The 52,692-nt window shown below is 42.2% G+C and overlaps 3 protein-coding genes and 1 long non-coding RNA gene across 6 annotated transcripts; 3 read left to right on the top strand and 1 right to left on the bottom strand.

Moving 5' to 3' along the window:
* Positions 1 to 6,342: 6,342 nt before the first annotated feature.
* Positions 6,343 to 8,478, top strand: LOC139539254 (urotensin-2B-like). The gene is made up of 5 exons (XM_071342118.1): positions 6,343 to 6,654; positions 7,195 to 7,299; positions 7,440 to 7,477; positions 7,749 to 7,836; positions 7,997 to 8,478. Exons 1-5 carry the CDS (start codon positions 6,555 to 6,557, stop codon positions 8,020 to 8,022), a joined length of 357 nt encoding a protein of 118 aa, XP_071198219.1. The 5' UTR covers positions 6,343 to 6,554; the 3' UTR covers positions 8,023 to 8,478.
* A 14,495-nt stretch (positions 8,479 to 22,973) lies between these two features.
* LOC139539494 (leucine-rich repeat-containing protein 15-like) lies at positions 22,974 to 31,609 on the top strand. The gene is made up of 2 exons (XM_071342506.1): positions 22,974 to 23,111; positions 29,046 to 31,609. The coding sequence occupies exon 2, from the start codon at positions 29,054 to 29,056 to the stop codon at positions 30,767 to 30,769; it is 1,716 nt and encodes a 571-aa protein (XP_071198607.1). The 5' UTR covers positions 22,974 to 23,111; positions 29,046 to 29,053; the 3' UTR covers positions 30,770 to 31,609.
* On the bottom strand, positions 23,106 to 36,374 carry LOC139539495 (uncharacterized). 2 transcript variants are annotated; one of them, XR_011667957.1, is made up of 3 exons: positions 36,259 to 36,374; positions 35,436 to 35,506; positions 23,106 to 24,429 (listed from the first exon to the last, which is right to left on the bottom strand). It is a non-coding gene; the product is annotated as an uncharacterized lncRNA (long non-coding RNA). The 2 variants fall into 2 exon arrangements; XR_011667956.1 differs by lacking the exon at positions 23,106 to 24,429 and having other exon boundaries at positions 35,047 to 35,506.
* On the top strand, positions 35,880 to 40,470 carry LOC139539493 (carboxypeptidase N subunit 2-like). 2 transcript variants are annotated; one of them, XM_071342503.1, is made up of 3 exons: positions 35,889 to 35,960; positions 36,072 to 36,115; positions 36,236 to 40,470. In XM_071342503.1, exons 2-3 carry the CDS (start codon positions 36,107 to 36,109, stop codon positions 38,564 to 38,566), a joined length of 2,340 nt encoding a protein of 779 aa, XP_071198604.1. In that variant the 5' UTR covers positions 35,889 to 35,960; positions 36,072 to 36,106; the 3' UTR covers positions 38,567 to 40,470. The 2 variants fall into 2 exon arrangements, with proteins under 2 accessions (XP_071198605.1, XP_071198604.1); XM_071342504.1 differs by lacking the exon at positions 36,072 to 36,115 and having other exon boundaries at positions 35,880 to 35,960.
* The last annotated feature ends 12,222 nt before the right edge of the window (positions 40,471 to 52,692 follow it).

The raw sequence follows: 52,692 nt of genomic DNA, 5'->3' as shown, positions 1-52,692 counted from the left end.
ACAATACATAATGAATGAGATAGTTGTTGACCATTTTGAGAACAATCTCCAGTCCAGCAAATTGCATTTCAATCAGTTTTCAAAAATAATTGTTTGATTTAAATCTTCACTAGGGAAAACACAGACACACAAGCACGGTTTCTGATAGCACATGTCACAAAATTCCTTTCTGCATGGATGTCACAGTTGCTTCCCCTGTTAAATGCAGGACCAAATTACACAAGAATAACAATTATCAAAGCATTCTCACAAGTTACAGTGTGTGAGAATGATTGTGACAGATGATGCCAATTGTTTTAGTTTATTGGAAGTTCAATCAATTGTGCTATTACCAGATAACCATAATGCACCACCATAGCATAAAGCTAATGGTCTTTGAGTGTTCCTTGTTTTTATTTTATTTAATGAACCTTTATTTTGACAGAGAGTCATGCTGAGACCAAGGTCTCTTTTACAGAAGAGCTCTTTCAATACAAATAATATACATATCAATACACTATGAAAAGCAAAACAAAGATGCAAAACACAATCAGAGAAAACAAACACATTTAAAGTAAAAAGGTCCACAATCAGCCGTCTGAATTGCCCTAAAGCAGTGGTTCCCAAACCTTTTCATAGTCCTGTACCCCTTCAAACATTCAACCTCCAGCTACGTACCCCCTCTAGCACCAGGGTCAGCGCACTCTCAAATGTTGTTTTTTGCCATCATTGTAAGCCTGCCACACACACACTATACGATACATTTATTAAACATAAGAATGAGTGTGAGTTTTTGTCACAACCCGGCTCGTGGGAATTGACAAAGAGCTCTTATCGGACCAGGGTACAAATAATAATATAATAATAATCAATAATTTTGCTCTTTATTTAGCCATCTTACATATAAAACCTTAATTCATAGGGGTGGAAGGTAGCCTAGTGGTTAGAGCGTTGGGTCAGTCAGTGACTGAAAGGTTGCTGGATCGAATCCCTGAGCTGACAAGGTAAAAAATATGTTGTTCAGCCCCTGAACAAGGCAGTTAACCCACTGTTCCTAGGCTGTCATTGTAAATAAGAATTTGTTTGTAAGTCACTTGCCTAGTTGAATTAAAAAAATTCTTCATCAACAATTGTGAATAACTTACCACAGGTTAATGAGAAGGGTGTACATTACTCTGCAATGTTGTTTTGGAGAGAGTCTCAGTCTTTTTCCACACACAGTCTGTGCCTGTATTTAGTTTTCATGCTAGTGAGGGCCGAGAATCCACTCTCACGTAGGTACTGGTTGCAAAGGGCATCAGTGTCTTAACAGCGCGATTTGCCAAGGCAGGATACTCTGAGCGCAGCCCAATCCAGAAATATGGCAGTGACTTCTGATTAAATTAAATTTTCACAGAACCGCTTGTTGCAATTTCGATGAGGCTCTCTTGTTCAGATATCGGTAAGTGGACTGGAGGCAGGACATGAAAGGGATAATGAATCCAGTTGTTTGTGTCATCCGTTTCGGGAAAGTACCTGCGTAATTGCGCACCCAACTCACTCAGGTGCTTAGCTATATCACATTTGACATTGTCCGTAAGCTTGAGTTCATTTGCACACAAAAAATCATACAATGATGGAAAGACCTGTGTGTTGTCCTTGTTAATGCAGACAGAGAAGAGCTCCAACTTCTTAATCGTAGCCTCAATTTTGTCCCGCACATTGAATATAGTTGTGGAGAGTCCCTGTAATCCTAGATTCAGATCATTCAGGTGAGAAAAAACATCGCCCAGACAGGCCAGTCGTGTGAGAAACTCCTCATCATGCAAGCGGTCAGACAAGTGAAAATTATGGTCAGTAAAGAAAACTTTAAGCTCGTCTCTCAATGTAAAACAATGTGTCGATACTTTGCCCCTTGATAACTTTTGTATGTTGTAAAAGCGTTACATGGTCGCAGCCCATATCATTACATAGTGCAGAAAATACACGAGAGTTCAGGGGCCTTGCTTTAACAAAGTTAACCATTTTCACTGTAGTGTCCAAAACATCTTTCAAGCTGTCAGGTATTTCCTTGGCAGCAAGAGCCTCTCGGTGGATGCTGCAGTGTACCCAAGTGGCATCGGGAGCAACTGCTTGCACACGCGTTACCACTCCACTATGTCTCCCTCTCATGGCTTTTGCGCCATCAGTACAGATCCAACACATCTTGACCACCAAAGTCCATTTGATGTCACAAAGTTGTCCAGTACTTTAAAAAATATCCTCTCCTGTTGTCCTGGTTTCCAGTGGTTTGCAGAAGAGGATGTCTTCCTTAATTGATCCCCCATAAACATAACGGATATATACCAGGAGCTGTGCCAGGCCCGCCACGTCTGTTGACTCATCCAGCTGTAACACATATAATTCACTGGCTTGTATCCAAAGCAGTAACTGTTTCAAAACATGTCACTGATGCGTCGTGAAACAGTGTTGTTTGATGAAGTTTTTGTCTGTATAGTTTTTTTTGTCTTTTCCCCCAGCATTGTCCCAGCCATATCCGCAGCAGCAGGAATAATTAAGTCCTCCACAAGAGTATGGGGCTTGCCTGTCCTAGCCACTCGGTAGCTCACCATATAAGACACTTCTAGCCCCTTCTTATTAATGGTATCTGTTGCTTTTATACATGTCTTACTACTCGAAAGTCGTCTTAATTATCGCTCAAAAAAAGGCGCAAATATGATGAGAATTACATTAGGGTTCACTTATATTGGGAGTAGCTACCTTAGATACCTCAGCCACCTTAGATAAATCATGTTACTGATCCTCCTGCACACTCACAGCCATCTTAGAGGAGTCATGTTACTGATCCTCCTGCACACTCACAGCTACCTTAGATAAATCATGTTACTGATCCTCCTGCACACACACAGCCATCTTAGAGGAGTCATGTTACTGATCCTCCTGCACACACACAGCCATCTTACAAATCAATACATGGAGATGCAGAGCTACTGGAGTTCATGGTATGAACCAGACTGACTGATTGGAAACACTGCTTGGTAGTCTTGATCTCTCTGTTCTCTAAAGAAAGTAATCAAATGGAAATTTCAAATGACTTATCATCCAAATAAAAGGAAAAGATAAGCCATGTAATTCTAAATAGACACCGGCTGGAATGCGTTTTTTACCAATCGGCATCCAGGATTAGACCCACCCGTTGTATAAATCTGAATAGACATTCACAATAGAGATAACCCTCCAAATATATCAGATTTGACTCTCAGAACATAAGAACAATCTGTCCAGCCAGAAATATCTGCTTTGACACCATTATAGAACGTAATCTGTTGAATGTTTCAAGCAGACCAACATAGTCCCTTTGCCCAAGAACACCAAAGTAACCTGCCTAAATGATTACTGACCCATAGCACTCACATCTGAAGCCATGAAGTGCTTTGAAAGGCTGGTCATGGTTCACATCAACACCATCATCCCAGAAACCCTAGACCCACTCCAATTCGCATACTGCCCCAACAGATCCACAGATGACGCAATCTCTATTGCACTCCACACAGCCTTTTCCCATCTGGACAAAAGGAACACCTACATGAGAATGCTGTTCATTGACTACAGCTCAGCATTCAACACCATAGTACCCTCAAAGCTCATCACTAAGCTAAGACCCTGGGACTAAACACCTCCCTCTGCAACTGGATCCTGGGCTTCTTCACGGGACGCCCCCAGATGGTAAGGGTAGGCAACAACACATCTGCCATGCTGATCCTCAACATGGGGAACCCTCAGGGGTGCGTGCTTAGTCCCCTCCTGTACTCCCTGTTCACCCACTATTCCGTGGTCAAGCACGACTTCAACACCATCATTAAGTTTGTCAACGACACAACGATGGTGATCATCGACAACAATGAGACAGCTTATAGGGAAGAGGTCAGAGACCTGGCAGTGTGGTGCCAGGACAACTATCTCTCCCTCAACGTGATCAAGACAAAGGAGATGATCGTGGACTATAGGAAAAGGAGGGTTGATCACGCCCCCATTCTCATCGACGGAGCTGTAGTGGAGCTGGTTGAGAACTTCAAGTTTCTTGGTGTCCACATCACCAACAAACTATCATGGTCCAAACACACCGAGACAGTTGTGAAGAGGGCACGACAAAACCTATTCCCCCTCAGGAGACTGAAAATATACTTGTCATGGTTCCTCAGATCCTCAAAAAGTTCTACAGCTGCACCATTGAGAGCATCCTGACTGGTTGCATCACCGCTTGATATGGCAACTGCTCAGCATCTGACCACAAGGCGCTACAGAGGGTAGTGCGTACGGCTCAGTACATCACTGGGGCCAAGCTTCCTACCATCCAGGACCTTTATACCAGGCAGTGTCAGAGGAAGGCCCTACAAATTGCCAAAGACTCCAGCCACCCTAGTCATAGACTGTTCTCTCTGCTACCGCACGGAAAGCGGTACCGGAGCGCCAAGTCTAGGTCCATGAGGCTTCTAAACAGCTTCTACTCCCAAGCCATAAGACTCCTGAACAGCTAATAAAATGGCTACCCAGACTGTTTGCATTGACCAAAACCTATTTTTAAATTATGCTGCTACTTGCTGTTTATTATCTATGCATAGTTGCTTTACCCCTACCTACATGTACATATTACCTCAATTACCTCGACTAACTTGTACCCCCACACATTGACTCTATACCGGTACCCCCTGTATACATAGCCTCGTTATTGTTATTTTATTGTGTTATTATTATTTTTATTTTTTACATTAGTTTATTTAGTAAATATTTTCTTAACTCATATTTTTCTTAAAACTGTATTGTTGGTTAATTAAGGGCTTGTAAGTAAGCATTTCACGGTAAGGTTTACACCTGTTGTATTCGGTGCATTTGACAAATACAATTTGATTTGAATGATTCCAGAAGAGCATCGTACAGTGTCTAGGAATATTATCCTCTGCAATGTGAGTCATGCCTGGAGATCCATCAAGAAATTGATGACATTTTCAATAAAATGACTGAACTACTTCACGAGATGTAATATCTCCTTGATGTAACAAGGTTCATTCACTGTGACTCACTCAACCAGGTTCTCTAAGTCCTCAAGTTCCCAAAATCCCTATCATAAGTTGATGGATGTGTGATGGGTTTCTGGATGAGAGACATGACTAGCCATCAATAACCTCCTCAGCGGAAGACACAAGGCGTCAATGAAATAGCAGCCAAGGAGCTTTATGAGGCAAACAAGCCAGACACTTAATTTAACTAAAACTACCGTACATAAATACAGCAGCCATTACACTGACGCAGGCATTGAGTCATGATTTCCGGATGCAACAGACAGGCCAGGGTCGTGTGGTTTGACCTCGGTGATGGATGTTCAATCAGCTCCACATTGTTGCCGATGCTCAGACCTGGAGCCAAGACTGAAGAGCTCATCTCCGGTCATGGTGCACTTTATAGGGACAGAATCAATTCACTTCTCAGACTCTTACCCCTGTCCAAAATTCTCCCTCTACATTCTTAAGGAACTCATTCATATAAAAGTAAAGGACTGAAAGTGCCAAGAACATCTGACTGTCCTCTCCCGTAAATAATAGGTGATTGACAACTTCCTCACTCTGCTGGCTTTGTATCTGTCACGTTGATGAAGGGCCTCTGGCCCCAGATCTGTCAGCCCAAACTGGTCTCATAGTATTTCGTATTATTCTGTATGTACAGAAGAGACTCTCCATTTATTATGATATGTTAGGTTTCGTATGGTATGTATTAATTTGTGGATGTCCATCACCCATTTCGTATGGTATGTTACAAATGACAATTCCTATTATAGGTTACAAATTAACAAAACGTACAATATCATATGAATTTGCGAAACGTACACTATGTTACAAATTTGCAAAATGTACACTATGTTACAAATTTGCTAAACATATAATATGTTATGAATTCTATCTAGGTGGCTAGTTGGCTAACGTTAGCTAGCTGGCTAATGTTAGCTAGGCTAGGGGTTACGGTAGGGTTAGGGTTAGCTAAAAGGGTTAAGGTTAGGGAAAGGTTAGCTAAAAGGGTTAGGGTTAGGGGAAGGGTTAGCTAATATGCTAAGTAGTTACAAAGTAGCTAAAAAGTAGTAAGTAGTTGAAAAGTTGCTAAAATGCTGAAGTTGTCCGTGATGAGATTTGAACTCGCAACCTTTGGGTTAATAGACAGTTGCGTTATACACCTACCCATCCACCCCGACCAAACTTCATACTTTCTTTTTTGCCTTATGTAACCATCTGTCTTATGTAACCATACCAAACATAACATATACTAGTTGAGTGTCCCTGATTTACATTTACTATCTTACGTCTAGTCTATGAGACCAGGCTGGTCAGCCACTACAACATCCCTCTTGCAAAGGACAGTGGTCCATTGACGAAATCGAAGGTGGCTACCTATTGATTGAGAGCACCGGGGGCTGAGCCCCCGTCTCCTCCTTCCATGTCAGACAGGATAAAAGTATGGTTGGGATGGACCAAAGGCAGTAGATCCTTTGGGCAGGTTGAGAACCAGCTGATACTTGAACACTTCTTTGGGACAGTTGCTTCATTGTCATGGACAAGACTGTCTCTGTGAACTACTGGCTGGGACTGGTAGCCTTCCTGCTCCTACAAGGGGTAGTCAGTGTGGAGGGCAGAAGCATCTTCAACCCTGGTGAGTCTGCTGGCTTGGTGAATGTTCTATCTTGTTGCACGTACTAGCTGGCATATTTGAGGCATAGACTACCTGACGATGTCGGAGGATGCAACCTTGGGCTCCTTTCCATCACTGGCTTGCATGCACTGTTAGTTGTTTCTACTTTTTGTCAAAATGTAGCCGTGAGAAAGATCTCCTGGTGAATAATTAGGGCAAATTGCACACAAGATGTGTGAAACAGGTAGTTTCAATAGTTGTTACATTTGACAAGCCATTCATCATGCATATATGAATAATTTAATTATTGACGAGCTCAGAAAATACATTGTCATGCAGAACATTATTCAATAGTTCAGAATTATATGTAAAGAGGATGAATATGTTACTGGTATTATGCGGCAAGCAAATAAAATGTTTTGCTTGCCAATTCAATTGTTCTTCTAACAATACTCTGAATACTACATTTGTGGAGTTTTAAGTGAATATTGTGTAATTCTAGATACATTTTCAAGTTGTTTATTGTAATCACAGATGTATTGTCATTTCCCACATATTCAGGAAACCATGTTTATCAGCCAAGGGAAGGCACAGATGGCCAGAACAAGATTCTAGCATTTCTACTACATAAAAGCTTAGAACCTGTTGAAAGAAATGACGCTTTAGGTAAGGCATTTACAGTATAGCAGCACACAAATACCACCAACAGTCTCAATGTTGATGATGTATAATACTACACATGGATTGACCGAGTGTTTCTTGGGTTTGCCTTCTGTCATGATGTTATACGATTTTCTTCTCTGCAGGTTTACATTTGGACAACAAACTAGCAGAGTTGGAGGAGGTAAGTCATTCATGCGTTTTTGTTACGTACAGTAAAATATTAGATGTGCAGTCATACCAGTATTTATTTTGCTTAGCAGATAAAATCATTCTTAGGCATGGTTTATGAGACGAATAGATGAACATAGTAATCTTTGACTGAGGTACTTTGTACATTCTCTGGAGAATTATCTGGATGTCATCTTTGTATGATTCACCAGCAAAAGGCACCTTCCATAGAAACAGACACAGTGTTCCTTTGACCGCCTGTAACCAGTGTTCTTTACTTACAGCTAGAGGCTTTGAAGGAGGGCTTGGAGCTGGAGAGGGAGCTCTCATCCAATGTATTAGCAGAGGACAAGTCCATACCGAGGAAAAGGGGTGAGTGTACTTTTCATATTGATGATTGTTGGTGATGGCAATCATTTTCAAGTCACAACATATTTTATTTACTGTAGTGGACTTAGTTTTAAAACAAAATGATAAACCTCCATCTAATAGTGCAAGAGAGACTGAACAGTGTTTTTCTCTGTGTCCACAGATTGTTTCTGGAAGTACTGTGTATGACAGCCTAAGGGAGAGAAACTCTACTGAGTCCTGCTGCATCGCCCTAACCCTCCAAAGCCTTAAGACTCAACACGCTCACAGACATCAACACAACTCCCCATTACCATCACCAACTGTTGAAATGTTGTAACATAACTAATGCACTCATCGCACATTGTACTGCTGAAGTCGTCATGACTCGGGCATACTGGTATGACTAGGGCGTACTAGCATTTCTCTAAGACGGAGAGTGTTGTTGTCCTAACCAAAGATCTGCTGGTAAAGGCCTTGGTCCATAAAGTTTCCACACCCAGAGGAACCGCCCTCTTCTCAAAACGTTGACTTTGTCTTCCCCTACTGGTAAATGGGGGCAGTGGTGCAATTCATTTTACTTTCCATAGTCAAATATTATAGAATATTGCTTTTTGAATGTGTTACTGTTTCCTACATTGAATAAATAATATATTATCATGCTAACCTTTGTCTTGGCTACGTGTGTAATTGGTATTTCAGGAAGAGAGACTGATGGAAGCTGAGTCATAGGTCGGGTCAGCTTCACTGATAATTCTATCCTATCTGAATCATACACAGAGATAGATCGTAGAGGATGGAGGCCTCTGGGAAACCAGTCAGTCTGTGCCATCAGCTACACTGTCAGAAAATAACAATGGATTATCAGAGAGAAACTGGTGACTTGTGGCCTTGAAGCAACACTGACTCAAAAAAAAGAGCTGACAACAGGATGGGCTGAACTATTCATCACTGATGGCCTAGTCAAAACAAAAACAAAAACCGCAGACAAACAGCTAAGCTTGCAGCCTCACACAAATGCACGCAAGCAGACCCAAAATAAGAAAGGGGGGTTTCAGTGGAAAAAAAGAGAAAACCCACTACAATGTTACAATTAGACTAGTCTTCTGAAATTGTGAATGGAGCCAATTAAAGAGGAAGTTCAGTATTAAAAGTAGTCTATTGGCCAGGAGAAACAAATAATTTGTTTGGTTTTCTTTAAATAGACAAATTTCAACTAACTTAAATCACCGGTAGCTAACACTCAGGGAAGTGATCGGTGCAATCGAACGATCCCTTCCACGTGGCTTCGCAGCTAATTCCGTCATGCTGTCCTTCAAAGTCAACCTCCCTCCCCAGGTCTTCAACACCCTGGTCAGCCTGGAGCAGCTCCATCTGGACGCCAACAGTCTAGTCCTTTGATCCGTACTGCTTGAGGTTTGGCAGAGCCTGATCGAGCTGGAGGTCAGCAACAACGCCATCGCTCACCTAGCTTCCGAATTCTTCCTCAACCTGGGGAGGAACTGTCTGCAGCAATTGCCCCCCCCCCCCCCCCCCACCTTGTTCTACTCGCTGACGCGGCTGCAGTTCCTCATGCTCTACTACAACAAGCTAGAGGCAGGAGCCTTCGATGAGTTGGCCAATCTGGACCTCACACTGCACAACAACCAGATTGCCCACATCCCATCCGAGGTGTTCGTGATAGTGATTGGACGGATGTGATATGTGGTAATCTGTACCATCCACTGCTCACTACTCCATGAAGAGTTTAAGTGTTATGTTACCACATCCTCAATCAGCTGAACCACCCACTCTTTGACTGAATTCATCCATGTTTTTACTATGGTTGAAGCATCAGCTCCTAGGGAGACAGACACTGTATCCGAGGCTCCATCAATCCAACAAACAGAAGCTCCTACAGAGAGTGTCAGAATCACCACAAGAGTGTTTAGGGGCAGTCCAATCACCACAAGAGTGTTTAGGGGCAGTCCAATCACCACACTGACCACCGACATTCTTGACGACGACCACACATTCAAGCCTCTGAGCTCTGAATCTCTCCCAGTCCGACGGGGCATACGCTAGGATATGGCCCTCCATATCCTGCTGGTGGCCACAGGCGTGGTCCTGATTTTGGCTGCCGTGTATGGGATGTACCGTCTCAACCAGGCAATGAAAGCCCTAGGAGCTCAACCAGGCAATGAAAGCCCTAAGTCAATGTCGGCAACCTTCCGTCCCTGCTCTGGATCGAGCGGGGCTTCTCCATCTGTCGGAGGCCTGCACCATCCTGTGAAGTGTGGGAGTGGGCGGATCTCCTTGTCCTTCTCGCCAGCCGTGATTTTTGGCAGCTCCATGGTAAGAAATGCGACTGTTCCTGGTGCAAAAACAATGTCATATCCCGGAGCTCGAGTAAATGACATTACTAAGCTGCTCCCGAATGTACTACGTCAAGACATGGACATCGATTCTATCGTAGTCCATGTGGGTTTTAATGACATTATGAAGTGCAGATCTGAACAGTTGAAACTGAATTAAAAAGAGCTGACTGACTCTCTGCTAGACACTAATAAAAGACCCATCATATCTGGCCCTGTGCCCTCTCTGAACCGTGGCATTGAACGCTTTAGCAGGATTCTTTCTCTTCACAACTGGCTGCGTGATTACTGCAGCTCAATGGGTGTAACTTTTGTTGACAATTTCAATACCTTTTGGAAACAAACCACGTTTTATAAGGAGGATGGGATCCACCCAAATAATTTGGGTTCCTGGATCTTTTCACAGCATTATAAGGCTGCGTTGAGACAATGACTTATCAATGACCCAAGCCCAGCTCAGTTAATCCCTATCATTGTGTCACTGAGTCATCATCACGCTTTAGCAAATGTACATTATACCAGGGGCATTGGTAGACACAATGTAAGTAACCTAATATATGTCCCTCTAACTGTCCTGAATGCCTCTGCTAATAAGATCAACTATTGTATGAAGCAATCATGTGTCTATGAACCAGATTTATGATGTTAGCACTGAGGCGGTGTGCCCTTGTAGAAAGTCCACTGTGTGTAGCTCACCCTGCACTAACATAAATAATGAATGAGAATATCTACTTCTGTTAAGGTTCCCAGTAAAGCAATGAAAACAAGCAAGCATCCCAGAAAAGTGCTCAAAATTGCCCACGTTAACATATGTAGCTTACGAAACAAGGTTCATGAAATTAATAACTTACTAGTAACAGATGACAGTCATATTCTGACTATCTCTGAAACTCAATTTGATGATATAGTGGTAGCAATACAAGGCAATACAAGTTTATAACATTTACAGAAAAAACTGAAATGCCAGTGTTGGAGGTGTTGCTGTTTATATATAGAACCACATTCCTGTAAAGATTAGAGAGGATCTCATGTTAAATACTGTTGAAGTAATATGTCTACAGGTTCATCTGCCTCACCTAAAGCCCATTTCTGTGGGATGCTGCCATAGACCACCAAGTACTAACATTCAGCATCTGTTAACATGTGTGAAATGCTTAATAATGTATGTGATATCAACAGAGAGGTATATTTTCTGGGTGATTAAAATATTGACTGGCTTTCATCAAGCTGCCCACTCAAGAAAAAGCTTCAAACTGTAACCAGTACCTGCAACCTGGTTCAGGTTAACAGTCAACCTACCAGGGTAGTTACAAACAGCACAGGAATGAAATCATCAACATGTATTGATCACATCTTTACTAATGCTGCAGAAATGGGCTTGAAAGCAGTATCCACATCCATCGGATGTAGTGATCACAATACAGTAGCCATATCTAGGAAAACCTAAGTTCCAAAGGCTGGGCCTAATATAGTGTATAAGAGGTCATACAATAAGTTTTGTAGTGATTCCTATGTTGTTGATGCAAAGAATATTTGTTGGTCCGTGGTGTGTACTGAGGGGCAAACAGACGTTGTACTTGACACATTTATGAAATTGCTTATCCCAGTTACTAATAAGCATGTACCCATTAAGAAAATGACTGTAAAATCTATTAAATTCCCGTGGACTGATGAGGAATTGAAAAAATTGTAAGGAATGGCAATAAGTCTGACTGCACATCCGATTGGCAAACATACTGCAAATTGAGAGATCATGTGACTAAACTGAATAAAAATAATAAGTAACTACACTATGAAACAAAGATAAATGACATAAAAAAATGATAGTAAAAAGCTTTGGAGCACCTTCAATGAAATTAAAAAAGGCAAACTCAGCTCCATCATTCATTGAATCAGATGGCTCATTCACTACAAAACAGACTGATATTGCCAAATACTTTTACAGATTTTTAGGCATGACATACTAGCAACAAACGCTGACACTACACATCCAAGTATATCTGACCAAATTATGAAAGACAAGAATTGTCATTTTGAATTCCGTAAAGTGAGTGTGGAAGAGGCCCATTTTTGTTGTTGTCTATCAACAATGACAAGGCTCCAGGGTCTGACAAATTGGATGTAAAATTACTGAGGATAATAGCAGATGATATAGCCACTCCTATTTGCCACATCTTCAATTTAAGCCTACTAGAAAGTGTGCAACTTCCGGCCTGGAGGGAAGCAAAAGTCATTGCGCTACCTAAGAATAGTAAAGCCTCCTTTATGGGCTCAAATAGCTGATCAATCAGCCTGTTACCAACCCTTAGTAAAGTTTAGGAAAAAATGGTGTTTGAGCAGATAGAATGCTATTTTACAAGAAACAAATTCAGCATGCTTATAGGGAAGGACATTCATCAAGGACTTACGCAAGTAACTGATGATTGGCTAAGAGAAATTGATGACAAGAAGATTGTGGGGGCTGTTTTGTTAGACTTCAGTGCAGCTTTTTACATTATCGATCATAGTCTGCTGCTGGAAAAACACATGTGTTATGGCTTTACACTGCCTACTATATTGTGGATAAAGAGTTACCTCTCTAACAGAATAGAGGGTGTTCTTTAATGGAAGCCTCTCCATCATAATATAATCAAGAATTCCCCAGGGCAGCTGTCTAGGCCCCTTACTTTTTTCAATCTTTACTAATGACACGCCACTGGCTGTGAGTAAAGCCAGTGTGTCTATGTATGCAGATGACTCAACACTATACACGTCAGCTACTACATCAACTGAAATGACTGCAACACTTAAAAAAGAGCTGCAGTTAGTTTCAGAATGGGTGGCAAGGAATAAGTTAGTCCTAAATATTTTGAAAACTAAAAGCATTGTATTTGGGACAAATCATTCACTAAACTCTAAACCTCAACTAAATCTTGTAATAAATAATGTGGAATTTGAGCAAGTTGATGTGACTAAACTGCTTGGAGTAACCCTGGATTGTAAACTGTCATGGTCAAAACAGTCTGTCCATAATAAAGCGTTACTCTACCTTTTTAACAGCACTATCCACCAGAGCAGGTCCTACAGGACCTAGTTTTGTCGCACCTGGACTACGGTGCAGTCATGTGGTCAGGTGCCACAAAGAGACACTTCGGGAAATTGCATTTGGCTCAGAACAGGGATGTATATTTGGCCCTTGGATGTACACAAAGAGCAAACACTAATAAAATGCATGTCAATCTCTCCTGGCTCAAATTAGAGGAGAGATTGACTTCATCACCACTTGTATTTGTGAGAGGTGTTGACATGTTGAAAGCACCGAGCTGTCTGTTTAAACGACTATCACTCAGCTCAGACACCCATGCATACCCCACAAGACATGTCACCAGAGGTCTCTTCACAGTCCCCATGTCCAGAACAGTACTACATAGAGCCTTGACTACATGGAACTCTATTCCACATCAGGTAACTGATGCAAGCAGTAGCATGTGTCTCCCGGGTGGCGCAGTGGTCTAGGGCGCTGCATCGCAGTGCTAGCTGCGCCACCAGAGTCTCTGGGTTCGCGCCCAGGCTGGGCTGGGTTCGCACCCAGGCTCTGTCGCAGCCGGCCGCAACCGGGAGATCCGTGGGGCGACGCACAATTGGCATAGCGTCGTCCGGGTTAGGGAGGGTTTGGCCGGTAGGGAGGGTTTGGCCGGTAGGGATATCCTTGTCTCAGTATGTAAAAATGTAATAAAATGTATGCACTCTACTGTAAGTCGCTCTGGATAAGAGCGTCTGCTAAATTACTAAAATGTAAATGTAAAATGTAGAATCCGATAAAAAAAAACAGAGAAAAATACACCTTCTCGAACAGCGGAGACTGTGAAGCAACACAAACATAGGCACAGACACATGCAAACACACATGATAACATACGCATTATACACACACATACACATGGATTTTGTGTTGTAGATATGTGGTAGTGGAGTATGGGCCTGAGGGCACACACTTAGTGTTTTGTGAATTCTGTAATGAATGTATTGTAATGTTTAACATTTTTTATAACTGCCTTAATTTTGCCTTGGCAGCAGCTAATGGGGATCCATAATGAATACAAATACTCACAAACACGAAACGCTCCATAATATCAGAGAGGAAGCAGAAAGACCACAATAAACTGTAGCCTCTTAGCAAAGGCTGTCACGTTCTGACTGTTATTTTCCTTTGTTTTGTCTTTATTTAGTATGGTCAGGGCGTGAGTTGGGGTGGGCAGTCTATGTTATTTGTTTCTATGTTTAGGTTTGTTCATTTAGCCTGATATGGTTCTCAATCAGAGGCAGGTGTTTTGCATTGTCTCTGATTGGGAGCCATATTTAGGTTGCCTGTTTTCACTGTTGGTTTGTGGGTGTTTGTCTTCCGTGTCAGTGTTTGTTACCACACGGGACTGTTTCGGTTAGTTCTTTTGTTATTTTGTATTGTGTCTTGTTTTCGTGGATTATATTAAAACATGGAAACTTACCACTCTGCGTATTGGTCCTCCGATCCTTCTCGCCTCTCCTCGTCAGATGAGGAGGAAGAGATAGACAGCCGTTACTAAGGCGTAGATTATGTGTCGCTTGTTTTGATACTGCGTTTCACTTGAGTCATTAAAAGCAGAATATTGTGGTGAAATGGTTCAGACAAGATCTCAGCTCCTGCCAGTGGTATGACCTTTGAACTACAGACTCAAATAATGGTTATCTTGAGGGGCCAGAGCCTTACAGATTTAGACTAACTATTTTTTTTTAAATTATTGTGAAAATAACTGATTTCAGCAGTATTGATGACTACACAGACTTAGCAAAATATGTCTCACTGTCACGATCGTCGTCCTCCTCATCTGAGGAGGAGTAGTAAGAAGGATCGGAGGACCAAAATGCAGCGTGATGATTATCCATTTTAATTAGAAAACTTGAAAACAAAGAACAAAACAATAAACGGACAAACGAACGAAAACGCAACAGTCCCGTATGGTGACATACAACAAGACACAGGAACAGGAACAATCACCCACAACCCACAATACAAAACAGGCTACCTAAATATGGTTCCCAATCAGAGACAACGACTAACACCTGCCTCTGATTGAGAACCATATCAGGCCAAACACATAGAAATAGACAAACTAGACATACAACATAGAATGCCCACTCAGATCACACCCTGACCAAACAAAACATAGAAACATACAAAGCAAACTATGGTCAGGGCGTGACACTCACTTATGTTGGGTGAACCATGTTTCCCCCAAGCAGTTGGAAAAATTGCCTGCTACAGTATAAGCTAAGCAACCTTTTATTAATCCTAGCAATTTGCAATTCTTTATCACAGGATAAAGTCAAAACAAATACTTCAAATCATGGCCATATAGGGAAACTTAGTCAGCTGTACAACTGAATGCATTCAACTGAATTGCGTCTCCCGCATTTAACCCAACCCCTCTGAATCATAGAGGTGCGGCGGTCTCCCTTAACTGACATCCACAGCACCCGGGGAACAGTATATTAAGTGCCTTGCTCAGGGGCAATGACAGATTTTTACCTTGTCAGCTTGGGGATTCGATGCAGCATGCCTTTCGGTTACTGTCCCAAAGCTCTAACCACTAGGCTATGGTGACCATATGCACACTTTCAGCGATACAAAGATAGGCTACATCTAAAAAGTGGGGAAGAAAGTGATCATGGCTTATTAGGTAGACAGAAATGTTCCAGTTAATAGAGGTCATACTGTTTTATTGTCATAAGACAATCTTATTCCTGCCTCTCCCACTGCTGGCCTTCTAGGCAGAGTTCCTCTGTCCAGTGTCTGTGTTCTTTTGCCCATCTTTTATTTTTATTGGCCAGTCTGAGATATGGCTTTTACTTTACAACTCTGCCTGGAAGGCCAGCATCCCGGAGTCGCCTCTTCACTGTTGACGTTGAGACTGGTGTTTTGTGGGTACTATTTAATGAAGCTGCCAGTTGAGGACTTGTGAGGCGTCTGTTTCTCAATCTAGACACTCTAATGTACTTGTCCTCTTGCTCAGGTGTGCACCGGGGCCTCCCACTCCTCTTTATATTCTGGTTAGAGACAGTTTGCACTGTTCTGTGTAGGGAGTAGTACACAGCGTTGTTCGAGATCTTCAGTTTATTTGCAATTTCTCGCATGGAATAGCCTTCATTTCTCATAACAAGAATAGACTGACAAGTTTCAGAAGAAAGTTATTTGTTTCTGGCCATTTTGAGCCTGTAGTCGAACCCACAACTGCTGATGCTCCAGATACTCAACTAGTCTAAAGAAGGCCGGTTTTATTGCTTCTTTAATCAGAACAACCGTTTTCAGCTGTGCTAACATAATTGCAAAAGGGTTTGCTAATGATCAATTATTCTTTTAAAATGATAAACTTGGATTAGTTAACACAACGTGCCATTGGAACACAGGAGTGATGGTTGCTGATAATGGGTCTCTGTAAGCCTATTTAGATATTCCATAAAAAATCTGCCGTTTCCAGATACAATAGTCATTTACAACATTAACAATGTCTACACTTTATTTCTGACCAATTTGATGTTATTATAAATGGACAATATTTTAAAATGTTCTTTCAAATAAAAGGACATTTCTAAGTGACCTCAAACTTTTGAACGGTAGTGTATATGATGACAGTATTGCTGGACAACCTCCTTTACCATCCTAAAAACAGGAAGCTGGCGTACATTTCTCAAAATATTTCATATTGTAGTAACAAATTATCGTTTGGAAATGTTCCTTCCAATGTTCCTTCCAAAAATAGAGCCAGTAATTTCAGAAACCACCATAACAAACAAAACCACAATGATGGGGACATAGTTAGCATTCTCTATGAGTGGTTTGAGGTGTTGGTCTAACTGAAAGGGACAGAAAGTTATACTGATGGTATATTATTCTTCAGTTATATAAACAGCATCAATATGAAACATTGCATAAGGGATTCATTTATCACCATGTACAAAATTGCCTTTTCTTCAATACAATTGCTTTATCCCATTAAAATTGTGTTTGCAGATTTAAGAACTATAAGTACCTTGACCGTTCATAGTACTAGGATTTAAGTCCCTGAAAGGTTTATAAAATCTGAAAGGGCACAAATTTTAAATACTTTGTATTTAATTGCATAAATTCCTTGCCTGACGACTCAAACTCAATTCCTCCGCTGCTCTATCATTCGTTACATACTTCAGTCTGAGACTGCCCTCATTGAAGTCATTTGTGGTGACTTCAAAATGAGGGGTGTTGTACAAAATAAAGTAATCAGCTATTGAATCATCTCTAACCAATCAGAGTATCAAAGCAAATGCCGAATTTTCAAACTGCCACTTTACCCAAGTGTGTTCTGGCTCTAGTCCAACCCATCGGTTTCTGGGACAAATCAGAATGGCTAGAATGTTTTTCCTTTCTCGAAATCGTTGGTTAGGTACTCAGATCCAGACTCATTGCGGAGCAGACACTATCGTCCGTGGGCGTGGCGTAGAGTTTGGCCGGAGCAAGGAGTTTGGGAAGCCAGGCAAATAAATTCCCTGACAAAATAAAACAAACAGAGAACAAAAGAGAATGAATTGCTGAAAAGCACCAAGTTCATCACTATGGCGACTGGTGATTAAGCGTTTCCAGTACGTTTAGCTCACATAATAGTGGGAAGAGATCACACTATTCACACCACTGACGCACATTCTAATAGCTCACATCAAACACGGGATCTGAGGGGAACAGAGTGAGAGTATGTACAGGAAGTAGCAACACTGTTTTTACCCATAACCGTAAGTCATGAGAACTATGCTATAAAAACAGCCGTTATAGGGTTAGAGTTTGAATCGTCAGAATATTTTCAGTAAATAGGAAGTCATTGTAAACTGGCCAATCCAAACATTTCAATTCACGAAAGAGAATTCCAAAGAAATCAACTGAGCACACTGTTAAAAGGAAGTGCTTTGTAAAACTTCCAAACTAATGGCAACTGAGCTGCCATCACCTTAAAGGAGACCAAACCTTAACTTTTCTGGAGTATTGAAACACATGGTTGCGAGGGTATAGGGACAGATTTAATGTGTCCTGAAACATGACATGGTGTGTTGTAACACCACATAATCAAGAGTTGTGCAACACCTTGCCAGAGACTGGGAGCACTAACCCGGAAAAGGTTGAAAAACGCTGTTATGGTGTATCGAGTCCTGTGTAGTGCAGAATTGGATCCCTTCTCTTTTGATGCTGTTTCCTCGTACGAAAGCTCCTAAATACCATGATGATGTTTTGAATCTTGTCTACTGCAGAAATAGGTCCTGTAATTGGAAGACCCTGCTCTTACTGTATATTCCTTGTTCTATATGGTGTGTTTACGTACTCCTAATCGGTCATTCCAAAAGGTCAAATGTACAGTATTATGCTCAAACAAAGGACATGAGAAAAGATAAGTTAGTCGGTAACATTTTACTGTAGGTGTCCTTTCCCTTTCCATTATAACAGCTATGCTGATTGGCTGAAAGCCATGGTATATCAGACCCTAAACCACGGGTATGACAACATTTATTTTTACTGCTCTAATTACATTGGTAACCAGTTTATAATAGCAATAAAGCACCTCAGGGGTTTGTGGTATATTGCCAATATACTACGGCTAAGGGCTGTTCTTGGGCACGACGCAACGCCATATACCACACCTAATCAGGCCTTATTGCTTAATTATAACATGTTTCATAAGCTATCATAGTTTGAAATAGTAACGGCATAAGATGTTATAAAACTAGTTATAATGGGTGTTATAGATGACTATTCATCCTGTTGTCATATGTTCTAATGTCAACTGCTAATAACAACTGTTATTACACAGTCTGCATGACAACCTATGCCAAATGTTATTACATGTGGCATACTGTAAGTGTCTACCGACCAGATGTTATAACAGGGTGTTATATAATATATCAAACTCTTTGCCACATTATTACATTTAATGGAATGATGGGTGTCATAACCATGTCATATGTCATTCTAGAGTGTGCACAGGCATCTTAAGAAAAGTTACATTAATTTGTTATAAAATAGTTATGTGCTTAATACCACAGAGTTGACAGTATCACAAAACCATTCAGGATCTCCAAGAATCATAGGCAAATGACAATGAGAAAAACTGCTCTGGGGCAAAACAGGATTTGTGACAGCTGTGAAAAAATGAAGATGTGCAGGCTACAGTAACAATGACAGCTGTATTATTAAAAAAAATGGATAGTTAGTCAGGTAGCGAATTTACTAAGTAATTTCAACATGTAGCACTCCGGAAACAGGGTTGGAGAGCCTTGCTCTACACAGTCCAAACAAAGTGTTTTGTTTGACAGTAATTTGACAGTATTACCATTAGCTAGCTAGAACCATTCATTCACCCGTAGGGCAAAGACATGAGGCACCAGCAGCCCCACTGTGCCCCCTTTGAAGCATAGCTAGCTAACTAGGTAGAGCAAGTGCTAGCTACAGGAGGACTTCCGGATTATAAAGCTGACTTTGTAGCACATCACACAATACATTCTCTTTCACATACACTTTAAACGCAATTTCATTTTTTATCTTAATACACATTGATTCATTCAATCTAACTAACATTATGTTATCCATTTTTTTTTTGCTGTGGTTTGCCATGGGCCTTGGTGACAGGCAGAGAGAGCTAGCTGGGGCTTGCACATAGTAGCAGTGTTTGTTAGTGAGACTAGATTTGCGAAACAGCGCCCCTCTGTCTCTCTATGTGTAGGCCATATATATATCTGTTGATTTCTGATCAAAAAGAATATGGCATTGTTGCCGCCCCCTTAGCATTGAATGCAAGGGTAGCCAGCTAGCATTTGGCCTCCCTTGATAAAAAAAAGTATAAAATAATAATCAATCAGCGTTGAGCTAAACTAAGTGACCTCAACTGTGAATTGGTTTTGGCTTCACTCCAATCACATCACATTGAGAGCAATAAATCATTGACAGAAACAACTTGAATTGTTGCATGTGGTTGTGTTGTTGTCCTTCAGTGGCTAGCTAGCTCAAATTGTCCCTTTCCTAAATTAGCCATGTATGGAGATGGGGATTTGAACTTGTGGTTTTACTTAATTCTCCGTACTGGTCAACGATTATAACAGCGATTCTGATCCAACCAGAAATTCATACATTGTGCCCATGGCCTAAGAGGAAGGAAGTTAAATATATATATATATATATAAAGTATTCAATTCTCAGTGTCTTTAAAAAAATGTTTTATCAAATTATTGAGGGAAAATCATCAATCAATATTTATGTTATAAACAAATTTCAATTAAAAACGATTTGATTGTATGAGAGACAGTCTGGCAGAACATTATTTTTGTGTTTTGATGCTGTCTTTTACATGGTCTGAAACCGGCATTCAGAGGAAGAAGGTGATACGTGTTCATATTATTTATTCGAAACTGAACACTAAACTGAACACTAAATACAAAATAACAAAAGGAATAACCGAAACAGTTCTGACAGGTGATACAAACACTAAACAGAAAATAACTACCCACCACTACCAGTGGGAAAATAGGCTACCTAAGTCTGGTTCTCAATCAGAGACAACAATAGACAGCTGCCTCTGATTGGGAACCATACCAGGCCAAAACATAGAAATACAAAATCTAGACATACAAACATAGAATGCCCACCCACATCACACCCTGACCAAACAAAAAATAGAAACATACAAAGCCATCTACGGTCAGGGCGTGACAGTTTCAGAGTACTTCAATTCTATTTTGAAATACATTCGGTGTATCCAGTGGTGGAAAAAGTACCCAATTGTCATACTTGAGTAGAAGTATAGATACCTTAATAGAAAGTTACTCAAGTAAAAGTTAAAGTCACCCTGTAAAAATCTTAAAGTATTTGGTTTTAAATATACTTAAGTATCAAGGGTAAATATAATTGCTAAAATATACTTAAGTATCAAAAGTAAAAGTATAAATCACTTCAAATTCCTTATATCAAGCAAAGCAAACGGTACCATTTTCTTGTTTTAAAAATGTACGGATAGCCAGGGGTACACTCCAACACTCAGATATTATTTACAAAAGATGCATTTGTGTTTAATGAGTCCGCCAGACCATAGACAGTAGGGATGACCGTGTATTCCCTTTATAAGTGCGTACATTTCTAAATGTTCCTGTTTTGCTAAGCATTCAAAATGTAACAAGTACTTTGGGTTGTCAGGGAAAATGTATGGTTCTATGTCTTTGTTGTAAATGTTTTGCAGCCAAACTGGTGGCAGTTGGTAAAAAGACAATAGTTGGAAGAGTTGCGGAGTTCATTGAAAATAATGGCATTGTTGATTAGATGCTTTTTTTTCATTAATCAGACTATTTTGTCTTGAACCACATGGTTTATCCACTAAAAACGTATGGACAATATGGACACAGACATAAGACATTTATTCTATAGTTTATATGATAAGTTATTGAAGTATACATCACCAAAATTACCCCAGATTGCCATAGATTAGCTGTTAATTACCTACATTTCTGAAGATTCGCAACCCTAAACTGCACCGGAAATTAAAACACCCAAAGCATTTGCAAAGGGTTAGTTAAGTGTTCTTTAGTGGTAATCATTTACATCTGTATTTTGACAATGCTGGTCACGTAAAGTAGGCTAAATGTCTTGGGTGCTGCTGGGACCCTCTGAGATATATGTTAACTCCACCCTTGCTATCTTGTTTCAGGGGGAAGTGGGGGTATCCGTGCCCTTGCTCTGCGTCTGTGTCGTAAAACAAATGGATTTCCCTTTTACAGCAACAGTCAGTGGAATGTTAACGAGAATAGTATGTGAATATAAACCCTCCTTTCTCTACAGTGCCTTCAGAATGTTGTTTTTACCATCTACAGTACACACAAAAAGTGAAAACATGTTTTTAAACATTTTTGCAAATTTATTAAAAATGAAATACTGGAACATCTCATTTACATAAGTAAAAAGTAAACCCCTGAGTCAGTACTTTGTAGAAACACCTTTGGCGGCGAGTAAAGCTTTGCTTTGTCTTGGGTATGTCTGTATCAGCGTGCACATCTGGATTTTTATCCCATTCTTCCTTACAGATTTCCTCAAGCTCTGTTAAGTTAGATGGGGAGCAGTGGTGAACAGCAATCTTCAAGTCTTTCAACAGATTTTCAATGGGATTCAAGTCTGGGCTTTGGCTGGGCCACTCAAGGACTATGACATTTTTGTTCTAAAGTCATTCCAGTTACAGTAGTTATCTGTTGGGATTGATCACTAGGCTAGTATTTCTGTATGCCTCTGAGCTATGCATGAGAAGAACCCCTGGGCCCGCCCCTCTTATGTGGGGAACATGATCAGGCTTTTGGTCATCAGTAAATTGGGCAGCCCCTCCAACCCGAAAGCTCAATGTCAGTGTCTAACACACATGCAAACTTATGCTTGTGCAGACACACAACAATAAAGTCCCATACACACACACATCCCCCTTCCCTACATTCTTAACAGTCCTGAATTATACAGTATATACATTCATATTGCATGCAACAATTCCACACTTGTAGACACACAAACACGCTCCATGGAACACACATTCATGCAAATAATCCCAAGCACACACTCAGACAAATTCAAACCCAGCCCTTTTACAGAAAGGGTGGGGCTTTCCCCTCCACCACACTTCCCAAAAATGTGTGAGAGAGGGTATGACAGAGAGAGAGAGCACAGGGCGTTGCAAGCAAGGGGGGAAATATTGATGAGGATGATGGACCTGATGACGAAGAGTAGAACAATGTGATGATGTGTGGTTCTGGACGAGACTGGAATCTCTAATTAAATCATATCAGACAGTCTGAAGAGAAGAGGCATAGTGACGAGAGAGTATAAAAGATAACAGACGGCCCCCACCAACTAATTCCCAGTTCACTCCACTGCCAAGTACTGTACAAGGTAAGCTCTCCTTTACCACGTAGACTACAGCATCTTGTTTTACAATAGTTAGCAGGACACTACTTAATACTCGTCAAGTGTTTTCTAAACTTTATTGTGAAGTTTTAATTGTCCAAGCAAAACCAAAGCTATCATTGTGATTATAAAGTAGACGACTGTTAAGTCTGGTTTTCTGTAACCATCAATAAATCATTGGGCTGCGATCCAACTTTAATAACTTAAAATGAGCTCCCAAGTGGCGCAGCGGTCTAAGGCACTGCATCTCAGAGCAAGAGGCTTCACTACAGTCCCAGTTTCGTATCCAGGCTGTATCACATCCGGCCGTGATTGGGAGTCTCACAGGGCGGCGCACAATTGGCCCAGCGTTGTCCGGGGTAGGCCGTCATTGTAAATAACAAACTTGCCTAATTGAATAAAAAAACGCTACTATTTTGGGGTCTTACTGTTTGCAAATGATGTGGGAATCTGAATAGAAATGTGTTTTTGAAGAGAACTGAAACTCCACTTTCAGCACATAACAGATTTTATTCAGGAACTTTTGTAAAAAAATCATCATTCATGTCCCTTTCTATTACCTTTGTGATATTGTTAGTCTGTGTAACTTTCCACATATGCTCACCCTCCTGTTTGCTGGACGGATCTTTCGTGACAGGCAAATTGATGATAATTCAGTCCTGGAAATCGGGGGGAAAACATCTCAGCAATTAATGGTGAACTGGAAATGTTTTAGCCATTATACTGTAGAAAGTTCCAGCCCACTCCAGACTGTGGTTTGTTGAAACTGGGACAGATTATATCAGAGAGGAGTCATGGTTTTAAATGTCAGCGCTCTTTCAATCAATCAATCAAGTTTATTTTATATAGCCCTTCGTACATCAGCTAATATCTCGAAGTGCTGTACAAAAAACCCAGCCTAAAACCCCAAACAGCAAGCAATGCAGGTGTAGAAGCACGGTGGCTAGGAAAAACTCCTTAGAAAGGCCAAAACCTAGGAAGAAACCTAGAGAGGAACCAGGCTATGAGGGGTGGCCAGTCCTCTTCTGGCTGTGCCGGGTGGAGATTATAACAGAACATGGCCAAGATGTTCAAAATGTTCATAAATGACAAGCATGGTCAAATAATAATCAGGAATACATTTCAGTTGGCTTTTCATTGCCGATAATTTAAGAGTTGAAAACAGCAGTTCTGGGACAGGTAGGGGTTCCATAACCGCAGGCAGAACAGTTGAAACTGGGACAGCAGCAAGGCCAGGTGGACTGGGGACAGCAAGGAGTCATCATGCCCGGTAGTCCTGACGTATGGTCCTAGGGCTCAGTTCCTCCGAGAGAGAGAAAGAAAGAGAGAAGGAGAGAATTAGAGAGAGCATACTTAAATTCACACAGGACACTGGATAAGACAGGAGAAGTACTCCAGATATAACCAACTGGCCCTAGCCCCCCGACACAAACTACTGCAGCATAAATACTGGAGGCTGAGACAGGAGGGGTCAGGAGACACTGTGGCCCCATCCGAAGATGGGGCCACAGTGTCTTTCAAACTTTCAAATACGGACCTTAAGAATTGAATATTGCTGAGGAGTCAGAAGAGGCATACAAAATAGACACCATTTTCAGATTGTTCTGTGTGTTACTGCAATATGGCAGTGATTGTACCTTATTTATGGCATACTATCAAATGGCAAAATAGTGCTTGTGTTGCGATTCATAACCTCAGAATGACCTCTGCTGGCCAATGGTGCTGTTAAATCATGTCTGTCATGTCTTTCCTCCCAACACTTAAAGGGGAACTGCGATAGGATAATGTTCAACTACAGTTTCTTCAGATGAAACATCTGCCTAAGAGTCAGAGATAAAGCCAGGGAACGATTCTGTCATTATACCGCTGCTATAGTCAATACTGACCAAGTTCCAGTGGTTGTCATTATGTCCCATGGGGAGCAGCATGTTACATACACACCCACACAGGCTGCTATGTTTTTGATGAGGACAAAACTTATCAAAATCTAGTCGCAGTCATATGATATGACACCGATATTTTGATAATAAACTATAACTATGTTATTATAGTCTAAGCAAATAGGCTACATACTAACTGAACTGAAAATGTATTGAAATGGGTAACATCTGGGGAAACACCAGGAACGATTTTATGTTCTTTATTTAAAAATAATAATACATGGCCTGAATAAAAACAATTCCTCTGTGGCTGTGTTCAATGGAAGGACAAACATGCTGCCTTGGAAATACATTTCCTCGGAAAGACTCTGTTTGCATCTTAAAAAGGATCCGCCCCTTTTTTTCAATTCTTGACTAAAATGACATACCCAAATCTAACTGACTGTAGCTCAGGACCTGAAGCAAGGATATGCATATTCTTGATACCATTTGAAAGGAAACACTTTGAAGTTTGTGGAAATGTGAAATGAATGTAGGAGAATATAACACATTAGATCTGGTAAAAGATAATACAAAGAAAAAAGCATGTTTTTTTATTTTTTTTATTTTTTACCATCTTCTATGAAACACAAGAGAAAGGCCTAATGTATTATTCCAGACGCAATTTAGATTTTGGCCACTAGATGGCAGCAGTGTATGTGCAACGTTTTAGACTGATCCAATGAACCATTGCATCCAATGAGCCATTGCATTTCTGTTCAACTGTCCAAATGTGCCTAATTGGTTTATTAATAACTTTTCAAGTTCATAACTGTGCACTCTCCTCAAACAATAGCATGGTATTATTTCACTTTAATAGCTACTGTAAATTGGATTAACAAGAATTTAAGCTTTCTGCCAATATCGGATATGTCTATGTCCTGGGAAATGTTCTTGTTACTAATCGCATTAGCCAACATTAGACACACCGATCCTGTAGAGGTTTTAATACATCCTAGCCACACAGAAAATAGCATTCTGTTGCCATTTGACTTTAATAACGAACCAGGGTCCTTATGGAGAGAGCCCGAAACCAAACGGACTATAATATTGGTAGAGCTTTTCCACTGGGCACACACTGGTTGAATCAACGTTGTTTCTATGTAATTGCAAAGATATGACGTTGAACCAACGTGGAATAGACGTTGAATTGACGTCTGTGTCCAGTGGGTTGTAAAAGCTGCCTCCTCTGTCATTATAAACAATTGAAACAGTCCACAACCCCAGACAGCTGCAGTCAACCAGTCTGCTAAGGTTTTGGCGTGGCCATCCTCCAACTACAGCACTTGGTGGTATAAAACTTAAATGTTTTATATTTTTTGTTGAATTTTGCAATTCTTTTACTGGTACTTTGCAACTTTTCACCTTTCATTCAATTACTAACATGTTAGTAGTGCACTTATTTTTGACGTTTTTCCTAACAATATTTGCTGTGGTTTCATTTTCCTTACTTGAAGCACTTACTCGAGTGGCTCTAGATATGAGTGTCTGCTAACTAGGGTTGCAAAGCTACCGGTGATTTATCAAAGTTACCGGAATCTTCTGTAATTTTGATAATTAACAGGCAATTTATGGTAATTTAGCTAATTAATACTTGAAAAACTTTTTTAAAATGTATTCGTACAGAGTATTATTTTTTTAATTTTTATATCTGTGTCCATATTATCCATGAGTTTCTAGTAGATAGACCATATGGTTCAAGAGGAAATAGCCTGATTAATGAAAAAAAGCATCTAATCAACAATGGCATTATTTTCAATGAACTCTTCCAACTATTGTCTTTTCCCCAACTGCCACCAGTTTGGCTGCAAAACATTTACAACAAAAACCTATTGACATAGTGAAACATATAAAAAAACATAGAAAGGATATTTCATGCTGAAAACTTCATATTAAATACCAACCACATAGATCAACACTACATATTCCCTTTTTTCCCTGGAAACAACAGCCATTTTGGATCCAATCAAAGATAGAGAAACATGAAAACCAAAACATCCCATTCTTATGTAGCCTATCTCACACAGTTTCTTGTAAACTATGAATGTATGGTCGTACTTTTGGTTTACCCTCGTTTGAATAGAAAGGTGTGATACTTATATTAGGTCCAACGATGAAGTACTATTAAATGGGGACTAAGCAGTTGAAACAATAACCAAGCGGATCCCCTCCCCTGTTTCGATAAAAAGCTGAGGAGCGGTGCTGGAGAAATTTAACCACTCTCAAATTAATGGACAGATGCAAGGATTGACCATCTATGATATCAACATTATAGTTTTATTAATTTTTTGAGGCTATTATTTGTTTATATTTACTTTGTTTACAAACATTGGAGTAAAAAAAGCTTATATTTTGTGACACAGTTGATCTAAGCTCATGAGGCATTTATAAGTTATATTCTTCAAGAATCAATGGTTACATACAATATATATACAAAAGTATATATATATCCACATCAGTGGATTCGACTATTTCAGACACACCCGTTGCTTGTAGGTGTATAAAATCGAGCACACAGCCATGCGATCTCGATAGACAGACATTGGCAGTAGAATGGCCTTACAGAAGAGCTCAGTGATGTTGAATGTGGCACCGTCATAGGATGTCACCTTTTCAACAAGTTAATTAGTCAAATTTCTGCCCATCTAGAGCTTCCCTGGTCAACTGTAAGTGCTGTTGTTGTGAAGTGGAAATGTCTAGGAGCAACAACAGCTCAGCCGGGAAGTGGTAAGCCACACAAGCTCACTGAACGGGACCGCCGAGTGCTGAAGCACGTGTAGCATAATAATTGTCTGTCCTCGGTTGCAACACTCACCGAGTTCCAAACTGTCTCTGTAAGGAACGTCAGCACAAGAAGTGTTCTTCAGGAGTTTCATGAAATGGGTTTCCATGGCCGAGCAGCAGCACACAAGCCTAAGATCACAATGTGCAATGCCAACCGTTGGTTGGAGAGGTGTAAAGCTCGCCGCCATTGGACTCTGGAAGAGGTGGAACCGCGTTCTTTGGAGTGATGAATCGTGCTTCACCATCTGCTAGTCCGACGGACGAATCTGGGTTTGGTGGATGCCAGGAGAACGCAGCCTACCTCAATGCATAGTGACAACTGTAAAGTTTGGTGGAGGAGGAATAATGGTCTGGGGCTGTTTGTCATGGAATGGGGTAGGCCCCTTAGTTCCAGTGAGGGAAAATCGTAACACTACAGTATACAATGACATTCTAGATGATTATGTGCCACCAACTTTGTGGGAACAGTTTGGGGAAGGCCCTTTCTTGTTTCAGCAGGACAATTCCCCCGTGCACAAAGTGAGGTCCATACAGAAATGGTCTATCGAGATTGGTGTGGAAGAACTTGACTGGCTTGCACAGAGCCCTGACCTCAACCCCATCGAATGCCTTTTGGATGAATTGGAACGCTGACTGCGAGCCATGCCTATTCGCCCAACATCAGTGCCCGACCTCACTAATGGTCTTGTGGCTGAATGGAAGCAAGTCCCCGCAGCAATGTTCCAACATCTAGTGGAAAGCCTTCTCAGAACAGTGGAGGCTGTTATAGCAGCAATGGGGGGAACAACCCCATATTAACGCCCATGATTTTGGAATGAGATGTTCGATGAGCAGGTGTCCACATACTTTTGGTTATGTAGTGTATCATCAATTAATAAGTACAAAAAATGGATATAGCAACTGCCGATTGCCCCTAAGTCAACAGAGATTTAAGATTCTAGTACTAGACGATAGGCTAGTCTCTTTGGCCTGCACCCTCCCATGGTCTTATATCCACATAAAACCAATTTTACAAAACACTATTTCAAGAAATTATGATGCAGCTTTATTTGTCTGGCGCATTTTTCACCTCACTCATTTTATTTATTACATCTTATTTTACTTTGTGTATTTTTTGTTTAGTGTCACGTGCAAACACATACTGCTTCATAAACTTGACATTTTGTTTGTGTGTGCATGACATCAAACAAAGCTAACCCCTCTTCCTCTTTTCTAGGAGCATCAATGGACCTGTCAATCAACCTCCACCCCTTTCTCCTCCTCTTTTCCATCAGTGGAGTTCTTGGAGTGTGCCCAGATGGATGCCAGTGCAGAGACAGCAAAATCCTCTGCCAAGGCAGGTCAATCACAGAGTTCCCGTCCTCAGTGCCTGGCTCTACCACCACCTTCTACATCTCCAACACCAACATTACCGATCTCAAACCCCATGACTTGGCTGCTTTTGCCGAGGCCCTTGGCATCTTTGTGGTCAAAGACACTGGGATCAGAGAGGTGTTCCCTGGCACCTTTGACCTCAGTCATAACCTGGGTGCCCTGGGCTTCACCGGCACTGAGCTGAATGACCTACCTGAGGCCCTGTTTCTAAACCTGGTGAAGCTGGAATCTCTGACTCTGAGCGGCAACAAGCTCCTGGTGCTCCGCCCTGCCTGGCTCAACTCCCTCACTGCTCTTAGGACCCTGGACATAGGCAAGAACCTCATCACGTCTGTACCTGAGGAGGCCTTTCGCTCCGTCACTGAGCTGCAGCATCTCTCCCTAGCCAGGAATAACATCAGTCAGTTCTCAAGGGACACCTTCAGGGGCCTGAGAAATCTCAAATCCCTGCGTCTGAACCGGAACGCTCTCAGGGAGATCCCTGACGGAGCGTTGGATGACCTGGTGAGCCTGGAGGAGATTTCTCTGCAGGATAACGCCATCACTCAACTCCCCGCTAACCTGTTCTCCCAGCTGCAGAGCCTGCAGAAGCTTTATCTCTCCAGCAACCGTCTGACTTCCCTCCCACAGGGGATTTTCCTCAACCTCCCAAACTTGGCCCAGATTTCCCTGTATGAGAATGAGCTCCAGAGTCTGTCCCCAGGGGTTTTTGGGCCCATGGCCCTGAAGGAGCTGTGGCTGTATGACAACCGGCTGACACGCCTGGAGGGCAAAACCTTCAGCAACCTGACCCAGCTACGTCTGCTGGTGCTGAGCCGGAACCAGATCAGCTCTGTGTCCCCCAGGGCCTTCAGTGGGCTGGCCGAGCTGGGGGAAGTGTCCCTGCACACCAACCTCCTCACCAGCCTGTGGGAAGGGACCTTCCAGGGGCTGCCCAAGCTGGTCAACATCTCCCTCAAGCACAATTACATCAGCTCCCTCCCCGCAGGGCTTCTCCAGGGCCAGACCCAACTTGGCCAGCTGGTCCTCCACAACAACTCCCTACCCAACCTGCCCTCAGAGCTCCTCAGCACCCTAACGGTGGCCAAGGAGGTGTTGCTGGCTGACAACCCCTGGAGGTGCGACCAGGACATTGTGCCACTGCGAGACTGGCTGACACGGCACCCCACCAAGACCAACCTCAGTGCTGTGGTGTGCCTCACGCCCTCTGCCCTGAGCGGTTACAGCATAGCCAACCTGACCAACGACGAGCTGATGCAGGATACTACGTCAGCCGTCCCTGATATCGCCCCCACAGAGAAGAGGAGGAAACCCCACACCCCCCCTCCCAAGACGAGCACCCCCTCTCCTGCTGCAGAGGCCACACCCACTCAGGAGCAGGGGGAGGACACCGGCAGTGGGCGGGGGAACGGAGAGGGCGTGTCCAGGAACACGCAGATCATTATCACCGCGGTGGTCTGCACCGCCGTCATCATCAGTCTCATCGTCTGCTGCGTCTGTTGGAGGAGGAACAAGAGAGGCAACCGCAACCTTGGCCGCAGGAACAAAAACAACTCGGTCATCTAGACTGGCCCAGAGGCCTGAGCACCACATAGGAGGTGTACTGTACAGTAATGCTGAACACGCCTGAGCAAACAACCTTCTGATGTGGTCTTTCCCAAACATGTTAGCACAGGAACCCATCATGTCGCTATTAAGAACCCTTGACCAAGGACAGACGAGCTTGGCCCTGACTTTTGGGAAACTCCACTCTGATGGAATAAGTGGCTCTGATTGGGATTCCATAATATGATTACTAAGTCCCTCTTGAAGCTCTTTAGCAAGCTTGCTGTGGTCTGATGTTTTGCACAACAAAAAATAAAGATACCATAAACTGTAACAATAATCACATGAAAATGGCATGGATGGTATGCACAAAATGCCATGCATGTTTTTCTTTTCAATACTGGACAAATACTTCATACTGAACAAATCTAATGTTCAACATATATCTAATCACATAGCTGTTGATTTTCAAGTAAAGCTTTCTTTCTATGATTTACTAACTGAAACTAGGCTTGTTATTGTGTCATTTTTATATCAAGACTTATTGCAGTAATTAATAGATATACAGTGCATTCGGGAAAACATTAAGACCCCTTCACTTTTTCCACATTGTGTTACGTTACAACCTTGTTCTAAAATGGATTAAATTGTTGTTGTTTTTTCTCACCAATCTACACACAATACCCTATAATGACAAAGCAAAAACAGGTTTTTAGAAAATGTCTTAAATATCACATGTACGTAAGTAGCTCTCCGAATGCACTGTAGGCTGGTTTCATCTCATTGCAAATGGTTATGCTTCACACACACACATCAAGTCAAATGACTGACTGTTATATTTAATAAATACGCTACATATTAGTGATATTCTGAAATGCTTAAGAGACAAGGGTTCATTGTGTGGCACAGTGTGTTAAAAATTACATTTTAACAACAACAATGTGTTCAATTGATGTGAGGGCATTCAACTTCCCTTCTTCAGTACTTGATCAAGTTGCACATCACAAACACTTGTTCTTCAGGAAAACTGAAGCCTGGCTATTGGAGTGAGAAGTCAACACACGAATCAAATTTGGATTGCATTCTGAGTAGGCTACAACAGAGATTCATGATCAGATGGGTTTATGCCAAGGTTTCATGATGAGGTTGGCTGGGGTTCACATTAAGAGCTCTGCAATGACCTTGGCACCCACTGATTGTGTGTGGGCGAGATTCTGACTTCATCCTTGTACATTCCATGTGTCTAATGCTCGCTGATGGTATTTAGCAACGGAATGTAAACCTTATCTCAACTGTATGCTGCAGTGTGTCACAAATCAACCAATGGTTTTACACTTCATTAGAGTAGACTATAAAACACTCCCATCTAGTAGACATATAATAAGTAATATATATGATTTGTCATGCTCAACAAAATTTCACAAACCATAAAATCCAGAGGCTAAAGCAAGGTTAGTTGACTAGCTAACGAGGCTAAAATAGTAGGATTAAATAGCATTAGGCTAGTTATTTGTCACACAGCCTCTGTACCTAGAAAATAAACACATTACGATGAGAAAACACACATTAACCTAGACAATAGCTATACTTATCAGGAAAAACTGAGTATTAGCTGACTAGCTAGTCAGACTGACCAAATGTAGCTAGCTAGCTAGGTAGCTGAACAGAAAAGAAGTTAACCTCAAACTCTCATAAAGAATAGGCCTTAATCACTTGTGTTCATTATGGAAAAAGATATTAGGACTTGTCCCGGTCATTTCATTTCTGACAGCATTGGCCTCTTGAAGACAATTTCTCTTCAAAATAACTGATGAATTGAACAATAACAATATAATATTGTATATAAGTCACAATGCATTTGAATATTGAATATAGTGATTCGCATTGTATTAGCAGTAATATTTTACAATATATTTCCGTTGCATAAGCATCAATCCCTCTCCTCTGGGGAAAACTGTGAAACTGCCTGTTTGACACAAGGCCAGCGTTATGGGCGGGCCAGGCCCCTCTAAGGCCCTCCCGTAATGCCGGTCCTGTGTTAAATAGTGGCCCTGTGTCAAACATGCAGTGTCACAGTGTCTACCATACCTCCTTGCTCAGCCAAATAAAATATTGGGATGGGCAATATTTGACCGAGACGCGCGCCGACACAAAGTTGCATCAATTTCAGATAAGGCATCCGAGCGAGCGAAACAGCACCCCTCTGTCTCAGTATGTGTAGCCCATGTGTCTGATGCTGTCTGGACAGAAATATGATGGCATGTCATACTCTTTTTGGCCAGAAAGCATCGAATACATGGGCAACATGTAGTAAGACAGAGGGGCGCTGTTTTGCTCGCTCTGACGCTTTCTCCGGTGAGATAGTTTTAGCCAGTTTCGAATTGGCGGGTGCACAATGCACTGTTCAGATGCTGGAATTGTTTGGATGAATGTGAGAAGGTAACTGGGATTGTCAAACCAATCAGATGAAAACATAATGTCTGGTTGTGTTCATGCCACATTAACCCATAACAGTCTAAAGGGGGGGTTGAATTATCGCAAAAAAAATACTATTTTAAATGTTTTACTATTTTCTACATTGTAGAATAATAGTGAAGACATCAACACTATGAAATGAAACATATGGAATCATATAGCAACCAAAAAAGTGATACAAATCAAAATATATTTTAGATTTTAGATTCTTCAAAGTAGCCGCCCTTTGCTTTGATGACAGCTTTGCACACTCTTGGCATTCTCTCAACCAGCTTCATGAGGAATGCTTTTCCAACAATCTTGAAGGAGTTCCCACGTATGATGAGCACTTGTTGGCTGCTTTTCCTTCACTCTGCAGTCGAACTCATCCCAAACCATCTCAAATGGGTTGAGGTTGGGTGATTGTGGAGGCCAGAACATCAGATGCTACACTCCATCACTCTCCTTGGTCAATTAGCCCTTACACAGCCTGGAGGTGTGTTTTGGGTCATTGTCCTGTTGAAAAAGAAATGATAGTCGCACTAAGTGCAAACCAGATGGGATGGTGTATCGCTGCAGAATGCTGTGGTAGCCATGCTGCTTAAGTGTGCCTTCAATTCTAAATAAATCCCAGTAATGACAGTATGACAGTGTTACCAGCAAAGTAACAAATAATGACAGTGTTACCAGCAAAGCACCCCCTCACACCACACCTCCTCCTCCATGCTTCAAGGTGAGAATCCTACACACAGATATCATTCGTTCACTTACTCTGTGTCTCACAAAGACGGCAGTTGGAACCAAAAATGTCAAATTTGGACTCATTAGACTAAAGGACAGATTTCCACCGGTCTAATGTCCATTGCTCGTGTTTCTTGGCCCAAGCAAGTCTCTTCTTATTATTGGTGTCCTTTAGTGGTGGTTTCTTTGCAGCAATTTGACCATGAAGGCCTGATTTGTGCTGTCTCCTCTGAACAGTTGATGTTAAGATGTGTCTGTTACTTGAACTCTGTGAAGCATTTATTTGGGCTGCAATTACTGAGGCTGGCAACTTTAATGAACTTATCCTCTGCAGTAGAGGTAACTCTGGGTCTTCCTTCCCTGTGGCGGTCCTCATGAGAGACAGTTTCATCAAAGCGCTTGATGATTTTTGTGACTGCACTTTTCTTGAAATGTTCCGTATTGACTGACCTTCATGTCTTATAGTAATGATGGACTGTCATTTCTCTTTGCTTATTTGACCTGTTCTTGCCATAATATGAACTTGGTATTTTACCAAATAGGGCTATCTTCTGTATTCCACCACTACCATGTCACAACACAAATGATTGTCTCAAACGCATTAAGAAGGAAAGCAATTCCACAAATGAACTTTTAACAGAAGCACACCTGTTAATTGAAATGCATTCCAGGTGACTACCTCATGAAGCTGTTTGAGAGAATGCCAAGAGTGTGCAAAGCTGTCATCAAGGCAAAGGGTGGCTACTTTGAAGAATCTAAATATTAAATATATTTTGATTTGTTTAATACTTTTTTGTTTACTACATGATTCCATATGTGTTATTTCATAGTTGTGATGTCTTCAATATTATTCTACAATGTAGAAAATAATAAAAATAAAGAAAAAACATTGAATGAGTAGGTGTGTCCAAACTTTTGACTGGTACTGTATATAAAAAATGATTAAATGAAAATACTTTTTGGACTTATTGCTATTAGCCCATACAAACACATTGAATAACAGGTTCACTACATGGAACAACAGATAGTCCCCCCAAAATATCAAAAGGAAGTATGTTCTGAAGTGTCTGTCCTATATTTGAGAGATATAAGAAATATCAGGAAACATTTGTTTGGAATTTTTATTTTTATCTACAGACGATTTTGGGAGAAGACCGATTTTTGGGATGTCTCATGGTCTGACAAACACCACTCTAGCTCTGTCACCTTTCACCTCAGGTGAAGTCCGACATCGGCCGATGCGGTGGACTGAGACGCATCCAACAGATATCTCAAGCTTAAACTGACAGCTTTTTATGGGGGATGTTTTATTATTAGGATAATTCGATTTCTGGGGGAGCGGACATTGACTCTAGGAAGATAATACATTTTTACAGTTAAATTACGGCAAGGAGGTCTCATGAAAAAATAGGCTCCCTATGGAAATCAAATGCTTGTCCAACTGATTCGTTCTAGGCCGGCCCTGATTTGACAAAGGAACATTTGATTGTACCTGTAGTATTTTGGTAAGAAAGCTGGAAATGCAGAATGGTGCTACTGAGTGGTGGTGGAGGACACATGAGGCTAAATTCAAACAGACAGGAAACAAGAAGTAAACAACTAAACACACAATTATACACAACTGCAAGAGAGCTGGATTAGGGCTTCATAGGCTATCTTGAGTAATGCAGCTTGTAGGCTTTCCGCCAACTTTCGGCAGGTAAATGAAGACATTGCCACCTAAACTTTCCTAAATGAATGACAGAAACTCTTCTACCTACTACTTTATGAACCTGCTAGTTTATGAATATGTACATTCACCTCCCCAATGTGTGTTCTATGGGCTCAGGCCTCTGTTCCTTCTTGTCTCTGGAAGCAGAGGGTTCTCTATTCACGCCCCATGATAGCACACTGGAAGCCTGCTGTGGGACTTAGATAAGCTGATTAACAGGAGTAAACTGTGTTTGCCTGACTCTCTCTATAACTGTCTTACTCGCCTCTGTCCATTATAAGCCTCAAGACGAGAGGAAATCATCAGGTATGGCTGTTTCCTTTTGTATCAGACGTCACTTAGCATTACATGAATTAGTTGACTAGCATGTACAGTATACCGTCATTGCTCTGCTTAGCATTTATTGTTTTGTTGCAGGTATCACTTCAGGGCTTCATAGGCTATCTTGAATAATGCAGCATGTAAGCTTTCTGTTAACTTTCAAACTATTCTCTTTGAATCAGTAATATAAAGGTGAATATATCAAGTTAATTGCAATATCAAAACAAAATCTTTACATGAAAGGTTTTATATCTTTTCAGGAAAAAATGACTAGAGGACACACCTTCATCTGTCTTCTGCCTTTACTGATTGGGTATTCATCTCAGTCCTGTGAGAAGGAGACCGACTGCCCCAAAGACAACCAGGATGTTTACGGCAAGGAAGTGACACAGATCCCAGTAAGTCTGAAAGCAGGTGTCACAGAGGTCTTCTTTGTGGAAAGTAACATCAGTGTCATCCCAAAGGGGGCCTTCGCCACCAACCCGAGTCTGGAAAAGGTAGAGTTCATCACCACCCCCACCGTGTCCATGGAGAACGGTGCTTTCGAGGGATTGGTCGACCTCAAGCATATTGAGATCTCCAGTACCCCACTAACATCCTTGTCTGTAGACGTCTTCCAAGACCTGCACAACCTGGAAATACTTCTGCTGAAACTCAACAAGATCCGTAGTCTGGAGAAAGGATTGTTTGATGGCCTTAAGAAACTGAGAGAACTCCAATTACACATAAACAAGATTGACACCATCGAGGAGGGGACATTTGATGACCTAGAAAACCTTCGGACCCTCCATCTGGCCAAAAACCACCTCAGTTCTGTGTCCTCCGCCCTGTTCTCAAAGCTGCACAAACTGGAGGTACTGAGGCTCTATGAGAACCAACTTACCGCCATTCCTGACGATATATTAGAAAATCTTTCCAATTTAAAGGAGATCGCTCTACAGGGTAACAAAATCACTTCAATATCAGCTAATTTGTTCCCACATAAAGACAAATTAAACAAGATACTTTTGGACAATAACATGTTGACTGAATTGCCTCCAGAAATATTTGTGGGCTTTCCTCTGCTTAAAACATTGACACTAAATGGAAATAAACTTGCAAGTCTACCCCCTGTCCTCTTTGGAGAGATGCCCAAACTGACTGAGTTGAGTCTCAGTCGAAACATGATTACCAGCCTTCCTCAGGGAGTATTTAGTCCTCTTAAGAAACTCAGGAAGTTGGATCTGTCTAACAACCAATTGTTCACCGTGTCTGAAGAGTCTTTTGAGGGCCTTGAGAAGCTAACAGAACTCAATCTTCAATACAACCACATCAAATCATTGAAAGCAAACACCTTTGAAAAGCTGACATCACTAACCACCCTTAGACTGGCTCATAATAGCCTGGGGACACTTCCAGAGGATATATTTGACCCCTTACCAAAACTCAGCAAAGTCTATTTAAACAACAACATTTGGGATTGTGACTGCAGGATGGTCCCCCTCTTCAATTGGATGAAGGCAAACCCTGGCAAGATCAAGTCTATGTCTCCTGAGATCTGTAACCAGCCGGAGGATTTAAAAGGACAAGAAATCATGTCTCTCAAAGAGGACCAGCTCATATGTCCTATAACTCCTCTGACCACTATCCCTTCACTCACCACAACCACCACCACCACCACAACCCAAACAAACACACCACTTGTAACCACAATGCCCACTACTAGAGTTACAACTACATTGACAACCCCTCAGCCACCTACAACCACTCAGCCAACTACTCTACCCACTACGACACCAACAACCACAGAGCCTACGACTCCTCAGCCACCTACATCTACTCTGCCAACTACAATGGCCACCACAACTGAAGCCACCACCCCAACTACAACCACCATTGTGACCACCTCACTAATAACCACAACTCTGATACCCACCACGAAAGGGACAACCACAGCACTGACTACAACCACATTACCCACATCCGCAAAAATCACCACTTTAGCCCCTTCAACACCCACAGCTCCTACCACAACCACCACCTTAGCCCCGACCACAACCACAGCTCCTACAACAACCACCACTTTAGCCCCTTCCACAACCACAGCTCCTACCACAACCACCACCTTAGCCCCTAACACAACCACAGCTCCTACCACAACCACAACCACCTTAGCCCCAACCACAACCACTGTCACAACCTCAATACCCACCACCACACTTTTTACCACTTTCCCAACAACCACCATCACAAGAACCACCCGGAGAACCACCATCACAAGAACCACCTGGAGAGACTCAACACAGCCACTGACCACGTCAAGGATCTTCAGCTGTCCCAACATAGCACCTTCTCGTCACCCGTCCCCCTCCTACTACACCCGTCAGGCCTGGAGCAAGACCTCGCAGTGCAGGGCCCAGATGATATCCTACACAGCCATGCTGGTGGTGGAGATAGGCTGCACCCTGGTGCTGGCTAAGTTCACCCTGTCTCTGTACAGCTTGCTCCAGCGCAGGGAGAGGCTGTACACCCAGGTCAACCTGACTCACTTTTCCTACAGAAAGGAGGTCACGCTGAGGCCAGTCAAGGTGACAGAGACTGTGGGTCTGTGATCAGGGGGGGGGGGGGGGTAGATTTGATGGCATATGGTCCAGCTCCATCCTCAGACAATTGATTTCATTTTTGGTGAAATTCAAATTTCTGGATAAGGCTTTAAATACGGGATAAAATACTGCTATGCCACATGATTGCACAAAACACAAGGTCCTAGTGATGCGGTAAGGCAGAAGAAAATAGGGAATGTTTGTCATCTTTTCTGAAAAATAAATAAACACAAACATATGAATCATTCAAACATATTAATGAATCTCTTTTTACATCAGCCGATGTCTTTGGGCTGCCACAGCCCAGGAGTAGTTCAATACAGTAACACTGCCACAGCCCAGGAGTAGTTCAATACAGTAACACTGCCACGGCCCAGGAGTAGTTCAATACAGTAACACTGCCACGGCCCAGGAGTAGTTCAATACAGTAACACTGCCACAGCCCAGGAGTAGTTCAATACAGTAACACTGCCACGGCCCAGGAGTAGTTCAATACAGTAACACTGCCACAGCCCAGGAGTAGTTCAATACAGTAACACTGCCACGGCCCAGGAGTAGTTCAATACAGTAACACTGCCACAGCCCAGGAGTAGTTCAATACAGTAACACTGCCACGGCCCAGGAGTAGTTCAATACAGTAACACTGCCACGGCCCAGGAGTAGTTCAATACAGTTACACTGCCACAGCCCAGGAGTAGTTCAATACAGTAACACTGCCACGGCCCAGGAGTAGTTCAATACAGTAACACTGCCACAGCCCAGGAGTAGTTCAATACAGTAACACTGCCACAGCCCAGGAGTAGTTCAATACAGTAACACTGCCACAGCCCAGGAGTAGTTCAATACAGTAACACTGCCACGGCCCAGGAGTAGTTCAATACAGTAACACTGCCACAGCCCAGGAGTAGTTCAATACAGTAACACTGCCACGGCCCAGGAGTAGTTCAATACAGTAACACTGCCACGGCCCAGGAGTAGTTCAATACAGTAACACTGCCACGTCCCAGGAGTAGTTCAATACAGTAACACTGCCACAGCCCAGGAGTAGTTCAATACAGTAACACGTTATGTAAGTCATAAAGATATTGTCCGTGTCGGGTAATTGTTGCTCATAGTGAATAGGCCTACTTAGTTCATACTTATCTAATAGTTGAATGCCCATACAATATCTACTGTACACTGTGTATACCAAATATTAGAAACATCTTCCTAATATTGAGTTGCACCAACCCCCCCTCGCCCCCCTTGTCTCAGAACAGCCTGAATTCGTCAGGTCATGGACTCTACAAGGTGCCAAAAGCATTCCACAGGGATGCTGGTCCATGTTGACTCCAATGCTTCCCACAGTTGTGTCATTGGCTGGATGTCCTTTGGATGGTGGACTGTTCTTGATACACACGGGAAACTGTTGATCGTGAGAAATCTAACAGCGTGGCAGTTCTTAACACAAACCGGTGTACCTGGTACCTACTACCATACGCCGTTCAAAGGCACTGAAATCTTTTGTCTTGCCCATTCACCTTCTGAATGGCACACAACCAATCCATGTCTCAATTGTCTCAAGACTTAAAAATCTTTATTTAACCTGTCTCCTCCCCTTCATCATGTTGTGTATTGTATACTCAGTGTATATCACTCTTTACATCGTATGCAAACACCTTTGAAAAGCTGACATCACTAACCACCCTTAGACTGGCTCGTAATAGCCTGGGGACACTTCCAGAGGATATATTTGATATGATAATAATAGTAGTTTCATTTGTACATAGTTGAAGATCCTATTCTTTATTTTCAAAACAAAATAAATGTTGTTCCTGTAAGCAACAGTCATGGTAGAAAGCTCTCTCTGCATTGTCTACTGATGTAAAAAAATATATAAAAAATAAATAAACTCCTAAAAAAAGAGACCTGCCTCTGGCTTTAAACCAAGTCTGTGTGTCAGTGTATGCCGATGATTCAACCACATGCTCATCAGCAACCACAGCTAATGAAGTCACTGAAACCCTTAACAAAGAGTTGCAGTCTGTTTTGGAATGGGTGGCCAGTAATAAACTGGTCCTGAACATCTCTAAAAATAAGAGCATTGTATTTGGTACAAATCATTCCTTCAGTTCTAGACCTCAGCTGAATTGGGTAATGAATGGTGTGGCTGTTGAACAAGTTGAGGAGACTAAATTTCTTGGTGTTACCTGAGATTGCAAACTGTCAAAACATATATATTCAATGGTTGTAAAGATGGAAGAGGTCTATCTGTAATAAAGATAAAAGCGCTGCTTTTTTTTGTTGACAGTCCACAAAGCAAGTCCTGCAGGCTCTAGTTTTATCTTATCTTGATTTTTTTCAGTCATATTGTCAAGTCCTGCCAAGAAAGACCTAGTTAAGTGTCACGTTCGTCATAAGGAGTAGACCAAGATGCAGCATGGTATGTTTCCATCCTTTATTTTTTGAATAGAAAATTTCAAAGAACAAAAACAACAAAACGAACAAATGAAACGTGAAGCTATAATAATGCTCACAGGCAACTATACATAGACAAAATCCCACAAAGCACAATGGGAAAATGGCTACCTAAATATGATCCCCAATCAGAGACAACGATAAACAGCTGCCTCTGATTGGGAACCATACTAGGCCAACATAGAAATATAATTCACCTAGATGACCCACCCTTAATCACACCCCGACCTAACCAACATAGAGAATAAAAGTTCTCTATGGTCAGGGCGTGACATTAAGCTGCAGCTGGCCCAGAACAGAGTGGCACGTCTTGCTCTTCATTGTAATCAGAGGGCTGATATAAATACAAATATGAATACTATGAATAATAATATTAATACAGTTTCTCTTGGCTAAGAGTTGAGGAAAGACTGACTGCGTCACTTCTTGTTTTTACAATAAATATTAATGTGTTGGAAATTCAAAATTGTTTACACACAACACTGACACACACACTTACCCCACCAGACATGCCACCAGGGGTCTTTCACAGTCCCCAGGTCTAGAACAAATTCAAGGAAAAGTACAGTATTATACAGAGCCATGATTGCATGGACGTCCCTTACATCTCATATAGCGCAAACCGGCACAACGCCTCTCGCCCATGTGACCTACTTGTTGTGTGTATGTACTGACATGTATGTGCAACTGATAGATGCACACACACACACTTCATGTCAATGTTTTTAAATGTATGTCAATTGTAAAGTGGTCTGTAATGTCCTTTCGTTATGTCGGACCCCTGTAAGATTAGCTGTTGCCATTGGCGTCGGCTAAATGGGGATCCTAATGAATGTAATCAAATCAAAAGGAACATTAGGTGGTCTATTCAATCACATCCGCTGTAGCCGATATCCGCGTAGCTCCACTTTCTCATTCTGAACTTCTAATGCGAGTGTGACAGTTGTGGCTTCGTGATCAATAGCTCCAGTAACACCCCCGGCACTGCAAAAAACATCAGCTATGCTGGTGTTGGCTGTCGCCGGTTAGCTCTAGATCTGATTGAATCTACGATGGAGTACTTGGACTGTTGCTTTATATACTGCATTTCCAAACTAACAAGCCTTTCACATAACAAATTAATCTGTATCGGCTTCCTGCTGATTCTAGAACTGGTCACAGGGGCACAGCTGCCATCCACATGGCACATCTGTAGCATTTTACTCACTACCTTCATCCTCTAGCTCAGCGGTTCCCAAACTCATTCCTGGGGGACCACAGGGGTGCACGTTTTTGTTTAGCACTATACAGCTGATTCAAATAATCAACCAATCGTCAAACTTTTATTATTTGAATCAGCTGTGTAGTGCTAGGGATAAAACTAAAACGTGCCCCCAGGGGGGGCCCCAGGACTGAGTTTGGGAAACGCTGCTGTAGCTATAACCCTTCCCTAGGTAACACTGCCTAGAGCAGCTTTTCCCAACCTTCTCTTGTGGGTCCCCCGCAGACATTCCACATTTTTGTATTAACCCTAAACTGGCACACCTGATTCAATTAGTCAATGGCTTGATGGTTAGTTGACTAATTAAACCAGGTGTGCCAGTTTTGGGTTAAAACTTGAGGGAGGCTTGAGGAGAGGGTTTTGCATGTCTGTAACACATCTTCAGATAAATACACACGGGTAGTATCAATACAGAGGCTGTCCTAATATGGACACTGTACATCAGTATGTTAAGTGCACTGCCATTCCACACCAGCAGGTGGTGCTAGAGTTAAATGAAAGGTGGTTCATCATGAGACGACGAGTGGGAAAACACAGCATACTGTTACCACAGTACACTGGTACTTATGTAATCTGAAATAGACAAATAATTATTCTACTCATTACAATAATGTATATGGGGATGACTCAGAGAGGAATTCCTTCAAAGCACAGATGTTGTATGAAAAGACTGACTCTTCTTGTACCCAAGAAATTAGTATGGTTGTCTGGACTGACTGCGGAAAAAATAATGTTAGTGACCAGATTGAAGACTCCACATAAGCTCAGCATAAGAGTTCTCCATAGCTCGTGTGAACAGCGCCAAGGAAACAACATTAGATACATTCAATAGAGTAGTCGAAAAGGTCAAAAGCTTATTATGAGTTAATGTAATGTAATCATCTTTGAATTTATCAATTGTATTTTGAATATCTGTGTTGGATACTGATGTATGCAGGCTGATTCTATTCACATGTGTCTTGGTCACACAAACAATTTTACAATCATAAGATGAGTTACCCATGATGTTTTGTTTTATGCATAGATGTGTTCACAACATGAATTTTCTACTGTTTTTTGTTTCTTTATATATTTTTATAAAAAAAAAATATTTAACCTTTATTTAACCAGGTAGGCCAGTTGAGAACAAGTTCTCATTTACAACTGCGATATATACTATTGTTATATTATTGCCTGTCTGTGATCTGAAACCCTCACAAAAAAGTAGTCCAAAATAAATAATAAAAAGTTGGTAACAAAAAAATGGAATAAACTGGTTATCACTTCACTGAGCACATTTAACAATATGGACAAAGTGGTGAAAAGCCAGTATAGCAATAACACATGACAATGTATGGAACCTCTATCTCACAGGCTGGGGATCAGTCAACACAAAGGGAGTGGAGTGGAGCCCCTGAGAAGAGCTGTGTGTTTGGGGTGACCCAGGTCAGTGCCCGGGCATGGCCCTGGAGGGAAAATGCCTCAATTAAGCTCTTTATGAGGAGCTCAGCTAGCAGCTAGCACAGGTGCAGGGCAGGAAGCCAGCCTCATTACCAAGGAAGAAGAAGAGGAGGAGGAGGGGGGCACGGGCCAGCGGTGAACCCACTGTCATCACATGTTATTGGAGGGCTGAATGACGCCATTGTCGTCGCTCATAGAGAGGGAGAGAGCGAGAGAAGGGGGAGAGGGGGGGGGAAATTGGAGGGGACGGAGAGTTGACCAGTTCTGACCTACTGCGTAGTAGAGCTGTGGCTCTCTCTCAAACTCTTCAAAGCTCTTCAAAGTGCCTGAGGCCATCAGCTGTGTGGCTGTGACAGGGTCCGGGTCACATGTCACTGGAGGCATGGTCTGCATCCCAAATAGCACCCTATTCCCTATTTCGTGCACTACTTTTGGCCAGGGCTTTGGTGAAAAGTAGTGCACTATATAGGGAATAGGGTGCCATTTGAGGCGTGGCCAGGGAGATTGAATTGGAGGCAGCCTGTTCAATGCTCATTAGAGGCTGCATCCTGACTTCAAATGTCAAAAATACATCTTACAATACATTCATTATTTAAATCCAGATTTGCACGCATATAGATCCAGTTTCAGTCCAAGCACTGTGGTATATGGAGAACTACTCTCAGTACAGTATTAAATACCATTGACCAGGTTAAAGATTACTAGCAGAAGCATACAATTAGTATGGAATATCTCTTCATACTCTTGATTTGATGGAAAGGCTTTCTGACATTATAGTATAGAATAGCCATTAGATGGCAGGATTGTATTATATTGGCAGACTCAATATTAATGGTTTTGTACAACGTGTATAAGTACATATCTCTTAGGCCCTCTGAAAAACATTGTGTAATATTTCATATAAAGCATAATCATTATTGACACTGTATGTGTTGAGTTTAAGCTAAGTTTAGGAAAATATGCATCTAAATACTTATGTGTCCCCATTCAAATTCTCTCCACTAGGTGGTGCTGTCCTCCAGTGAGAACCAACAGATTTAAAGTTTCCCTTGTCGGTTTTTAGTTACCACTGCTATGTCAAAGGTGCACTCCGCTCAATGAGAGGAACAACTATTACCAATAGACAGAACAACGATGACTCAGCTGTAGGAATCATCTGAGAACATCAGTCTACCAGCAAACCATCATTAGAGAGAGGCTGGATGTAAATGGAGAATTAGTCTGTTTATAAAAGCCACTTACATTTCAGTAAACATCATTTCCATTCCAATCACAGAGCATTTCTATACACTTTAATGTTCTTTGCAGCAAAACGACACGTATGGCGTGTGCTGATTCTGTATGGAAATGATTTCCAATGTATCCTAATGGGGACTGAGTGTTCGTTCCTCAATAAGATGACTAAGGTGATATATCACAGATTGAAAATGTAATGGGGTGTGTGTCTTAAATGGTATCCTATTCACTATAAAGTGCACAAGATTTTACCAGGGCCTATAGGGAATAGGGTGCCACTTCGGGTGCAGCATGGCTGTGAGTCACTGCCATGTTCTCCATCTGTAAGGGTTTAGAACGAGGGGACTGTTCCCGTTGTTGATTTGTGCTACGATCTTACCAAATGAGGCCAACCACACAGACGTCAGAAGTATTCCCAAAGAGGACGCATCCCAGTTTCACAGTCAATGAGAGCATCCCTCGCACGTCAACAGTCAATGAGAGCCTCCCTCGCACGTCAACAGTCAAAACCAGCACATGCCAGGGATTCTTGGGTAACACAATGCAGATTAGAAAGATGCACATGCACCGTCTCAAACACACTTTCCCGGATCAATTACACATTGACAACTGCATATTAACCACATCCACACACCTGGATGTGTGCAAGCAATCGCAGCCAACACTCACACACACTGTATCCGCCATTAAAGAGCTCCACATAGTGGTCATGGTATTCTTGCTGCTCTTTTCTGATTAAAGTGAGGGAGCTGAAGGGGAGCTGAAACTGTGTGCTAGTGTAACGGATGTGAAATGGCTAGCTAGTTAGCGGTGGTGCGCACTAATAGCCTTGCTCTGAGACCTTGAAGTAGTGGTTCCCCTTGCTCTGCAAGGGCCGCGGCCTTTGTGGAGCGATGGGTAACGATGCTTCGTGGGTGTCAGTTGTTGATGTATGCAGAAGGACCCTGGTTTGCGCCTGGGTCGGGGCGTGAGGGGACGTACTAAAGTTACACTTACAAGTTAAACCCTAAACAAGTATGTGTCCTCAAAGAAGGCAGATTCCTTTTTTCCCTCCCTCTCTTTAGGGTTGAGGAGTTGACGAACAAAACAGCCCACAGTAAGCAACTTCTCCACCGCAGCGACACTGGACACAGCAGGTATCCTGGAGAGAGGGAGTGGAGGGGGGGAAAGAGTCCATCATGGAAGAAGAGGCGGACAGAGATGGTAACACCTTGAATAGTTCGGAAAAAAACCCACAGTGTGGCTCGGGTCAGAGGTCACCAATGTTGACAAGCTCCACAAACCCTGAAGCCCATTGGAAGCTCTGATTAAAACAAGTGAGGTAATTGGACTGTTTTGTCCATGAAACAGACAAACAATAATCACTGGACTATAGTCAAAATTGATATGCAAATCCCGCCCAGTGGAAATCATTTCAACTTTGGTGGAATTTTTATGAGTTACTTAGATTTTTATAAGAAATTGGCGGAATTGGTTTACAGTTGATCTGGTTTACATGTGCTGCCCCAGGACGTATAACCACGGAAGGGTTGGGTCTTTGCTTCTTAGCCAAGTAGTTTTGCATTCAATCAAAGTTACCATCCACAGAATTGCCTGAACAACAGTTACATGCAAAGGTAGTAGAACTTACACTGCAGGGATTCATAACCTAATTATTTGACCTACATGGACAATAAAAAGACATACTGATGAGATGCGTTTTCCCCTTGTCACTGTACACTGAGTGTACACAACATTAAGGACGCCTTTCTAATGTTGAGTTGCACCCCTTCCCCTTTTTGACCTCAGTACAGCCTGAATTCGTCAGGGCATGGACTCTACAAGGTGTTGAAAGCGTTCCACAGGGATGCCGGTACATGTTGACTCCAATGCTTCCCACAGTTGTGTCAAGTTGGCTGGATGTCCTTTGGGTGATAGACCATTCTTGATACACACGAGAAACTGCTGAGCGTGAAAAACCCAGCATTGTTGCAGTTCTTGACACAAACCGGTGCGCCTGGCACCTACTACCATACACCGTTCAAATGCACTTCAACCTTTTGTCTTTCCCATTCACCCTCTGAATGGCACACAATCCACGTCTCAATTGTCTCAATGCATGAAAATCCTTCTTTAACCTGTCTCCTCCCCTTCATCTACACTGATTGAAGTGGATTTGACAAGTGACATCAATAAGGGATCATATCTTTCACCTGGATTCGCCTGGTCAGTCTGTCGTGGAAAGAGCAGGTGTTCATCATGTTTTGTAAACTCAGTGTATATAATATATGTGTACATTTCTATTTATGCATGTATGTCTTTTTTATTGGACCATACAGCTCCATTGAATTGAAACTCCTGCCTCTGAAATGTCTCAGTCAAATAAAACCATATAGATGTTTATGTATGATACTGTAGATGATATTATGCTGGGGTATAGTTGTAGCCAGAGCCATCTAAATATATGCCTCTGGTTGTAACCATGGAGACATCCTTGCTTAGCAGTATACAGTCTGTACATGTATTTCCCCATTCCCAACATGAAATGGATAAAACGTTATAAGACGTTCAGCTACAGTTTTATGACGCAAATGGCAAACACAAGCAGAATGAGTCGGTGTCCCAAATGTCACCTATTACCTGTATAGGTTAGTACTTCGTGTTGGTCAGGTTGATGATTGGTCCAGGTCAGACTACAGTGTGCTGATCAGGTTGATGATTGGTCCTGGTCAGACTACAGTGTGCTGATCAGGTTGATGATTGGTCCTGGTCAGACTACAGTGTGCTGATCAGGTTGATGATTGGTCCTGGTCAGACTACAGTGTCTTGTAAATTGTAAATTAACATTCTGAAAGGAGTGTTTTAAAGTAGCCATGAAAAGGCTGTGATGGGACAAACAAGATGATGACTAGAAACAGAAGCCTCCAGATCCTTGCTATATCTTTTCCCATACACACTTAACACAAGCCGTTGGACAGAGAGAGAATCGATGAAGCCAGGGCCCAGCATGCTAATTAACCAATTACTAGCACTAATTGCCATCTCCTGAGGCGAGGTTAAGGAATGGGATCAGGCCCTCCCTGGGTGTCGATGGCTGGCTCTCTGCCAATCTAGTTATTATATCAACAAATCTCTCATCAGGGGCCCAGCGCCTGACACTCCCAGAAAGACACCCAGAGGGGGAATACACATTTCCAGCAGCAGGACGCTGGAGCTGTCCTGCCAGGCTGGATGAATGGTACCTGCAGCTCCCGGTCAAGCTCCCGTTGGGAGGACACTCACGCTGGGCAGCACAGCCACCGCTCTACCCCGCTATTCTGGAGGTTGCGAGCGTTATAGTTTAGGAGTGGAGGAATCAATGAGGAATACAAGGGGGACATTATTTAGCGGGACACACAATGTCTAGGGGGAGAACACAATGCGGTGAGTTTAGAGGGGGGAGTGCAGGGGGGACACCCCTGTGGCTGTGAGAGGCGACTGAGGGTCGGGGTTTTAGGTGGCCCCTGCCTGGGAGGAGGTTCATGTACTGTTAATCTGGGGTCAGGGACGCGCCCTCAGCCCCTCATACATCACTCACTGACAGCAGCACTCATTGTTAACCATACCTAGTCCTCTGTCATAAACTTTCAGACGCTACGTGAATTAAGTTATTTCATCTCTCTCTCACTTACCGATGCTACTTGATGGCTTTCTGTCTCAGAATAGAGTCTTTGACTGAGTCACTCTTGTTTCTCGCTGAGGTGAACAACAAAACTGCTGAATGATCAAAATTAAATACTTGTGGAATATATGGTAGTTGTGGGTTAAGACAAGGGCTTAATTAAAGCAAGTGAGTGTTAAAAATATCTTGACAAGGAGCGGGTCTGTGCAAGAAGAGCTAGATAGAGTTAAAACTCAATAAAATGACAAACCACTATGTTATTGTTAAATTGTTATGTATTAAAACAGATTCAACTAAACCAAACAAAACCAATGACAGTGTTAGATAGCACTGCAAGGCCATTAATCAAGGAATCCATGGTTGAGAACATGTTATCTACAGTACCAGTTAAACGTTTGGACACACCTATTCATTGAATTATTATTATTTTTTTAATTATTTTCTATATTGTAGAATAATAGTGAAGACATCAAAACTATGAAATAACACGTGGAATCACGTAGTTACCAAAATAGTGTTAAACAAATCTAAATATATTTTAGATTCTTCAAAGTAGCAACCCTTTGCCTTGACAACAGCTATCCACACTCTTGACATTCTCTCAACCAGCTTCACCTGGAATGCTTTTCCAACAATCTTGAAGGAGTTCCCACATATGATGAGCACTTGTTGGCTGCTTTTCCTTCACTGTGCGGTCAGACTCATCCCAAACCATCTCAATTTGGTTGAAGTCGGGTGATTGTGGAGGCCAGGTCATCTGATGCAGCACTCCATCACTTTCCTTCTTGGTCAAATAGCCCTTACACAGCATGGAGGTGTGTTAGGTCATTGTCCTGTTGAAAAACAAGCGCAAACCAGATGGGATGGCGTATCGCTGCAGAATGCTGTGGTAGCCATGCTGGTTAAGTGTGCCTTGAATTCTAAATAAATCACAGACAGTGTCACCAGCAAAGCACCCCCACACCATCACACCTCCTCCCCCATGCTTCACGGTGGGAACCACACATGCGGAGATCATCCGTTCACCTACTCTGCATCTCACAAAGACACGGCGGTTGGAACCAAAAATCTCAAATTTGGACTCATCAGACCAAAGGACAGATTTCCACCGGTCTAATGTCCATTGCTCGTGTTTCTTGGCCCAAGCAACTCTTCTTCTTGTTGGTGTCTTTTAGTAGTTGTTTTTTCGCAGCAATTCAACCATTAAGGCCTGATTTCACACAGTCTCCTATGAACAGTAGATGTTGAGATGTGTCTGTTACTTGAACAATGTGAAGCATTTATTTGGGCTACAATTTCTGAGGCTGGTAACTTTAATGAAATTATAATCTGCAACAGCGGTAACTCTGGCTTTTCCTTACCTGTGGTGGTCCTCATGAGAGACAGTTTCATCATAGCACTTGATGGTTTTTGCTACTGAACTTAAAGAAACTTTGAAAGTTCTTGAAATGTTCCACATTGACTGACCTTCATGTCGTAAAGTTGTGATGGACTGTCGTTTCTCTTTGCTTATTTGAGCTGTTCTTGCCATAATATGGACTTGGTCTTTTACCAAATAAGGCTATATTCTGTATACCACCCCTACCTTGTCACAACACAACTGATTGGCTCAAGTGCATGAACATTTAACAAGGCACACCTGTTAATTGAAATGCATTCCAGGTGACGACCTGCCAAGAATGTGTAAAGCTGTCATCTAGGCAAAGGGGGGCTACTTTGAAGAAAATAAAATATGAAATATATTTTGACTTGTTTAACACTTTTTTTACAACATGATTCCATGTGTTACTTCATAGTTTTGATGTCTTCACCATTATTCTACAATGTAGAACATTTTAAAAATAAAGAAAAACCCTTGAATGAGGAGGTGTGTCCAAACTTTTGACTGGTACTGTAACTGAGAAGGAAAGGTTGTTCGGAGTAGCATCTCTGTGTGGTGAAGTGGACTCTGATTCCATATTTCTACACCATTTTACATATTTAAACCATATTCCATATTTCTAAACTCTGTGTGGTCAAAGAAAACGATGTGTTTGTGTTCCCCTTGCTGACGGTGCATGCAGGCATGACTCTGGAAATTCCCTGGAGGCACAGGAGTGTGATAAGGAGGAAGGGTTCTGGCTCAGCATATCCACATGTTTGACACGGTCTTCTACCACCCCATTCTCTTGACCCCCCCATCCCCCCCCATACACACACACACACACACACACACACACACACACACACACACACACACACACACACACACACACACACACACACACACACACACACACACACACACACACACACACACACACACACACACACACACACACACACACACACACCTATACGCACACCTATATCAACAATGGAACTAGTGCAGGTACCATCAGAGTTTTGATTTCAGCCAGAGATAGGTTTTTTATCCTGAGAAGGTATGGACTTGTTCTGAGCTCATCCACAAGCCTCTGACCTTACCACTCACTACTGCCTCTTACGGACCCATTCATTTACTTACCTTTACATTGAAAAATAGAGACTGCACGGAATCAGCCTGTTCGCTCTGCTACCTCTTAATGTTAAGAGCCCCCTTTATGCCTTGTTGACTGCTCTCTATTCAGCCTCCCTCTCCCTGGTACTGTAGCGGAGGGCAGGGCAGGTACATATGTTGGATCTTAATTTGATCACCCAGTTGCAGGAGAACTGCAATGCAGGAAATGTAAAACTTGTAGTTTATTTGAGGTTTAAAAAGACATCTGAAGTTTGTAATTTCCACTTTGACATTTCATGGTTGCTGTATCAACCACAATAAAAATGTCCATTAATTATAATGCAGGGTTATTTTCCTGCTGTTGTAAACTGGCTCAAAATAAGATCCTACATCTGTATGCAGCAGCCCAGTGGGGGTCTGACCCCTGGGCCTCACTCTGGAGAGGGACCCATCCAGCCATCACAGCCCTCCACAGCTGCCTGCTGATCCCTACAATGAGGCCCTTTGGCTGGGCCGCTATGGGCAGAAAGACCCCCTGGAGCTCCAGCCGCCATCCGGAGGTCTTTCACTGCTCTCCCTGTCTCGGCCAGGGCCAAGCGTCCAGTCTGAGGGGGGCCCCGGTTCTCACAGAAAGAGAGGGAAACTCTCTTTCTGAAAAAACGAAGGAGATACAAGAGAGACAATGGTCTTTTAGAGAGGCATCTTAACCAAAAACAAACAGTGTCAACATCTGTGATGCGGGATAGACACAGTGTCCGATCCGAGAGAAAAAGAGCCTTTCTCTCTGGGCAGTAACTGAAAAGGCTACAGTGTTTTTGTTGTTTATGACAGGGGATTTGGTCAAGTCTTTTCAGTGGCAGTTGAACCGCACCGTGATGCTCCACGGAGAACTTTGTCTCACTCGAGAGCTGGGGCGAAAGATAGAGCGGAAGCTTTCTTCCCATGGCTCTCTCATTTCGGAGGGGTGAAACAGATTATTGTCATACACATCAAGTAAAAGGCATCAAAGTCCCCAGGGGAGTGTGGCAGGATGGAAGGAGTGAGGGATGATGTGTGTGTTAGGGAGGTTGTGCAAGGATACACGGTAAGTGTGTTGAGTCCCAGCTAGCACATTTGGTTCCTTGGAAGTTGTGGGAGCGTACGTTTCTGGTGTCCCATTGGTTCTGGGAACGAACCCATACGTTCCCTGACCGGTAAAACAGAACGTTTTAGAAACGTTCTGAGAACGGAACTGAAAATGTAACCTGTTCTGGGAACGTTGCAGGGAGGTTCTGAGAGCGTTTTACAATGGTTCCCTGAATGTTTTCCTGGTAGGTTTTATCTTCTCTGTATACATCAATGATGTCGCTCTTGCTGCTGGTGAGTCTCTGATCCACCTCTACACAGACGACACCATTCTGTATACTTCTGGCCCTTCTTTGGACACTGTGTTAACAACCGTACAGACGAGCTTCAATGCCATACAACTTTCCTTCCGTGGCCTCCAATTGCTCTTAAATACAAGTAAAACTAAACGCATGCTCTTCAACCGATCGCTGCCTGCACCTGCCCGCCTGTCCAAAATCACTTCTCTGGACGGTTCTGACTTAGAATATGTGGACAACTACAAATACCTAGGTGTC

Source organism: Salvelinus alpinus, chromosome 15 (assembly GCF_045679555.1).
Source record: "Salvelinus alpinus chromosome 15, SLU_Salpinus.1, whole genome shotgun sequence".
In the NCBI taxonomy this organism is placed as follows: domain Eukaryota; kingdom Metazoa; phylum Chordata; class Actinopteri; order Salmoniformes; family Salmonidae; genus Salvelinus; species Salvelinus alpinus.
The sequence above is the reverse complement of the archived record's forward strand: the minus strand, read 5'-3'. Positions and strand labels throughout refer to the sequence as shown.

What these genes read in the sequence shown, in the direction of transcription:
- LOC139539254 (XM_071342118.1), top strand. Translation starts at nt 6,555, where the DNA reads ATGGACAAGACTGTCTCTGTGAACTACTGGCTGGGACTGGTAGCCTTC. An exon ending in CAGAAGCATCTTCAACCCTG is followed by an intron (nt 6,655 to 7,194) that starts GTGAGTCTGCTG and finishes CCACATATTCAG; the next exon opens with GAAACCATGTTTATCAGCCA. An exon ending in AACTAGCAGAGTTGGAGGAG is followed by an intron (nt 7,478 to 7,748) that starts GTAAGTCATTCA and finishes CTTTACTTACAG; the next exon opens with CTAGAGGCTTTGAAGGAGGG.
- LOC139539494 (XM_071342506.1), top strand. Translation starts at nt 29,054, where the DNA reads ATGGACCTGTCAATCAACCTCCACCCCTTTCTCCTCCTCTTTTCCATC.